The following is a 66,752-nucleotide window of genomic DNA, read 5'->3' on the forward strand; positions in this document are numbered from 1 at the left end:
CTTTCTACTTTATGCTGACGACCTCAAGATATTCAGAAAGATAAGCACTGTGGATGATATTAGCGCACTACAGCAAGACCTCGATAGACTTGAGGAGTGGTGCGATGAAAATAAATTAAGTTTGAATTTAAAAAAGTGCGTGGTGATGTTCTTATCACGGTCCTTGAGTCGTCGTACAGCAGTTTACCGTATTGCTGATCATCAGCTAGAAGAAGTCACAGTTGTAAAATAAAGTGGAGAGAGTGCAGAAGAAATTCTGTAAATATGTCGCGTACTTCCTGGGACGTAAAGGATGGGTCGGAGGCTCGGAGGAGGTTCGTGGTCAATTTGGGATTTGTGACCTGATGAGTCGGAGCCAAGTATCAGATCTCTTGTTTGCATTTAAATCACTAAATGGATTAATCGACTTTCCGGAAATATTGGAACAATTCGGCATTGTAGGCCGTATGCCTGGTTTGAGGTCGCACAGACTGTTAAAAGCGGTTAACTCATCGAAGAACTACGTGCGGGGTGGACCGAGGAGCAGGATTGTAGACTTAATAAATAGACACTATGAAAATATTAATATGTTTGGTTGTACACATGTGAGCTACGTCTCTAGGGTTAAGGAATTAATTAATAATGTATCAATACAGTATCATTAATGTGTGATTTGCCTAGTCAGGGGTATGCCCTCTGTTTTATTTTTTAATTTTTGTTACACTTTTCTGTACAATGCCGATTGGCGTGAATAAATAAATAAATAAATATGAGTATAAACAATCTTACAATTATATAAATTTTATAATATTGTCATAGAGTTTTATTTATTTGTGTTTATTAAATATAAATCAAACGCTGTCGTTAAAAATACTGTTACGAATTTACTCTTTGCTAGTTTACTTTGTTAGGTTCGTATCTCTGGATTGACAAATAAAACCAACACTGTTTAATTTAATTCAACAACTCTTTATTTCACAACTCGTCTACACTATAGCAGTTTACTCTTAGCACTGAATGAATACGTTGGCGCTGCCACGGCTTATATAGCCACGCACTTCTCGCTGATGCCGACGTGTCCTTCTAGAATATCGCGTCTGGAAATTACCAGAACATACGGCTATACGGCGCCAGACGCAAGCAGACAGTCGCGGCGCCAGACTCAGCAATTGTTTAACTAGACAAGCAGACAGTGCGGCGCCAGATGTCTATTGTTTCGACAAGCAGACAGCCGTGGCGCCAGATGTCTACAACAAGACAAATGCTATTCCATATACCTACAGCTATTGTTCATAATCAGGGATGCATATAGTAATACAAATACAACTTAATACTACTTTTTGTAACACTGCCCTCCACTAAAGCCTAATCGTCCCGATTAGGCACAAATCCTCTTGAACCAAATGGGGCGAGCCTCTCCAAATGTACTACTTTCATTTTACATCGTGCTTTCCCATTTCTTTGTATGCGGTATACCACGTCATTAAGTCGTTTCATCACCATATAGGGTCCTTCCCAGGCTGTCTGCAGTTTCGGGGACAAGCCTTTCTTTCGAAGTGTATTGTACAACAGGACCAGATCACCTCCTTCAAAACCTTTTGAATTTGCCGCTTGATCGAACAGGTCCTTCATCTTATTGCTCATCAGATGCGTATGCTGTCTTACCATTAGATGCAATTCATTCATTTCTTCCTTTAAGGCAGAACAATAATCTCCATCATTTCTTACAGCTGTAGGATTCGTTCCAAACTTAAGATCAGCAGGGAGTCGCAGATCAGATCCGAAAATAATCTTTGCTGGCGTGTAACCAGTTGTCTCGTGCTTCGCTGAACGATACGCCAGCAGGAACATCTGGATGCACTTGTCCCAATTCCGTTGGTCTTTATCAACGATTTTCCGCAGATGTTCTTCGAGCGTTCGGTTGAATCTCTCTACCATCCCATCTGATTGTGGGTGTAACGCTGTTGTCCGTGTCTTGTGTATGCCCAATAACGTACAGACTTCTTGGAAAATGGAAGATTCGAAATTTCTGCCTTGATCTGAGTGTAAGTCGACGGGCACTCCGAACCTTGTTATCCAATTTTCTACAAACGCTTCGGCTACTGTCTTCGCTTCTTGGTTTGGTAAGGCATATACTTCTGGCCATTTACTGAAATAGTCCATGACAACCAGTAGATATTTGTTTCCGGCCGTACTGGTTGGGAACGGACCTGCAACATCCATTGCGACTCGTTCAAATGGTGATCCCACGTTGTACTGTTGTAGCCTGCCGCGACTTTTGGTTTTAGGACCTTTAGCTGCCATGCACTCTACGCAATTACTTATCCATTCTGCTATGGAATCTCGACAACCGATCCAGTAGAACCGTTGTTTAATCTTCTCTATAGTTTTTGTAATTCCAAGGTGCCCTCCACTAGGTCCATTGTGATATTCTTTCAATACTTTCGGGATCATGGACTTCGGTACTATGATCAGCAGACGAGACTGTTTGCCATCTTCGCTTTCCCAGGTACGATGAAGGTATCCATTAACGAGGTTTATGCTGTTCCATTGGGCCCAATATGCTTTTGCCGTTGGACTCTCGCTACTTATTTGTTCCTTTGGTGGTCGTACCCCATTTTCTTTGGCTATTATCAGCTTTGCAAGATCAGGGTCCTCCAGCTGATTGATTCTGATGCGGTGAGGAGTCCAATCATCTTCAGGTTCTATATTCAGTAATCGCACGTCGATTATACCTTCTTTTCCTTCTGATTTGGAGCAATGTTTACATTCCAGTGGACAAGGGCGACGTGATAATGCATCCGCATTTTTGTGGTGAATCCCCTTTCGATGTTCCGTTTCGAAGTCGTAATTCTGTAATCTTTCGATCCATCGTGCAATTTGGCCTTCCGGATTCTTAAACTGTAATAACCATTTTAATGCTGCATGATCAGTCCTCAGCAAGAATCGTTGTCCATACAAATACTTGTGGAAATGTTTTACACATTCCACCACAGCTAGTAGTTCTTTTCGCGTCACACAGTAGTTTTTCTCTGGTTTCCCGAGCACTCTGCTGTAATACCCAATTACTCTTTCTTGCCCGTCGATGAGCTGAGACAGGACACCTCCAATTCCATAAGCGCTCGCATCTGTATCCAGGATGAATTTCTTTCCAGATATTGGATAAGCTAACATCGGCGCCGTACAAAGTAGTTCTTTAAGCTGCTCAAACGCTTTTTCTTGTTCCAACTGCCATACAAACGGGCGATTCTTCTTTGTTAAATCATGTTAACTTCTAGCCACGTTCGCAAATCCAGGTACAAAACGGCGGTAATACGTGCATAAGCCGAGGAAGCTGCGGAGTTCATGAATGTTGGTGGGTCGAGGCCAATCTTTCACTGCTTTTATTTTTCCTTCCTCGGTGTGAATTCCCTCAGTTGACACTTTATGTCCGAGATATGTGACCTGCTTCTTCCATAATGAACACTTTTTGGGATTCAAGCGTAATCCGGCTGATGCTATTCGCTGAAAGACTTCCTCTAGATTTTTCAGATGATCATCAAAACTTTTTCCCATGATGATAATGTCATCAAGATACACCAAACATGTCTTCCAGTTGAGTCCTTTTAACACATGTTCCATCAGTCGCTCGAACGTTGCAGGCGCATTACATAACCCAAATGGCATCACAGAGAATTCCCATAACCCGTCGCCCATACTGAAAGCGGTCTTTTCACGGTCACATTCATCAATCTCGACTTGCCAATATCCACTTTGTAGATCTAATGTAGAAAACCATTTCGCTCCAGACAAGGTGTCTAATGTATCGTCGATTCTTGGTAGAGGATAACTGTCTTTCTTTGTGACATCATTCAACTTCCTATAATCTACGCAGAAACGGGTGCTACCATCTTTCTTTTTAACTAAGACGATAGGTGAGCTCCATGGACTTATTGAAGGTTCGATTACACCGTTTTTGTGCATGTCTTCAATAATTTTGTTAGCATCCTCTCGTTTTGCTAGTGGAACCCTACGCGGAGCTTGTCGGATTGGTTTAGCGTCTCCGGTATTTATGCGATGTTTGACAATGCCGGTTCTTCCTGTGTTTCCTTCGTTTGCAAATATGGATGCGTATTTTTCTAATAGTTTTTCTGCTTTTAATTTTTCATTTCCATGCAGTTCGTTCAGCAAATTATTTAGGAGTGTAGGACTTATCTGCTGTGGCTCAATAGTAGGCTTCTGTTCTGACCGTTCGCATCGTGCTATTGCACTTATATTCTGGCAATGTCCAATTACTGCTCCTTTTTTTAGACTTATAGGCGTGTTGAATTCATTCACTACTCTGACCGGAATGGTGGCGTCTTCTCTAGTTTTCACAAGCGTTCTTCCTACCAATATGGGTGTATCTATTTTTGTTGGTTCCACAATCCACAACTCTTCAGTCCCACCTCCTCCATTCACTTTAGCCCATACAATCGCCTCAGATTTTGGTGGAATACTCTGATTATCATCAACAATCACTCTCTTACTTTCAACGTTGGTCACATATCCGGTGTTTATAGGCATCTCCATGTTCTGGCAAAACAGCATTTGCTTGTTTAAATCCAAAGTAACCCCGTGATCAATCATGAAATCTACTCCCATTATAATTTCATCCGTGATTTCTGCTACGATGAAGGTGTGATTAACTTCCAGGGTACCAATCATCACTTCGCAAAACACTTTTCCCGCGACAGCTGCTTCCTCCCCGGTGGCCGTTCGAAGCTTGCAACCGACTAATGGTTCAACCGTTCCTCTTACCACATCCGGTCGGATAATTGAATGTGTGGCACCAGTATCCAAAGTAAGGGTTGACAGTCGTCCATTTACGATGCCGTTGATAGTAAGATTGTTGTCATGGCGACTTATTTGTGATATCGAGATGGCGGGGCAAATAGTTGTGGGAACCAGCTCACGCCCCTTTGAACTGTTCCGTTTTAGTTTAACGACTTGTGAGATGTGGATGCTCCGTCCTCGTTATCTGTTGGTTGTTTCCGTTTTGATGGGTTTACCTTTATATTGCAATTTCGGGCAAAGTGACCCGCTTTTCCACAGTTGAAACATCTTCCTGTTGTATTTACTCGCGGTGCAGCAATTGCTTTCAGAGTCTTCAACATTTCTTCCATCAGCGCCGGTTGTTCCATTTCAACCCTCTGTACTTTGTGTGCTGGTTTACTTAGTAGGGAAGCTGTTTCCTGTGTGAGGGCGTGCGAAACCGTTTCAGCAAACGTTCTTTTTGGCAATGCATATGTGGCGCGTTTGGTATCCACATCACGAATTCCATTTATGAAACATTGAATTTTTACCCTCTCAATGTAATCCACAGGTGCATCTGCATTTGCCAAATGAGCCAGTCGTTCTATTTCAGTTGCGAACTCTTGCAATGACTCGTTCATTTTCTGACCCCTATTTTGCAGTTCGATCTGGTATATTTGTTTCCGGTGCTCACTACCATATCGTCTTTCTATCGCACTCATCAATGCCTCATAGTTGTCCCGTTCACAGTCTGGAATAGTCTGAAGGATTTCTGCCGCAGGTCCTTTCAATGATACAAACAAGGACGCCACCTTGTCCGCTGCATTCCAATTATTGGCCATTGCTGTCTTTTCAAACTGAAGTTTGAAAATTTGAAATGGAATACTTCCATCGAATGTGGGTGCCTTCAATCTTTGGATATTTGTTGATGGTGCAGGGCCATGCAGTTGCAGTTCTCGCACACGATTACTTAATTGAAGAACTTCTGATTTTAAATTTTCTTCGTCATTTTTTAAAGTGCTTAATTCGTCTTCAAATTTTGAAAATTTCTCTTGCACTTGTGTATTATTCTCTGTAATCTGTTGTGTAAGGCGAGACTCTAACTGTGATGTATTTTCAGCTATTTGCGTCATTTGCTGTGCCAGACGATTTTCTGTTTGCACTAAATTTTCTGTTATTCGTGATATATTTTCAGCTATTTGCTGTGCCAGACGATTTTCTGTTTGCACTGCATTTTCTGCTATTTGCCTAATAGCCACTAATAACATGTTAGTGTCTACGCTTGATGATGTTCGTTGTTCTTCTAATTTTTCTTCTACCTTTGCAGAAATTCCTGGCCCATCAAATTCGAACTCGTCCACATTAATTCCATCCGCTTCCATTGCTTCACGTAGTCGTGCCTGCAGATCCGCCTTTTGCCCGCTTATCGGCAAATTACGCTCCTCCAGTTCCTTTTTTAATTGCTGAATTCTCAATTCTCCGAATTTAATCATCTTGAATTTGGATTATTTGACAATCCCACTTCTAACACCAATTGTTACGAATTTACTCTTTGCTAGTTTACTTTGTTAGGTTCGTATCTCTGGGTTGACAAATAAAACCAACACTGTTTAATTTAATTCAACAACTCTTTATTTCACAACTCGTCTACACTATAGCAGTTTACTCTTAGCACTGAATGAATACGTTGGCGCTGCCACGGCTTATATAGCCACGCACTTCTCGCTGATGCCGACGTGTCCTTCTAGAATATCGCGTCTGGAAATTACCAGAACATACGGCTATACGGCGCCAGACGCAAGCAGACAGTCGCGGCGCCAGACTCAGCAATTGTTTAACTAGACAAGCAGACAGTGCGGCGCCAGATGTCTATTGTTTCGACAAGCAGACAGCCGTGGCGCCAGATGTCTACAACAAGACAAATGCTATTCCATATACCTACAGCTATTGTTCATAATCAGGGATGCATATAGTAATACAAATACAACTTAATACTACTTTTTGTAACAATACTTTATGTTTGCTGTTTAAGATGTGGCAACGCTCGTTATTTCATAATTGTAAGCTATCTAACCTCTTCAACGATGAGCGAACTTGCGAGTTCGCACCGCCGTTGCCATAATGTGATGGGCCCGAGGAGTCACCATCTCGCCCCATGTGCCCATTGCGGCCACCACGTCCGTCCTCACGATTTCAACTGGATCCATCATTTTGATTATTATGTTTATTATAACGGTTGTTGTAATTGTTGCCATCACGTCCACCTTGATTGCGCTCACGTCCATTATAGGGGCGATTGGGGTTATCACCAACAAATCTGCAAAATAAAAAAAAATAAATAAAAATACATTTTTATTATTGCGTTGAAATAAGTAATATTATGAAACTTACGGTGAAACAATCGGTGAAGCACCAGTGACACTTAAACTACTAAACATGTCATTAAAGCCTGATTGTAGATTTATATGGAAACGATTCATCCAGCTATCACCGTCGCGATCATTATTGCGCATATCGCGATTCCTTTGTGCGAACGGTGTACGAATAATTGTATCATCGTCGGTGCGGATCTGCTTACTAGGCACGGGTCCCTCAGTGGTCGCCACTTTACGGGGTATCCAGTTGTTTTCACGCAGCTCGATGACATCCTTCAACATGAAGCGTATCCTAGGCGGATAGTCAGTCGATTTTGATTGGCGTTCCAAGGTATCGAAATATTGATTCATATTTAAAATTTGCAAAATTACTTACATACATATGCTCTTTATCCATTTGTGTGTCCATTTTTGTTTGCTTATTTTTATTAAAACAGCTGTTTGACAGCAAAAAGCTTTTTACCTCACGTGGTGACTTTTTTAAGCTTTTTTCTTATGAGGTTTGAGCAAGAATAGCCTCACAAAATATGCCTCACAAGAAATCTCTCAAGTTTTTCCTCTCAACTCAGTTGAGTTTTTTCAGAATAGGGCTGTTAATCTATTTGTTCAGCACATCAATAGTCGAAATAAACTATCGATAGTGAGACGAAAATTAAACTCTCGATATTGTAATCAATTGTTTCACAGCTCCAATATCTGCCAATAAGTTTATATTATTTGGATATTTGGAAAACAAGAATTATGTTATTAAATATTGTTACAAGCCTAAATTTAACATTTGTTATTCGAGTTTATCAAAAGTGTATTCCTAATGTACACAGTGTAAAACTTCACATATTTTCATACCAAAAAATTGGCTACAGTAAATATTTGAATGGCCGGTTTATTCATAATTATATTTCGTCAGATACAAATGTATCTAAACAAATGACTAAAATTAAAATCCATAGTGATCCTGTGCTAGTAAAAAATACCATCGACCCCTTCGCACTTAATGAAACAGAAAAATCAACTTTTAAATTTAAATCGCTGTTATATGATGAAAACAAAGATGAAATAATAGCAGAGCTTAATGCTTGTAAGGATACAACCCAAGTTGGTATTTTTGAAGAAATGATATACCAAAAAATAATGTATTAAAATTTTTACAGCTATTGCAGTTCATAAAAGAATACCATGAGGTATTTAAACGTAACCATATTGTTCAGTCAATATTGGTTCTGAAAGATATTTTACAAGATCGTAAGGATTGCTTAGTTACAGAAGAATTATTAAAAGTAATTTTAAGGGCTTTGGAACCCCACGTAAATTCAATAAATATTACAGAACAAAGTTGTTGTTATCTTTGCCTCCGAAAATTTGGTGTTCCTAACACTAATTTGGTTATGCAGCAGTTGCTCCTGGGTGCACTAAAGAAGGTCTTTATTTCGTCACCGGATAAACCAATTGCGTTAGCTGCATTATCTCGATTAGCTGTTGGTATTAACACTGGCGATGATTTTCATGTTCCTACAGTTTGCAGTCCCTTTATTCCACATATAATGTCCCATATTGAACATTGTGACAACGAAGAAGACTTGCGTCTTCTTTCAATATGCATAATAAACCTACAACCATTAATTACGACAGATATTTTGGAAACATTTAAAATAAAATTAGATCTTTCAATTAGAAATGGTGTTATTAACGCAAAAACTCCTAGAACGACAATAAAACTACTACATTTATTAAATATTTCAAAATGGTCACAAAAAAATGGTCAAATTATACGGCAGCTTTTATTATTATTATATCCAAGTTTTTCAAATCTTAATATAACGGATCTTAAAACCATAAGTAGAGTTTTTAGTTACCATTTAGAACCATCAGCTCTAATTAACCCATTTAGCAAATTGATGAAAAATTTACTTCAAAGGCACCAAACAGTCGATGTTCTCGCCGCCTATTTACCATTCACAGAACCTCGTTGGCGAGAGCCAACAATTGAAATTTTTAAAAATTTGCTTTTTACTTCCGAAAAAAGCCTAACTACATATCCGGCCACCGAGTATTTTCGTATAATTCGTGCTTTAAAAATATCAGATTCGAAAACGTGTGATGCGTATTGGGCTAATATTTTGAAATCCTTAAATTCGGATGATGAAGAGAAAACACACCTTCGGTTTATAAGACATTGTCATCGTTATATGCATTTTAATAATAATTTGGGAGGAACATACCGCTTCATTCCTCTTGAACGGAGACTCTCTCAATTGGCTATGGAATTGATAGAAAATGATGTATCTGGACGACTACCATCAAAGTTTGCGCGTTTAGCAGCTTTTGTATTAGCATATGGTCATACACCTTTTGGATGGAAAAAGTTTCCTAATGTTGTACTTTCCAAGATTATATCCATGTCTAGTCAATTCAGTACTATAGATTGTTTTCTTCTTAGTCGTGGGGTTCATATTGCCTTGGAATTGCGGTAAGCTGTTTTCGATATGGACTAAATCATATAACAGTAACGATACAATCAAATATTTTAGATTTCGTAATACGATTCCATCGTTATTGGGTATGCAACTAGCTACTATAGATAGCGTATTAACCGATTGCATTGGGCGCCATTTGGAAAGCAAGTACTTGTCGATTTTTGATTTAAACACCATAGTGCGAACACTTGGATACAGAAAATGTTTGTATTTCTTTTAAGTAACGTATCTATAGAGATGCACATAAATTTTTTCTATATTTTTTCTATTTAGCTTTGAAGAATAAAACAATTTATCAAGAAGCCTTAAGCAGGTATAATCAACTTGATTTTAGTGAACTTAATTCACGTTTAATTCGGGAAATGGCTTACAATTTCAATATATCAAACTGCATTGTACCTATTGCTATGGAAGCAATGTTCACATACATTGAAACTAATCAGAAATACGTAATTGGCGAGACTGTGGAGAAAGTTTTAAATTGCGCTTATAATTTAGGTTATATGCCACAATCTGAAGCTGTACTTAATAACGCTGCATTTATTTTAAAACGGTACGTACCACTACTAAATAAGTAAAAGGGGCCATACACGGCACACATGTGCGTTCGATCTGTGTGAATTTGTTTCGGCCATAAACGACACACAAATCCAATTTGCGTTCGTTTTTCACACAGTGAACATGTGCGACAGGCAAGCGGAACATTTCTTGGAATTTATTTCTATTGTAGACGTTTATCTATTTCTTTGTATTTCGGTAATAAGTTATTACAACTTTTATTTTTCTCAATTTTATTTTCATATTTATCACTTTTCGTTTGCCAAATTGCCAATTAATTTTTTATAAGATCAATAAATTCTGATATGAAATCTTTATTGAGGGAGCCTGCTTTAGAAGCTTCAAACAATCGGGTTTTTTTTGCTTAAATCGCTTTAAAAATTATCTTAACAATATGCTTCCAAAATTAAAGATGGGAATTCGAAATATTATTGAAACTAGAAGGGAAATAGTGACCGAGTGTATAGCAGATATACGAGTATGAGCGCTTGGGCAAAAGCGAAAACTTTGAAGCGCGATTTCTCGGTTTTTAATTTTTACGATTATTCTTAATTGGTTGGCAGGATAGAAAAGAAACTAAACGTCGTATGGAATTGGGGCAAAGTTTATTATCTTTGCCATAAAATTTTCTTCTATTTAAACTAAAAAAAAACTAAGAAAAGTCAAGTAAACATAAACAACATAAAGAAAAAATTTTTTGGTCAAAAACCATTTTTTTTTTCAATTAAAAAAAAAAAAATTGTAAAATATTACACTTTTTTTTATTAAAAAATATGAATCTCTTTGAATTTTTTGTTTCCGATAGAAATTCCGACCTGCATCCTGCCCGCCGCCAAAGCAGAATACCAAAGATTTCCTATCCAAAAAATTTGTGAAAGATGTTCAAATATATAACTATAAAGCCAGAAATTTCGCTTGAATCAATTATTTCTTTCCCTCCCAAAAAATCCTCACGATCTTCACTGTTCGGCGACACGAGAGAAATAAGGTTTTGTGTGCACACAGCGTCATACACGACACAGATGTGCGCAAACCGATCGTAAAAAGTCAAACATTTTCGCGAACATGGATCGGTATGTGCACAAGCCCATACACGAGTAAACCGCATGCGCTCTCATACCTATCGAACGCACTTGTGTGCCGTGTATGGCCACTTTAAGGAAGGGCTGAGTCCGGATGTAACAAGACATTTTTTACTTTCGCAATTTGCTATGATCAAAGACGGATTTTCAGGGTGAAATTTCTAGATGTATTATTCGACTGAATTGTTAGTGTAAACTGTAGATTCATTACTCCGTTTTGTTATACATATATCCGACTTATTTCCAAAATTTTTTTTTTTACGTTTGCGTACTTCGTGTTTTACCTTATTGAAATGGAGCTCGCACAGACTCATTTTCAATACTCTAGAGCAGTGGTTTATCTTATATATAAAAATAAAACGATTTGGCTGAACATTGGTGATGAGGTAACTTGGAATCTCGGGACGGCATAAGCTACTTTCTATTGTTTTAGATATAGTTTATTAGATATAGGACGTCAGAAGCGGAATTAACTAATCAGACCGCTTTTTTTTTATAAATAAATACGTTCATGACGAATACAAAATGATTTTTTTATGTTCATTTATTGGGTGTCATAAAAAAAGGTCCTGTACGATGTCCATGATTGCGACCGCAATTTTGATCTAAAGCAAAAATTTCATAAAGAATGTAGAAAAGTCGCTATAGCGCTATGAAAGCTTTTTTTATTTTATTTTTTTTTTATTTTTTTATTTTTTTTTTATTTTTTTATTTTTTTTTATTTTTTTTTATTTTTTTATTTTTTTTTATTTTTTTATTTTTATTTTTTTTTTTTTTATTTTTTATTTTTTTATAATTCGACAAAATGGCGGCGGTTTGAACAAAAAGTATCGACCCATTGCTTATAGTTGGCTTTTTACCGGAGATAAAGGTCAATGTGTGAGATATATAAATGAGATTCAGAGAGAATCCTTTCCTGAGCTTATGTTTGCATGTATCCGGAATGACATCACGTAATCTTTACTTTAACATTTTTTGACTTATTGTTTAATTGAATTCACTTCACAATCTTTCATTCTGATTTTATTTGATATTTGGGTCAAACCACGTCAAGTGGTCCATGAAAATTTCGAAAAATAGAATAATAGTAGTTCATTAGGAAGTGGACCAGACGCAGGTGGGGTGCAATAAGGCCATACGCAATAAAGCCATATTGGTAATAAAGCCATATTATTTTGGTAATAAAGCCATAAATCCTATATGGCTTTGTTTCCAATTGCAATTGGTAATTAAGCCATATGGCTTTATTCCGCTTTCAAATTTGTTTCTTTCTTAGCTTAGGGGTTTCAGTTAATGTTTAGTGTTGCTGGTGAGACAAAAATTACCAGTCCTATTTGATGGACGCCGCTTTCAGTATTGTTCCGCAATGTGGATACAAGCAACTCCCAATAATTAATATTAGGCAATTAACGCACATGTAAGTATACGGGAAATAAATATATCTGCATTAGCGCGAAGATGAGGCCAGCGGGGCGCGGCGCCCGGAGATCTACGCGAAAAGAATTTGATACACCCCAGTGTTGGACCGACTAGAGTTATTTTTTTTGAAGCGCGGCCGAAGGCCGCCCACCCAAAAAGGAGTTCGACGCGAAAAGAATTTTATACACCCCAGTGTTGGACCGACTAGAGTTATTTTTTTTTTGAAGCGCGGCCGAAGGCCGCCCACGCAAAAAGGAGTTCTACGCGAAAAGCCAATATGGCTTTATTACCAAAAAATATGGCTTTATTGCCTTATGGCTTTATTGCGTATGGCTTTATTGCACCCTACCCCAGACGCATACCGCGTGATATAAATATTTCGTCAAAATTCGTTTTTTTTTTGTTAAAGTTATTGAATGTTGAAATATAGAGGACGATAAAATTGTAAAATTATTTTCTCATAAAGTACTGAAGATAAATCGATGAAATTTTGTGAAGTCAAAGAAAAATGTTCGTGATATATTATAAATATTTTTTCATGATCCATTTGTTTAAATAATAATATTTTACATAATTTTTGGCTAAACAATTGAAATTTTTGAAGTGTTCTTCACGCTAAAAAATATTGAAAAGTATGTAACACAACGCGGAAAATAATCACCTTTAATAATCTGATTCCATTCCAAAGATATTGAATTTTTTGTACCCCTTCCGCTCTTAAAACGTATGGAGCATTGATCGTTGCGTAGTGCTCTCGTAAGCTCGCAGCATCTGTGCCGAAAGAAAAGCATAAGCGCAACGATCACAAGTTTGTTAATCAAAAATAACGAAAGATATATTATTGAAACAACCTTTTTAACATGAAATTTGATAGAGAAATGCTCCGGTTGCCACGTATTTTAATAATACTGTCCGAATAAAGGATTCCATTCGCGTCCCCATTTCTCATTCACTACTTATTTCATTCATTATGTTAAATGTTATCAACTAACAACTGTGAAAACAACACTTTTGTTACAAACTCAAGTAAAAAACTCAACATCTTATGGTGATTTGCACTTGGATGCCGTGGATTTTTACACCGCTCTAATGTTTAAGTCCTTGTTCATAAATAGAGTTTTACTGTATTGTATAGTTTACAGTAATATAATTCAATGAATACCTTAGTAACAGTAACATATATATATGTATATATGTTGCTTTTTGTTTTTGATTCGTAAAAATTTAGATTTATGGCACATATGCTAAAATGTAACTAATAAAATGACTGCTGAAAAATTAAATAAGTTGGATTATTGGTACATACATATTTACTTATGTTAATGTAACGAAATCGAATTTTAATGTTTTGTAGAGATTTCGAAAATATGAGTGGCTTGTCGATTGTGCAAGCATGTCTGGCGCTATGCTACTATAAATCGATGCCTGAAGATCTTATTGACAAAGTGTTTTGTGTTAAATTTATTCAAAGAATAGAAGAGGAGATTCACGTGTGTTACTCCAAGGTATTGTCTTTATATTTTTTAATTAACATAAATTTATGTAATTATTCCTGAAATGTTTATTTTTAAAACTTTGTAAAATATTTCAGGCGACTTATCCCGAACGAGTACTTAACTTAATAATGCAGTTAAATCGGACAGTGTGCCTGGATTACCCGGAGGCGAATGTACCATGGTTTCAACAAAATTATTTAGAAGCTCAACTCAGTAGAAGTAAGTTCAGATTTTTTCAATAAATATCCCAATATCAGTTAATACTATTTTCTTGCAAAATTTTGTACGTATGTATATAAATTTTTGTGTTGTAAATATTTTCTAGATATGGATAATTATCTTTCAAAAATTCGCCGTTACCATCTTCACACTGTTGTGTTGTTGAAACCTTTATTCCACTCTGAAATGAGTTGGGGTTTAAATGCCCACGATTCCTCATATTTTGATTTTTTCGATTAGCAGTAGTAGTAACAGTTTTCTGGTTGTGAATTGTTATTCTCGTACGTTTCTTGCCGAAATTCGCGCTGATTCATGGTTGAGACTTTCATTATGAGTCATTGTGAAAATTTCCATTAATTCTTCTTTCTTGGCGTAGACACTGCTTACGCGATTATAGCCGAGTTAACAACAGCGCGCCAGCCGTTTCTACTTTTAGCAAGGTTGCGCCAATTGGAGATTCCAAGCGAAGATAAGTTCTTCTCCACTTGGTCTTTCCAACGAAATGGAGATCTTCCGCCTTCAGGTACTGCGTCAAATACTTTAAGAGCTGGAGTGTTTTCGTCCAAACGTACGACATGACCTGGCGAGCGCAGCTGCTGTCTCTTAATTCGCTGAATTATCTCGAATGCGATATTCGTCGTGGCCAACGGGCAAAATACCATACATCTTTCGCTGAACCTTTCTCTCGAAAACTCGTAACGTCGACTTATCATATGTTGTCATCGTCCATGCCTTTGCACCATGTAGTAGGACGGGAAAAATGAGTGACTTTTAAAGTGTTTGTTCGTCGAGAGAGGACTTTACATCTAAATTGCCTACCCAGTCAAAAGAAGCATCTGTTGTCAAGAGTTATTGGTTATTGATTTCAAAGCTGACATTGTTGTTGCTGTTAACGCTGGTTCCAACATAGATTATCTAAAACTTCGAATTTATGACTGTTAACTGTGGCATAGGAGTCTAGTCGCGAGTGCGACGACTGTTTGTTTCATGACAGGAGATATTTCGTCTTGCCCCCCGTTCACTGCCAGACCCATTTGCTTTGCTTCCTTGTTCAGTCTGAAGAAAGCAGAACTAACGGCGGGGGTGTTGAGGCCAATGATATCAACATTATCGACGTACGCCAGCAGCTGTACACTCTTATAGAAGATTGTACCTGCTCTATTAAGTTCTGCAGTTCGAATTATTTTCTACAGCAGTAGATTGAAGAAGTCGCACGATAGGGAGTCGCCTTGTCTGCAACCTCGTTTGGTATCGAACGGCTCGGAGAGGTCCTTCCCCATCCTAATGGAGCTTTTGGTATTGCTCAACGTCAGTTTGCACAGTCGTATCAGTTTTACGGGAATACCACATTCAGACATCGCGGCATAAAGGATTCTCTTTTCGCGGTTCTTTTCCAAGATTTGGCGCATGGTCGATTGTTGATTTTCCAGGTCTAAAGCCATACTGATAAAGTCCAATCAATTCGTTGACGGTGAGCTAATCCTTCACACAATACGCTCGATAGAACCTTATATGCGATGTTTAAGAGACTTATCCCACGTTAGTTGGTTCCAATCGTTGGGCATGCTTTCGTCCGACCATATTTTACAAAGAAGCTGATACATGCTCTCTATTAGTTTTGACCCGCCGTGTTTGAATAGCTCGGCCGGCAATCCCTTGGCCCTCGTTCTGTAGTTCTTCAGATGGGTAATTGCTATTCGAACTTCTTCATAGTCCGGTAATGGAACGTCTGCCCCATCGTCATCGATTGGGGAATCAGGTTCGCCTTCTGGCGTTTTGCTTTCACTGCTGTCTGCAAAAATGCTTCTCGCTTCCCTCTTCAACTTTCGGTATCAATCCCATCCCGCACCTGTTTTGGTCGATCGTAACTATATTTTTTAGTATCTATGGCTCTTGGCATTTTGAAGAGGTTAGTTACAGATGGGGGGAAATAGGTACGCGCACAAATTGCCTTTAATCGAAATCACATGGAGTTCTATAACTAAGCCAAATATTAAGATACAAAACTGTATTTTGGTAACGCAACGTAAAGGGAAAGGGGCGAAATCGGATAATAACCATGTCCTTCCCTAATTTAACGTTTAAGCAATTTCAACCAAATTAGACGCATAAAATTCTAATGCTACATACATAAAATGGGCGAAACCGACCTACCTCCCCTGCACGGGGTATATTAAGTTTTCCACGATGTTTGTAATACCCAAAAGGAAACGTTGTAGAACCTATAAAATATATATCTATAAATTATGAGCGTGATAATCTGTGTCGATTTAACCATAGTCTGTTCATCCGTAATAAAAAATAAACTGTTGCCCGTAGGATTAGAAGGAGCATGGAAACCTTCAGGATCCATCAAGAAGCTTCGTGACAGAACAGGACGATTAGTCCGGAATGTAATGATTTCAAAGGGTTGAAACTTTCTCTCGCTGCGTCCTATTACCATAAATCTAGGTGTTCAAAATTGAACATGTTCGTTGCTGCCAAAGCACGGACAACAACATTATATTAAATCTTTTATATATAGTATGTTAAATAAGAAAAGAAATAATCTAGCTATTGTAATCATACAGTCCACCACTAATGGATATCTATGTATGTTCAAATATATTGAACATACGTACAAAAAAATACGCAAATAAAAATATATGCATTGATATGCAGCATACAAACATAAATGAGGCACGTATGCATTAATAAGTGATACGCATGCACTCAAGAAATGCATACTAAACATATTTACTTAGGTTTGGGCAATTGATTACAAATGCACATGTGCACTTGAAAACAACCCAAACCAGGCAATATAAATTATACTTGTATGACAGCATACACACACACACATGTATTGTATTGTATAGTTGAAAACAACCCCATGTGGTGTGCTGTAAATATATATATATTTACGAGGGCTGTCCGATAAATAACCGACCTAACCATGATGCACGCGACTTTTTCAAAATTTTTTTTTTTTATTTTTCTACATACTCTCCTTGTAACTCCACACACTTCTCCCAGCGATGCTCCCATCTCTGCAACCCTTCCAAATAGTACTTGGCGTCTTTGTCTGCAAAATACGAGTTCATGAAAGAGATTGCCTCCTCATTTGACGAAAATCTCTGGCCGCCGAGCGCAGTTTTAAGTTGAGGAAACAAAAAAAAGTCGCTTGGTGCTAGATCCGGATAAGGTGGATGGTCAAGCAGTTCGAACCGCAATTCGTGGATTTTCGCCATGGCGACTGTTGAGGTGTGAGATGGTGCGTTGTCTTGGTGGAACAAGACTTTCTTTTTTTGCAAATGTGGCCGATTTTTCGAAATTTCTTCCTTAGCTTGTCCAATAATGATGCGTAGTATGCTCCTGTCATAGTATTTCCTTTTTCAAGATAGTCGATAATAATAATTCCATAGCTGTCCCAAAAAACACTCGCCATCACTTTCCCAGCCGAATACACAGCTTTAGGTTTTTTTGGGGCTGGTTCCCCCTTTTCAATCCACTGTTTAGATTGTATTTTTGTTTCGGGCGTATAATGATAAATCCAAGATTCGTCTACAGTTATCAATCGGCGCCAAAACTCGGTCTTATTGCCTCTAAACTGAGCCAACAGAGCGCTGGAAATGTTCATGCGCGCACGTTTGTGGTCTAGCGTAAGCAAACGCGGCACCCAACGCGCGGACAGCTTTCTCATGCCCAAATCTTGGTTTAATATGTGACAAACAGTTTCTTTTGACATCTTCATAATCTCAGCTATTTCCCTAACTTTAATCCGGCGGTCGCCTAGTACCAATTGATGAACTTTAGCGATGTTATCGTTAGTGGTTACAGTTTTTGGACGCCCAGGACGTTCATCATCTTCCAAGCTCCTGCGACCACGTTTAAATTCAGCTTCCCAAAATTTTACGGTGGTAAACGATGGTGCAGAGACACCATACACAGAGTCCAACTCATCTTTGATTTGTGAAGGCGTATTGCCTTTCAAAAATAAAAATTTAATTTCAGCCCGATATTAATTTTTTTCCATTTTGGGGAAATCACCGAAATAGACTCACAAAAACGACTGTCAACAGATAATTGCGCAAGATAAATTTCTGAAATTTTGGCGAGTAGCTATTATAATATGCACAATTTGAAGTAGAAACTTTTTTTTCAGATGTGCCGCTAGCTTCACGTTGAGGTCGGTTATTTATCGGACAGCCCTCGTAATTAGATAAGTTAGACTTCTAAAATAGTATATAAGGTTTAAAAATTGAAAAATAAAATAAGAATGAATATATTCTCACTTGACGAAAGACGTTTTTGAATTCCCCCCACCAGAGGTAAGGAATACTAAATCTTTGTTGAGTTTAAAAAGTTTGATCTTACAAATCAAACAGTTTGATTATAATTCAAACATTTGGTCCTTCGAGCCGGATTGTGGTCTCAGCCAAAGAAAAGACCTGTATAAGGAAAATACAGGTAATATATGTATGTATGTAAAAGTCCTATTATATATGAATGTATATAGGCAAAAGAATGAATATATTCTCACTCAAAAAAGGTCTTTATTTTCCCCCACCAACGGTAAGAATTTAAAGATTCTTATTTGAGTTCGTTTGATCTTACAAATCAAACACTAGGCGACTATATTGGTGCGAAGATTATGACCGATTGACTGTCGTTCGATTGTGCCAGCGGCTATACTTTGTAATTATTATGTAATGTATTTTCTCAATTCTGCAATATCATAGAATTCTAATTTTCTAAATATGGTATACGGTCCCAACCAGTACATTTTAAATTGTGATATCTTTTGTTCTTGAGTCATTTGGCATTAACTTTGTAATGGAAAAGCGCAATTATTATCAAGTAATTTATTGACATCATCTGTATATACATAAGTATGTAAAAGTTTCTATGATATTTTGAAATATAAAAGGTGGTAGGTGTTATTAATTCAATAAATACTTCTTACAATCCTTACCGCTGGTGGAGGGCAATGAAAAACTTTTATTCAGGGCACACCACATGGGGTTGTTTTCAACTGTACATGTATTATGTGTGTGTTGTGTGTTTAATGATATCTCTTCTGTAAATTTATGACTTGTCTCCCATATATTTTTATTATTATTTAGATGCACATTGCACTTAAATGCATGTGGTTGTTTATGTACATACGTATGTATGGATGTATGTTTAAAAATAGATATTTATTTTTAATTGTATTTCGGCTTTGCTGATAAGTATGCATGTTCAATGATATTTGAACATACATATTGCCAAGGGAAATTAGTGGACAGTGTATAGATATGTATGTATATCATACTTAAACTTAACTTTCTTAAATTAAGTCCTCCTTTTGTGTTTGCAATATCGATGCTTCCATTCCTTGACTTTTGTGCCGAATTTCGCTGCATTCGTTGTTGTGCATCTGCTTCGTCTGCCTCTAGTCCCACGTTGAGGTCCTTTCCTTTTGTTTGCGATTTCAGAATCATTCCAATCATCTTCCGCATGGTTCTTCATTTTAGCAGTTTTGTGAACTGTAATTTTTGGCTGCTTTTTATAATTTATGAAATCTTTTCCTTTTTTGATAAGATTCGGATTTGGCTTTACTAAAATATCATTGCGCTTTTTCGGCAATTGTGTTGGTTCGTTCAAAACTTGTACTCTTGTAACTCTTCCTTCTCATACGCTTCAGCATCATGTTCCAAAATGTGGTCCATTTCTTTAGCTTCGTCCTCACCTTCAATCGATTTATCCTAGACTGCATTTTCCCACATTTCTCCAAAATGTGAGTCTGCCGGAAGAGATATCAATTCAGTTTGTTTTTTCTCAGTTTTTGAAGGTTTATGAAGTTCTTCAAGTGATTCTTCTTCGTCTTCAACTTCATTTTTTTGTTTTTTGTCTTCCTCTATTACTTCTGCTGTTTCTTCCTCAGCAGAAGATAGATATATACAAGGTAGATAAAAGATTGGAACCTATGTACATTTTAAATCCGAGTCGAAACGGTACAAAATTTCTGGTTCTTCTTCTATCGTTTAATCTTCCAACAGCACATCACGCTGAAGAGAACTACGTAATTTCGGGCTCTCCTTTTAATCTCGATTTACAAAGTTCGAGATTTTGAAAATACTCCGCCGTTATTTCAAAATACAAGTTTTCTACTTCAAGAAAAATGTTTGAAAAGTACATTGTGTGAAAATTGTGCATTTGAAGAAACACAATTTTTAAATGTTTAACATCATCACTTTTTACTGTCGTGATTTTGTGGATATCATTCATTACTTTTCTGAGGAATTGAATTTTCCTCTTGAATATGAAGATTCCAAGATCCAAATAAAATGTATCTGATTTGACTTTATTTGTCATGATGTTAATATGCGGGAATATATACCCGTCTTACAATTATTTTTGTTTTAATTTGCTAATATGCGGGAATATACACCCGTCTTACAATTATTATTTTTATTTAGTCAATATGCGGGAATATACACCCGCATTTTGCCTGTATATCGGCCATTCATTATTTTCCAAAAATCCGGTTTTTTGTGCTTTTCCACCAACTTTTTTTCAAAATTGACTTTTCCATTCGATTCCTCGTTAAATTTTGCATAAGAATCAGTGTTCAAAAATATGGGACTCTGATCCCATCAACAGCAAAAAAAATGCAAAGTTGGTGGAAAAGCACAAGAAATCGGATTTTTTGGAAAATAATGTTATTTTTGGATTTTGAGCGTCAACTTTGAATATTTTTTGCTGTTCATGGGATCAGAGTCCCATATTTTTGAACACTGATTCTTATGTAAAATTTAACGAGGAATCGAATAAAAATGTTAATTTTGAAAAAAAGGGGGGGAAGAGCACAAAAAGCGGGATTTTTGGAAAAAACAAGTTTTTTTTGAATTTTGATTTTTTTTTTGGATTTTGAAAATATTTTTATCAGAAAGCTGAGATTTTTTTTACATAAAAATGGATAACTTCAAAATTTTTTCACTCAATTTTGAGGTCGTTAAAAAATAAAAGAAAAAGTCATTTGTTTTGTTTGATCTCAATTTGAATTGCGCGCCAAAAAACAATGGAGCAACTTTGGCCACTAAAAAGTTTACAGATATTCTTATTTTAGTCTATATTATGACTTTCTAAAGTTTCGTCAAAATCGGAGAACCACGGGTACAAAACCGTGTCGCCAATTGATGGAATGGCCCATATATATTAATTACAGGGTTTACTTTATTTTATTTGCTTGTATTTTTTATAATATCAGGGCTTTTTTTTAATTTGGCTGAGCTCTTTTTTTTTAGGCTCGATAGGACCAAATTTGTTTGTAAAAGTTATTTTATCTTGCTAATATGCGGGAATAAGGAATACCCGTCTTACAATTATATTTGCTTTAATTTGCCTGTATTTTGAACAGGGCTTTTTTGTATATTGCCTGTTTTGTAAATACAGGACTTTTTAATTTGGCCGAGCTCTTTATCCGGCTCGAAGGACCAAAAATGTTTGATTTATGTTGTCAAACATTGACCTAAAAAAAGAACTTGTCATTCCTTACCACTGGTGGGGGGAAATGAAACGTCTTACATTGAGGGAGAATTTATTCATTCTGATTTTATTTGGTAAAATGTAAACCTTATACGAGTATACTAATTTTGAGTTCTTAGTTATCTAATTAAACACAAGTATGTATATTTACGGCACACAATACATGTGTGTGTGTGTTTAATATTATCTCTTCTGTAATTTTATGACTTGTGTCCCATACATTTTATTATTATTAGATGCACATTGTATTTAAATGCATGTGGTTGTTTATGTACATACGTATGTATGTATGTTTGAAAATAGATATTAATTTTTAATTGTATTTCGGCTTTGCTGATAAGTATGCATGTTCAATGATATTTGAACAGTAGGTTATAAACTAAAAAATAATTTAAAGCAAAAAGCAAATTTCAAGAGATGCATTTTAGCAAAAGTGAGTGAAGATTTATTCTTGGATATACTACAGTTTGGTGCCGAAAATAATTGAAATCCGTCCAATAATTAACCTAATGCCCTTTTTTCCTTCATGACCAACAATGTGCTCACAACAAGATCGAGATTGCAAGGTGATTGCTTATGCAAATAATATAGAAGTCATCCTAAATGGCTTCTCCTGAGTACCGCGTGTGTACGTGATTTCATTAAAAGAAAAGAGAACGAAGAAGTCGTAGTCCTTTCTTCTCTACGATAGTATAGTTAACCTGAGATCATCAAATGCGCGCTCTTGTCTAGTTAAGGAACACCTCATCTTATTACAAGTGTTTAAATGACCCAAGCACCTCCATACAAGTACACACCAGTCTACCTGGGAAAAACAGGCGCACGCTAGGACAACACACCACATCTGAGAACACCACAACACCCAGCAAGCGGTCACCACACGACGACATCGTACATCATCAACATAACAAAAAGAAATTGGATGATCGCTCACATTACATTCGTTTTTGATACCTCTCGTTATGCACTACGCCGCGTGAACACCATTCGATTGGATATTCGTCCCACGATAACTAGAAACAACTTCGTGTCATTCTAGTTCCTGCGAGCAGCATCTTATCTCAACCCAACAACAATTTGTCGCTGCGTTTATATGCCTATATGTACATATTTAAAATTTGATTGTATTTTAAATATACAAAAAGTTAAAGTAATTGTGCACCAAATTACCCGCGCATTTTTATTATTATTTATTATTTATTATTACAATAACGCCAATCGGCAATATACATTAAGAGAAACAAATAAAAAATGAAAAATGTAGGTTGAAGGTAAACGTGTATATGCAGAGTACTATGGTGATGGTTTCTGGTTGTGGCGGGCAGCAAATGGAGTCCTTGGTTAAACAAGCAGATGTTTCTTTGTATTGTCTATGAAGGCAGAGTATGTACCTCCGTAGAAGTCAATCACACCTTGAAAAGAATTGACAGATTTGGCCAGTCTATTCAGAGGACCGTTGATCACATAATTTTTCTTGGAGTTAGAAGTTTTTAGTAGACGATTACGTCTAAGTAAAGTGCCTACTGGGGCAAATTCAAAGCAGCCAAGAATGTCTGGAGCATCAATAATATTATTGACAACCTTGTAATAGAAACTAAGATCGGCAACCTGTCGACGTGCTGATAGTTTATTGATACGAAAGCTCTGGTAAATTTCATCAGTGGAGTAAGTATGTGTAGACGATGATAATTTATAGGCTAACGACTTGCAGAGTTTACGTTGAACCTTTTCCACTTTGTCTATAGATGCATTAGTATATGGAGACCAGATGACTGAACCATATTCAAGGATAGGTAGGACTAGCGATTGAAAAAGTCTGGTTACAGAGTAGGGGTTGTTGAAGTCTTTGCTGTTTCTTAGGATAAATCCGAGGGTTTTGAATCCCTTAGATGTGATTCTATCAATGTGTTTAGAGAAGGAGAGCTTGTTGTCAACAATGATCCCCAGGTCTTTTATCTCATCAACCTCTATGATTTCCTGATCCTTGAGTTTGTATTTTGCAGGAATTGGTGAGTGTGAGCGAGTGAAAGTTATAGCGGCGCATTTGTTGATATTAAGATCAAGATTGTTCACAAGGCACCAGTTACCAAAAGAGTCAATATCATGCTGTAGAATTAGGATATCTGACATACTAGCTATGGGCCTGAAAATTTTGAGATCATCTGCATACAATAGGTGATCTGATAAGATATTGTTGCCAATGTCGTTTATGAATATATTGAAGAGTACCGGGCCCAAATGAGATCCTTGTGGTACCCCAGATGTTACGATATATTCGAATGAAAGATGGCCATCGACTCTAACTTGTAGGCGTCTACCCGTAAGATATGAATGGATCCAAGACAAAGCACTACCTCCAACACCATAGTTGCTCAACTTGTGCATGAGTATATCATGGTCAACACGATCAAACGCCTTGCTAAAGTCTGTGTAGATGCTGTGAACACAGTTTCCGGAATCCATAGCATTTAACACCTTGTTAATGTATATGAACAAATTAGTAGTTGTAGATCTGCCCCCAGTAAATCCATGTTGTCGAGTGATTATAACGTGTTCGAAAGACTGCAGTAGTTGTGGTAGCACCAATTTCTCAAACAACTTAGCAAGGGCAGACTGAATACAAATAGGACGATAATTGGTGACCATAGCTTTAGATCCATCCTTATGTATTGGAGTGATATATGATAATTTCCATGACGAGGGGAAGATACCACCACTAAGTGATTCACCAAATATGTGCGTCAACGGTTCGCATAGGCTGATCGCGCAGTTCTTTAGGAATAAGTTAGGTAGACCATCAGGTCCAGCACCTTTTCTAGGGTCAAGTGAAAGGAGTAATTTAAGTACTTCGTCAGATGATACTGTCAGATCGTTCAGGAGTATGTTCTGAGGTCCCGGGTTGTAGGTAGCTGCGGCAGCGCCATGGTGATTGTTAGGTGCGTAAACACTATGAAAAAAGGAGGCAAAGAGATCACAAATGTCAGGCCCGGAATTAGCTGATAGATCATCCCATACCATGGAGGAAGGTATGTCACTGCTAGAACGGTTTTTGTCTTTGACATAGTTCCAGAAGGCTTTGATGTCCGATTTGAGTTTGGCTTCAACTTTACTCACGTAATTTTTATAGCACTCAGAGCTCAGTGATTTGCACTCAAGTCTCAGTTTACTGAAGCAAGAGTAATTGTAGTTGGTACGTCTTGTCTTGTACAACGCATGCGCCGACTTCTTCAATTTAATTTTGCGAATGAGATCTTTTGAAAACCAGGATGGATAACTGCTGTGTTTATAAGTATATGCTGGAACGAACTGGTTAATCCCTTCAAAGATTTTAGCGTAGAGATAATCAAGCTTACTATCAATTGTGCTGAGTTTATATAAATCGATCCAATTTGTTCTCAGGTAGAAAGTGTTGAGCTCAGCATAGTTGGCCTTTTTGAAAGAGTACGTAGAGGAGTAGATAGGAACTAGTCCAGGCTGAAAGTTGAGCGTGATATCTAGAGCGGGATGATATGTGTCTTCAGGAACCAAGGCAAGCGAGTGTTCAGGAGAAATGTCGATGTCGCTGAAACATAAGTCAAGGGCTGAGTTGTGAGCATTGAGAATGTGGTTGCGTTGTGTGCAATTCAGGAGCGAATAACAGTCGTAAAGTAGTTTTTCACAGTCCGCACGAGGAGAGCTGCTAGGGAGGTTGAAATCACCAACTATCAGTAAGTCAGATGCTTGGTGTTTTTCTCTAATGAAAGAAATAGTGGCCAGGTGGTCAACAAAGATCTCATAAGGTGACTGAGGAGGTATGTATACACAGCCGATGATTAGGTCACGGGATGCACCCTTCACCCTGATGAATATTTGCTCTAGGTTATTATTTTCAGTAGAGATTGGCTCAGTGTGTAGATAACGTTTGCATGCGATAAAGACTCCACCACCACGTACTTTATGATTAGCATGAGATGCACGATCTTTACGGTAGATATTATAAGAAGAGTCAATGACTTCTCCATCACGTATAGATGGATGGAGCCAGGACTCAGTGATGCATATGATATCAGACTGGTTAGACGACGTGTTGGTCAGAAATGCGCAGAGTTTTGTGCGCAGACCTCGAACGTTCTGGTAATATAACTGGATGAGAGATACTTTCTTCTTGTTCGTTGTGCGAGCGAAAATTCTTCTTTACAATCCTAGGCATACCATGGATATACTTTATAGTCATACTGTCGTTGCCGCTTTTTACTAGAGAGTCAAGTTCCAGTCGTAAATTTTTTAGGTGCTGTTGTTGAGAAGGGGTAAGATCAGCTTTGAAAATGACTGCAGTGTTACTATTAGGTGGTCTGTATTTGATAATTGAGAGCGCATCATCAGCTGAGCGAGTTGTAATATGTAGCGCACGTGTACGACCCGGTGTATGTCGGCCTAGTCTGCGTAGCTTAAATTCAGTGGCAATGTTCGAGAGACAAGAAGGCAAAGCGGCTACTAGATTTGTCCTGTCGTCATCCAAACGATCTTTACCCACTGGTTTGACTGATTCCGGGATGTTTAGAGCAATTACATTGACTTTACGGCGCTCACGTTCCAACATTTCAGTGAAGATATCTTCCTTACTCACTGGTAAGTCAGGCTTGGCATTGAGTTTATTATTAATTTTATTCTCTACTGATGAAAGCCTATCGTTAAGGGCAGTACATTTATTAGTGAGTGTTGTATATTGTTTAGACAGATTGCTCACCTCATCCTTAAGGTTATTTACGCTACTTACGAGTGACTTTTTGAGATCTTCAAATTTGCGGTCATAGTCAGAGGTGAAGCGATCAAAGTACTTCTGGAAGAGACTTTCCATTTCATTAGCTTGTGGCGAGATGTGTGTTAAAACTTCATCATCAGATAAGTGGCTGTCACATGTCCTAACACTGATATCATTGCTGCAGGATGAACAGTTCCAAACCGACTCCTTTTTCTTGATACTGATCGCTGTGGCCTTAAATTCCACAGATGAAAGGCCTGTACACCTAGAGTGAAACCAGAGTTGGCAAGCAACACATTGGATGCTGGACTGTACACCATCTCGTATCAGCTCAGAGCAATGACCACAAAATTGTGATGTTGTGTTTATTTTCTTGGGTGGCATTATTTATCGATGGATAGCACAATTTATATGTAACTTAGCAATTACTGTAGCCCTCCTTTATTTGCGACACACTGCAAACGGACCGCACATCAGCAATGCACCGTTGCCGTATATTTTGTTATTGGTTTTCTTGTGGTTATATATTTTTGGTTATGCGGCTGCCTGCTCCATTTACTTAGTATATTGTGGATAGTTTTCTTCTTCTCTTATTAGGCACAATACAAAACAAAATACATATATATAGCTTTCAAAGCTTTGATAATGCTTTAAATTAATCACTTTTGATATATATTTTATTCTTTGTACAATTTTCTTTAATTTTACAAAGAAATTGCGACTTTAAACACGTCCTTCAACCGGCGTTGCCACAGTGATTTAAAAAACTTTAACGTTTTTTTTATTTGCAATCTTAATCGCGGGTGTAAGTAAGCTTTGAATACCCTAAAATTTATAGGTTTATGGCACTATTGGTTTCGTCCAAGAAAAAAATCTTTAAAATTGTGGTAATAAAATGCTAAAAATACAAAACAAACCAAGAAATAAAACTGAACAAAAACCAGTGCAGTGCGGAAAAGCGCAGTGGCGAACAAAAACAAAAAAAAACAGTATTTACACCCTCTCCCGAAAGTATGGGGAATTCTGCATTTAAATCTCCCGCTTATATGGAAGACAGGTTTTTTTTTTTCTAGATTGGTACAACTGTCCTTAATTATGATGCCAAAAATTATTGCGATCTATGCTTGCTTGCTCAATGATATTTGTTGAGTGTTTGGCCAAAATTTTACACAAATACGTTACGTTTAATACAAATACGTTAAAGTTTTTTAAACACTACTAAGGTCGACTGACATAAACAGCTGCTGTAAACACACTGGTTGACAGATTGCGCTAATTTTTGGCATTATAATTAAGGACAATTGTACCAACCTAGGAAAAGAAATTTATCTGTCTTCCATATAGGTAAAAGTTTTACCAATTATAAAAAAAACAAATTTAATGTCAGCTCTTTGTTCGAAGCTTATTTTCGATAACACAAACATCTTCTTCATAATTCGCGCAGACACCGCTTACGCGATTATAGCCGTGTTAACAACAGGGCGCCAGTCGTTTCTTCTTTTCGCTACATGGCCCCAATTGGATATTCCAAGCGTAGCCAGGTCCTTCTCCACCTGGTTCTTCCAACGGAGGGAGGATCTTCCTCTTCCTCTGCTTGCCCCGGCGGGTACAGCGTCGAATACTTTCAGAGCTGGAGTGTTTTCGTCTATTCGGACAACATGACGTAGCCAGCGTAGCCGCTTTTTTAATTCGCTGAACTATGTCAATGTCGTCGTATATCTTATACAGCTCACCGTCCCATCGAATGCGTTATTCGTCGTTGTCAACGAGAGTTAACGACATAGCCTCGCTCCGGGTCACACACACACACACTCACATACATCTTATCTTTTAATATACATCTTGAACGAACTATGTAAACCGATGATTGTCATGCACTATCAGTCGAACAATAGAAATGGACTATTATTACAATACCAACCAAACATGCACTATCTAGAAATGCATTCTCAACATATAAACGACAAACATTTGGCAATAGAATAATCCACTGCGATAATCACCTCCGCATCTCTTCTACTTGTATAACAAACAAGTGATAGCAAGATAACGGATATCGAATTACAACAAAGAAGTTTCAAGCAGATAACAGCCGCCGCATTTCACTAGTATAAATAGCTGTAAGATCTTATATTAAAATCAGTTCTTAAGAATATCAATAAAGGCACGGATTTCGGCGAAACAAAAAGAACTAAGATTGCTAAATAAAGAAAGAAGAATTATATCGAAATAGTGAAATTCAGCGAACTGCTCATATTTGCTTATTATCATATGGCAGCGCTGCATTTCCTTTTAATTGTTAGCACATAAATGTGCTCAATACGAGTGTAAAAAGTGATTTTTAAAATATAGATTTTTTTCTTATAAAACCTACAAAACGTGTAAATAGTGAATTTGTTTAAATGTTTACAGTTTAATTAAATGAATTTGAAGTGAAAAGTGGGTTAAATGTAGTAAAATAGTTTGTGGAAATGTTCGAATTCTGTGAATTTTTAAACTTTAAAGTCGAATATCTCGTAAACTAAGCGTTTGCGGAGCCAAAAACATCGGAATTGTGCAAAAGGAACCACGGGTTTCATTGTAAAAGCAAATCCCGAAACATAAAATTCGAAAAATTGCATGGTGTCTCAAAGGCACAAAAATCTCAATCGTTGCACAGCGAAACACAAAGTGGACTAGTTACAATACCAATATACCAACGCTAATTGAGTATAATACAAACAAATACCTTAATTAACAATTAAAGGAAATTTCGAAAGTTAAGGAAACTTCCCCCCATAACTACGCGACAATTATCTAACACCCCACAAATTGGCAGAAAAAACAAAGCCAGAATTCAGTCTGACAATTCCAATAATAAAAATTCAAATATATGTTACTTTTCGACCCCCCAGGGTTCAAATTCGCCACTTATGACTCTTGACGAAAGATTTATTATCATCATAAAATTAAGGGATCACCATACTCCCAATGACGCACCTACATACCCTTATAAAAAGCAAAGGTTCTTCTTATCGCATCTATCCAAGTGGGTGGGTTATGGGAATTAAATTTAAACAATTGTGTACATTAATAAGAATTGAAGCCAATCTCAATTCACGAGCAATTCACTGTGCGCTCGCAAGATCCCTCTCATTGAACAGCCTTAGGGTATGTTTTCATGACGCACCCATTCCGACCATGCCTGGACCAGGCGTGGAGTTGCAACATTTAATAAGCCAACATTAAAGAAATTGTCAATAACCGCCAATAAAAATACATATAAACGAGTTTAAAAATAATACAAGTCGTGAAGTCATAAAATTCATATAAAGGGTATTTCAATATGACCCGTTAATACATGATGAGGTTATTTATACGTAATACATACGCAAAACATTTGCGTAGGGGGTCCAGGATGTTTAAACGACCTAAGCATCTCCCTGCATGTATATACCACACTACCTGGCAAAAACAGGCGCACTCAAGGACAACACACCACATCTAAGAACACCACCACACTCAGCAAGTGGTCATCACAAGACGGTATCGTACATCATCAACATAATAAAAAGGAATTGAATGATCGCTTACATTATATTCATTTTTGATACCTTCCGTTCTGCACTACGCTGCATGAACACTATTCGATTGGATATTCGTCCCACGATAACTAGAAACAACTTTGTGCCAACCCAGTTCCTGCGAGCAGCATCTTATCTCAACCCAACAACAATTTGTCGCTGCGTTTAATTGAACACAACAGCGTTCGGAATCCACATGTATACCTATATGTACATATTTAAAATTTGATTGTATTTTAAATAAACAAAAAAATTAAAGTAATTGTACACCAAATTACCCGCACATTTTAATTTCCAATCTTAATCGCGGGTGTAAGTTAGCTTTGAATACCATAAAGGGTTAGGGGTTTAAACAACATCTTCGGTTCTGATCAGCCATAGAACCAAACCTTGTCTAATGCTGAAAATAATTGCAATCAGCTCATACCTTCCTTTGGATCCAATAAATAATAATAAAGTTTATACCATTTATATTGGCCATTATGTTCGAAAATAAAAATCGTATTAAATATGAATGGTATCCCGTCGAGGTTTCAATTTTAAGATTTTTGCCCATATCTTTCTATTACTTTATTTAGTTATTGTTTAATTGCATACTTAATTATTTGTGTATAATCTACATATATTCAAAGTAATATGTAACGTCACCCTAAGGTGCCATATAGAAGAGTTTTTTAGTGAGCAAGTGGCACATACCATTGCTTTTACAATGAAATGACGATACGAAACGCTTTATTCTCAATCTCCTCGGAAAAAACCCCTTTATACAATATATTTACATTTTATTTAATTTTATTTGTGAAATGACTAATATATATATATTTTTTTTTTAGAACATAAAACTCGAAGCAAATTTGGCGACGATGTCAAAAATCTACTGAATGCAGTTTTAAGCGACGATAATTTCTTCAGCTGTAATCACATTACACCTTATGGATATCAAGTTAATACCTTTTTTGATTGTATATCATTCATATTCACACAGTTCTGTATTTGAAATTCTTATTTATCAGCCAGCTTTAAATTACTGTTAGAAATGCCATTGAACTGTGTACTTATACAAGTACAATTCGTATGGAGTATTCTATAAGATTTCGAACCCATTACAGAGCAAATTAAGATTTCACATCGAGTTCGCTCAATTTTGCTATTTCGCAGGATCAAAATCTTCGCAAGCTTCTTGAATGCCCAACTTTAGCCCTTATAGAACCCAATAAATTTATTTTTGGGCTTTTTGTCTCCAAATTTTTAATTATATGTACCCCCAAAGGTTCTCCATTGGATTCAAATCAAGACTGGCCACTTTTTAAATGCGATATTGCGTTTTTAAAAATATTTTTTAAACGCGAATGCTAACGTTATCTATCCCTAAAATGGCGTCTTTATCATATCACCAAAAATTTGTGGAAACTAGCTGTTTTACAAAAATAAGCAAGGGTTGCAGACCAAGACAACTTTATAAGACCTCTATATGAGGCTCTATATTCAAGTTTGGCATTCAAGATTTGGGAAGATTTTGATCATACGAAACAGCAAAATTTAGTGAACTCGATATGAAATCGTATTTTTGAAGTTATTATTTAAAATGGAGAATCAATTATTTATTATGACAAGTAATAAGTAATCCATTGATAAAAGTGAGAGAAGGAAGCAGAATTAAAATTAAGATTATATCGAATATGTGGCAGTGCAGATTACGACATACGATTAACAAAGGCTAACATTGATATTGCATATCAATGTACGTATGTATTATAATAAACCCTAATAAAACTACAAACATGCTATACATATGTATAGTATATCTTAAGTGTTTAGGCAAGTATTCACTACACAAGCAGATCATCACAAATGTAGACGCATATGATTGAAAGACATTTTTTATTTAATTCCAACCGCACAATTTTTTTCAATTCGAACGTGTATTTTTTTTCGTTTTGTCTTGCAGATTGATTTTGTAATACACTTTGATAAAAATCGTGAGCCTATTCCAGCTCCAGCAGAAACAACAATATTAGATCGCATAACGAAGTAAGTTTTTTTTTATTTTATTGCTTATGCACTGAATCGTGTAATTAGTGAAATTATATTTAAATTAGATTTGCAATACTGTTGCTGCGGTTAGATTCTTTTTGTGAAAACGATCTTACAGCATTGCGTGGACCTGAACACCTTAAAACAAAACATTTAGAGATGATGGGCTACAAAGTGATTCATATTAACGAGCACGATTGGAACACAAGATACATGAATTCTCCTGAAATCAAAACAAAATATCTTAAATACCTCCTGCAGATATAAATAAAAAGTTATATAGTGTGTATATATCTAATAAAATTAATTAATTATTCTTAATATTTATGTTATTTGTAAAATAAATTCTTATTTGATTTTAACAATTTACCATAAATTAAAATGTTGAAAAGATGAGCATGGCGCGATATGGGAAGAGTAATAATTGAAAAAATAATAATTTTCAGAAAAAAGTGTACATTGTGTAGCAATTTTATATACATATGTAGATATTTTTAAGGAGGATGGAGTCATGTGTAGAAGTTCACGCAAGCGAGGAAAGTTCTCTGATCGCCATTCACTTGGGAGTGGCCAGAAACGATTCTTTTACATATGACTCAAGCAGCTCACGACCTCCGGTCTTTGACCAAGTATCCTCTAGGTAGCCTAAGAACATCCGTTTGAAGGCAAGCTAAAGTGAGAAGGGGAGCTAAAGTGAGAATGCGAGCTAAAGTGAGAAGGCGAGCTAAAGTGAGAAGGCGAAACATCCCCTGCATAGGATCCGCCACTTAAAAAACACCCCCAATGAAAAACCACCAACAGCCTCGGATGAGAGACCCCATGGCAAACGAAATAAGGACTATGATTTGAGGGCATGCACCTGGAATGTCCGGTCCCTTAATTGGGAAGGTGCCGCTGCCCAGCTGGTAGATGTGCTCGTAAAGTTAAAGGCTGACATCACCGTCGTCCAAGAAATGCGATGGACGGAACAAGGACAGAGACGAGAGGGTCCTTGTGACATTTACTACAGTGGCCATATAAAGGAGCGCAAGTTTGGTTTTGGATTCGTGGTGGGAGAGAGACTCCGTCGCCGAGTACTATCATTCACTCCGGAGAATGAACGTCTAGCCACAACCCGCATCAAAGCGAGATTCTTCAACATATCGCTGATTTGCGCCCTCGCCCCGACGGAAGAGAAGGACGATGTGACCAAAGATGCCTTTTATAAGTGCTTGGAGCGCACTTATGAGAGATGCCCCCGCCACGATGTCAAAATCGTGCTTGGCGACTTCAACGCCAGGGTGGGCTAAGAAGGTATCTTTGGCACTACGGTCGGTAAATTCAGCCTCCACGAGGAAACATCCCCAAATGGGTTGAGGCTGATCGACTTCGCCGGGGCCCGAAATATGGTTATCTGTAGTACTAGATTCCAGCATAAGAAGATTCATCAAGCTACCTGGCTGTCTCCGGATCGAAAAACCACCAACCAGATCGATCATGTTGTGATAGAGGGAAGACACGTCTCCAGTGTTTTAGATATGCGTGCGCTCCGAGGTCCTAACATCGACTCGGACCACTATATTGTTGCAGCCTAAATTCGCACCCGCCTCTGTGCAGCAAAAAATGCACGCCAACAAACACGAGGAAGGTTCGACGTCGAGAAGCTGCAATCACAACAGACAGCCGAACGATTCTCTACTCGGCTTGCACTCCTGCTCTCTGAGAGCACTCGTCAACAACTCGGTATAAGGGAACTGTGGGACGGCATTTCAAACTCCTTACGTACAGCTGCAACCGAAACCATTGGTTTTCGGAAAATGCAAAAGAAAAGCTGGTACGACGAGGAGTGCCGTGTCGCAGCGGAGAGAAAACAGGCTGCCTACCTCGCAACGTTACGATCGACTACAACATGTGCGGGATGGGATAGATACCGAGAGTTGAAGAGGGAAGCGAGACGCATTTGTAGACAGAAAAAGAAAGAGGCCGAAATGCGTGAGTACGAAGAGCTTGATAAGCTGGCCGACAGGGGTAATGCTCGAAAATTCTACGAAAAGATGCGGCGGCTTACAGAAGGTTTCAAGACCGGAGCATACTCTTGTAGAACCCCCCACGGTGATCTAGCCACCGATGCCCAGAGCATACTTAAATTATGGAGGGAACACTTCTCCAGTCTGCTGAATGGCAGTGAACGCACAACACCAGGAGAAGGCGAACCCGATACCCCAATCGATGACGATGGAGCAGACGTTCCATTTCCCGACCATGAAGAAGTTCGAATAGCAATTGCCCGCCTGAAAAACAACAAAGCGGCAGGGGCCGATGGATTGCCGGCCGAGCTATTCAAACACGGCGGCGAAGAGCTGATAAGGTGCATGCATCAGCTTCTTTGCAAAATATGCCCAACGATTGGAATTTAAGTGTGCTATGCCCAATCCATAAAAAAGGAGACCCCACAATCTGCGCCAACTACCGTGGGATTAGCCTCCTCAACATCGCATATAAGGTTCTGTCGAGCGTATTGTGTGAAAGACTAAAGCCCACCGTCAACAAACTGATTGGACCTTATCAATGCGGCTTTAGACCTGGCAAATCACCAACCAACCAGATATTCACCATGCGCCAAATCTTGGAAAAGACCCGTGAAAGGAGAATCAACACACACCACCTCTTCGTCGATTTCAAAGCTGCTTTCGACAGCACGAAAAGGAGCTGCCTTTATGCCGCGATGTCTGAATTTGGTATCCCCGCAAAACTAATACGGCTGTGTAAACTGACGTTGAGCAGTACCAAAAGCTTCGTCAGGATCGGGAAGGACCTATCCGAGCCGTTCGATAACAAACGAGGTTTCAGACAAGGCGACTCCCTATCGTGCGACTTCTTCAATCTGTTGCTGGAGAAAATTATTCGAGCTGCAGAACTTAATCGAGCAGGTTCAAATTTTTATAAGAGTGTACAGCTGCTGGCGTATACCGATGATGTTGATATCATCGGCCTCAACACCCGTGCCGTTAGTTCTGCTTTTTCCAGACTGAACAAGGAAGCAACGCAAATGGGTCTGGCAGTGAACGAGGGCAAGACGAAATATCTCCTGTCATCAAACAAACAGTCGTCGCACTCGCGACTTGGCTCTCACGTCACTGTTGACAGTCATAACTTTGAAGTTGTAGATAATTTCGTCTATTTAGGAACCAGCATTAACACCACCAACAATGTCAGCCTGGAAATCCAACGCAGGATTACTGTTGCCAACAGGTGCTACTACGGACTGAGTAGGCAATTTAGATGTAAAGTCCTCTCTCGACGAACAAAAGCCAAACTCTATAAGTCGCTCATAATTCGCGTCCTGCTATATGGTGCAGAGGCTTGGACGATGACAACAACCGATGAGTCGACGTTGCGAGTTTTCGAGAGAAAAGTTCTGCGAAAGATTTATGGTCGTTTGCGCGTTGGCCACGGCGAATATCGCATTCGATGGAACGATGAGCTGTACGAGATATACGGTGACATTGACATAGTTCAGCGAATTAAAAGACAGCGGCTACGCTGACTAGGTCATGTTGTCCGGACGGATGAAAATACTCCAGCTCTGAAAGTATTCGACGCAGTACCCGCCGCGGGAAGCAGAGGAAGAGGAAGACCTCCACTCCGTTGGAAGGACCAAGTGGAGAAGGACCTGGCCTCGCTTGGAATATCCAATTGGCGCAACGTAGCGAAAAGAAGAAACGACTGGCGCGCTGTTGTTGACTCGGCTATAATCGCGTAAGCGGTGTCTACGCCAGTAAAGAAGAAGAAGAAGATATTTTGATAACTCTCCGGTAAAGAATAGCTTATAACGTTGTTAGTTTTTGTTTTTATATTTTGTTCTGCACTGTAAAACCCACATTTCAATATAAGTGAAACTTTTTATAGATAGTAGTCATTGAACTCAAATTTTTCTGAAAATTATTCGATTTAGGTCATTAAAATCGTGGCTTTAATCTTCAGTGAATAAGGAAGATGATGATAGTTCACAAGATACGCAGCAATAAAAATTTATTACACTACAGAATACAAAAATAAATACAATCATTCAGATGATATGCACATTAAGGTGGGCCAAAAATTAGTTTATATTTTATTTTTCGTAGTTACCATGAAAATCTCATTCAACATGACTAAAAACAAGTCCTGGTAAAATCTGAGCTCTTTATATTAATATTAAGAGGTGCCTCATCGACATTTTCGATTTCCCATATAAATTACATGGAAAAAAAAAATCATTTTTTTTTGTGGTGGTTATTGTGCGGAGATTTTAATGTGCACGCGATGGCGGCCAGTAGGGTTGGTAAACTCGATTCCGATACTACTCGAGAATCGAGTTTTCTCGTAAAATAATCGATTTTTCGAATGTCAAGAACCGGTTCTTAATCCACTACGACTACTGAAAATCGATTTTTAAAAATCGATTATTTAACGAGAAAACTCGATTCTCGAGTAGTATCGGAATCGAGTTTACCATCCCTACTGGCCGCCATCGCGTGCACATTAAAATCTCCGCACAATAACCACCACAAAAAAAAATGATTTTTTTTCCATGTAATTTATATGGGAAATCGAAAATGTCGATGAGGCACCTCTTAATATTAATATAAAGAGCTCAGATTTTACCAGGACTTGTTTTTAGTCATGTTGAATGAGATTTTCATGGTAACTACGAAAAATAAAATATAAACTAATTTTTGGCCCATATATTTACAAAGTTGAATTATTTTGATCTTCAATTATTCTATTATTAACCCTTTTGTTACATTAATAAAAGTTGCTGGTTATGCGACTTCATGGCATCTCGCCCTCAACACAACATTCATCACACCACACAGCATTCAGCACCTGAATATTTCGCGAGTCCCTGAATATTTCGCGAAATCTCATAGTTATATTTAGTTAAAGTGACATAGTTTAGGTAACGACTTACCGGAAGACTGGACCTTTCCATTTGGATACTGAACCTAGCAAATAGATAAGTAAAATCTGTTTTGGATCAAAATTTTATTTTTTTACTTACTTGCCCCTTTCCGTGGTAATTTACACAAATAAAACTTAAATTCGATTTTCCCCACATAACAGCGAAACAAAACGTGCACTTAATTTAATCTGCCGTTTTGTTTTGCTCGATCAGCTGTTTCTCCTTTTTCGTTTTTCCTTCTTCGCTTTGCCTTTGGTTACGGCATTGCCAACCATTAAAAAAGCGAATAAGGTTTTAGGACAAAGGACTGAACATACCCATTGACAGGTGTTCCCAACTATTTTCTGGCAGAGATATGGCCTCTGAAAATAGTTTGGGTAGTACACCAGAGAATCCTTTTCGGAGGAATTCAAAGATATTGAGAACACCTCCAAAAGGTAAAAATGAGGAGATCACCGCTGCTGGAACGATTAAAAGTTGTGAAAACGCCGGCCAACATAACAAAAGCGATAAATCTGAGCAAATGCAGAACGTAGAAAATGAAGCTGGCAATATTTTTTGCAAACTGGGCACAAAAATTAAGGAGCTTGAAACCATGATGTCTGGCCAGAGGCATATAAATCAAGCTATGCGAGACCTTGTAAGCTGCATAACAAGCCTGTACGACAAGGCTGAAAATTCAGAGAAACCGCTGAAAAGAGCCATGGTAGGGAAAGCGTCGCAAGTATCCCCTATCCCCAGAGAAAAGCAAACGCCAAAGAGGGTACGAGAGCTATCAGGTTACCTACCGCCAACAAAAAAACCTAAAAACGCGAACGACAAAGCCCAGGTGTCATATAGTGAGGTCATTAAGATTGTACCGAAAGACAGTTCCGCAGATAAGCCCGCATCCGAGAAATGGGTGGACGTGGTAAAAAAGAGAACGCCGGTTGAAAAAAGAATCCGCACGAAACCAGACGCCATTATTATAACCAAAAAGGACGGAGGATCATATGCGGACATTCTCAAGAAAATTAAGTGCGATAGTGGCCTTGAGGAACTGGGCACAAACGTAAGGCACATTAGAAAAACGCTCAAAGGAGACTTGCTACTAGAATTAAAACCCCAAGCAGACAAGAGAGCAGACTCGTTTGAGAGCGCGCTAGAGGGAGTGATTGGAGAAATAGCTGTAATACAGCCAAAAACGCATAACGTCACTATAATGTGCAAGGACCTGGACGAGATAACCACCCCCGAAGAGATCTGCGTCGCGTTACAAAAGGAGTGTGGTTTTCAGAATATAGGGCCAGCAAATATTAAAAATATGCGGAAGACAAGAAGCGGCACTCAAATAGCCCTTATATGCCTGCGGGTTCAAGACGCTAAGACTGCCATTAAAATAGGCAAAGTAAAGATCGGGTGGTCGATCTGTCGCCTCCGGGAGTACTCGCCTATCTCCCGTTGTTACAGATGTTTCCATCCAGGCCACATGGCGCGTAAATGTAGCAGTGTTATAGACAGGTCCTCTCTTTGCACACGTTGTGGAAGCTCGGGACATGTGTCAAAAGCATGCACTAATACGCCAAATTGCATGCTGTGCAAAGGGGAGCATTCAGTTTTGAGCACGACTTGCCCTAAGTACATGGAGTTGCTAAAGACAACGAAAAAATGAGAATATTGCAGCTGAACTTAAATCACTGCGCCGCAGCACAAGCACTGCTGCAACAAACCATAATTGAAAGCAACATTGATGTCGCCTTACTGAGTGAGCAATATTGCCAACGTTCGGAAAGTACTTGGATCACAGATATAAGTGGCAAAGCTGCAATATGGTCCTGCAACGGACAATCATTCACAGCTTGCTGCAGAGAAGCAAAAAATGGTTTCACATGGGCGCAAATAGGAGGAATATATTTCGTAAGCTGTTATGCCCGTCCCAGCGCATCCATTAGAGAATTTGAAGACTTCCTCCTTGAGTTGTCTTTAGAAAGCAGATGCAAATCACCGATAATAATGGCAGGTGACTTTAATGCATGGTCCACTGCTTGGGGTAGCAGATGTTCAAACCACCGTGGGCGCCTGGTTCTAGAGTTCCTGAGCCAAACCAGCCTCACAATTATTAATAGTGGCACCAAAAACACATATCAAAAAGGAACTAAAGGCTCTATAATAGACCTGATGTTTGCAAATGACGCACTAAGCAGACACATTAAGTGGGAGGTGTCAGACATGTTTACATATAGTGACCACATGGCAATCATTGCAGAAGTTTCGTTCTCTCGGGCTCAGGAACCCTCACGCATTAACACTACACGAAAAAGAAGCTGGAAACAAACAGATTTTGATACTGACGTCTTTGAGATAGCCTGGAGCACAGCAGTAGCACCGGGCGAAGGCAGCGTCCACTTAGTAACCGCATTGCGAAAAGAACTGGTGGCAGCATGCGACGCTACAATGCGAAGGACGAAATGTCACAATAGGCGAACCCCTGTATACTGGTGGAATGAAGAAATTGCCACGCTGAGAAAGCTCTGTCACGCAGCTCGACGTCGCCTACAACGCAACCACAGCGACGAAAACGAAAACCGTCTGAAAGAAGCCTTTAAAAGCCACAAAAAGCTCTTAAAGTCAGCTATAACCCGAAGCAAAAGAAACTGCTTTGAAAAAATCTGTGGAGAAGCGAATATAGACCCCTGGGGGACTGCTTATAAAATCTGTATGTCCAAATTTAAAAATAAGCGGCAGCAACCCAAATGCCCTACGTTCATGAAGAAAGTCGTCGAGGCATTATTTCCGACGCATGAACCGTTTACTAACGATGAGCAACGAAACGAAGATGCTGAATCACCCCCACTGGTTACAGAAGAAGAATTATTGGCCATAGCCAAAAAAATCAAAAACAACAAAGCACCTGGTATCGACGGAATACCAAACAGAGCTCTAAAGGTAGCCATAATTTCGAAGCCCACTCTTTTTGCCAAAATGTACAACGCATGCATAAAAGAAGGGATGTTTCCCGATCCCTGGAAAGTCCAGCGTCTGGTTTTAATCCCAAAACCAAAAAACCACCAGATGAACCTTCTTCGTATCGACCTCTGTGTATGCTCGACACAATGGGCAAAGTGTACGAAAGCATAATAAGAAACCGCTTGGAGTTTGCAATTCAGGAAGCCGGCGGACTATCAGAAAGACAATACGGCTTCAGAAAACAGAGGTCGACTATCGATGCACTGAAAGAAGTTGTCGACACTGCGAAAGGAGCAGTAAGTGGAAAAAGATGGAAAGGTGGTACAAAAAAATATTGTGCGCTGATCACCCTGGATGTGAAGAATGCATTCAACTCTGCTAAATGGGAAAATATATTCGAAGCCCTATACGGAATACGCGCCCCTCAGTACCTCATAAATATCGTTATGAGTTATTTTAAAAATAGAAAGCTGATATACGACACCACCGAAGGTATCAAGAGCTACCCTATTACAAGTGGAGTACCACAAGGATCTGTTTTAGGCCCTCTCTTATGGAATCTAGTTTATGATGGGGTGCTAAGAATTCCACAGCCTAAAAACGTTAAGCTAATCGCATACGCGGACGACCTTATAGTGGTAGCAGTAGGTAAACAACTTGATGACCTACAACATAAATGTAATGAATGCATAAATAGTCTACGCCAATGGTTTTCTTCCAAGAGTTTGGAACTGGCTGAGCACAAAACAGAGGTATTGCTCATAAGCACCAGAAAAATTGCGGAAAAAATAACTCTCACTATAGGAGAGTGCGTAATTACTTCACAACCACAGTTGAAATATTTAGGGGTAATATTGGACTCCAAACTGAAATTCAAGCAGCACTTGGCAAACATAGCAAATAAAGCAAATAAGATTTATAACGCCTTATCAAGAATGATGGCAAATAGAGGCTGTGTGCGCTCCAGCCGCCGACTTCTAATCGCAAAAGCTATGAGTTCAGTTATACTATATGCAGCTCCAGTATGGATACAGGCACTAAACATAAAAGCATATGCCAAACCAATAAATGCGGTGCATAGACTCACAGCAATAAGAGTAACAAGTGCTTTCCGAACTATCTCCATCGAAGCATCTGAAGTACTAGCTAGTATGCTGCCCATAGACATCCAGGGTGACGAGCTCACGAGATTATATGAGCTATCAGTGCCAATTACAGAAATTCAAAAGAGAGAAGAGAGAAAGAAGAGCATAACTATATGGCAGCAACGGTGGCAAACCTCAACTAAAGGACGGTGGACCCACAGACTTATACCTGACATCCATACGTGGATAAGTAGACGACATGGGGACCTGGATTTCCACCTGACCCAAATATTAAGCGGGCATGGGTGCTTCAGAGGCTACCTATACAAATTTCAAAACGACGTCAGTCCGTATTGTTCGACGTGTGCGGAGTCCATAGAAGACTCTGAACACGTGTTTTTCCATTGTCCTCGGTTTCGAAACATAAGGGAAAAGTTAGAAACTGCAATAGGTGGTAGCCTAACGGTGGAAAATTTGACTGCATTTATGTGTCAGTCCTCTGACAAGTGGATAGCTGTCCGCGAAGCGGCAACTTCCATCATGACTATCTATATTAAGACAGTTACAGCAGAATAGGCGTCAGTCCGTCCGTGTTATAGAGGAGACGTAAAATGTCTTGACACTCCCATGAAGTAATACCTTATCTGGTGGTTCCGTGAGAGAGTCTTGAGTTGGGAGTAGGTTAGGTTTAGCGGATTAAAGTCCCGCACTCTGGCTTTCGATGCTTCCTCCTACTATAAAAAAAAAAAAAAAAAAAAAAAGAAAAAAAAAAAAACAGCATTCAGCACACAACACAACATTCATCGCACAACTCACATTCATCACACAACACAACATTCATCGCACAACTTACAGCATCACACCACGCAACAAACCAACCACTACACACCATAATGGTTTTCAACGCCCAACCGATTAAAAAGGATTGGTTAGATCGGGGTGGCCCCCAATTCGATTTACGCCGGCATTAGAAACGTTTCGACACGTGTGAGTGGGCGCAGCAGTGGACAATTTAGAAAATTATAACATTGTGTTGGAATTATTGAAGTTATTGAAATTTGCAAAAGAAAAAAATGGAAACATAAAATTGCATTTCCCGAAAAAAAATCTTTTAAATTAAATCAAAAAAAGGGTTACATAATTTAACGTAAGTATACGCTCACATACCCAGTGAAACTAAGTGTAGCGAACAAATGGTCCTTCGAGCCTCTCAGAAAGGCACCTAAGATAAAACACCACAAACGTAAAATAGAAAACGAAAAAATAAAAATTAAATGCATAACGATACAATACATGAAAAAAAACGAGAAAGTTAAAAAGTGAAGAAAATTGCGGGCTGATATTAACAAATTGCATTAACCCCTTGACGTATTTCCACGAGTCTGACTCGTGGTACAATTTTTGTGTCTAATATGATTATCGCGAGTCTGGCTCGTGGTGCAATTTCTGTGCCTAAAATGATTATCACGAGTCTGGATCGTGGTGCGTAGAAGTGTACATTTGATGAAAAGATAATTGAAATTTTCCTATTATTTTCAGCTTATAATGTAAACAAAAAACATTGTTGCAGTTGAGTTTATTATCTACTGTGTAATTATCCATATTTTTTGTTACGCATAGAAATTAATTCGTAGTATTTTATTTTTTGTAAATTTGTAAAACAAGCTGCCGCACGCTTCAAAACTGGTTTGTTTAGTGCAAGTTGTGTGCGAACAGTTGGAAGCGAATTTCGTTGCGCTAATTGATACGTCAAGGGGTTAAACGGGCGCGATATAACACATAACAAAGGTCAATGACCTCAACTCTGCAAAACATAAACGGGCGAGATATAATACAAATTAACAAGGCAAAATTAACTAACTAAAGAAACTAAAAACTAAAGTGCGGTACCAAAGTGTAGTGACCCTTATAGAAACAATACTAAAAATCAAAAAAGTGCTGTGAAAAGAAAACAAAAAAATATAAAAGAATACACAATAGCACATAGCTAAAGTGCAGTGCAGTGGTACAAGAACAAGGAAAATACGTACATACATACATGTAGGATTTACTTCAAAAAAGAATACCGCGTTTTAGTTGTAAACTGTATTTAATTTATTCCGCTGGGGGGGGGGGTGGGGGGGGGGACGATTCAGAGTTTTCAAAAATCGGTGAAGAGGCAAATCTAGTGCAGTATCTTAATAAACTGTCACTTTGGGAAATGAATTTAACAACCTGTACCTACAGGTGTATTTTGATTTGTTGCGTTATTAACCATTTTGGTTTTATTTTAATTTTTTATCTGTAAATAATACAAATTTTCCCACTCAGTGTAATTGATTTAAATATGGCGATGGGGTATTGCTTCAAACCGAATACTCTTTTAAGTAAATAGAGTTTTGAATATTGTATTATTTTATAAAAAATGTTAGTTTTATTAGCTTTAGTAAATACTTGCGATAGAATCAATTTTATTTTAAATTTGGTTTTTGCTTTAATTAAGTAATATTTCTTATGTCCTAATGTTGCGTAATTAGGCACACCCTAATACGTGTACTTGTACATGCGTATGTAGGTACTTATGTTGTGTGCGATTAAGAGCTCGTTGAAGAGATCAATGCTATTTACATATGTAAGTATGCACGAATTGTGTGTGTGCTTATGATTATGCTTTTTTTTTGTAAGCAATTGAGAGCTCGTTAGAGAGATCAATTTGCTTTTTGTATGCAATCCTGCTTGTTTTTGTTTGCCAAAGAACAAGAGGTATTGCCGTATAATTGCCAATGTGGACTTTAAAAGAATTTGTATGTTTACATATACAAGTTATCGACTTGTATTGTACAAGTCTAAAAAAAAAGATTTTTTCATTGGTCGCAAGACCTTCGTTGGTCGCAAGACCTTTATTGAATCACCAAAACATTAATAACTAATCTTAATTGCACTTATTCTCTCTTAAATATACCCTATTTCTACCTGTGTCAGCAATTGGCAATTGGCGCATGCCGGATGTTGTTGCAAGTGTTTTATTTTGCTTATTCCTTTTTTAGGTCGATCCAGAATTTTGATCGGCGCATGCCGGATATTACGCTGCTGAAATTGACGATTTTGCTGAGCGCGCGTCTGGGCTATTTCCCAGTTCTTTGTAATTGTTGACTTAGCGCAATAGTGTTGGTGTCAGCTTTGGTTTCAACCTAGCTGGTGCTAACTCTTCCGCCGCCAAAAACGAACGTCCTCGTTTGTTTGGATTAAAAAACTGGGCTTGTGGGTTCTGTTAAGTAAGGCATTTCGGGTGTTGCGACTTTTTTAATATCGGCCTCATTGGCGTTCGGATTGTAGCTCGATAGCTCTGGTTCTGCCTTGAAATTTATTTTCATGATTAACTTGATAATCAAACTTGCTATGAAGATAATGCTAGTGATCGTTAGCGAAAAATTTGTTACTAGGGCTGCTGTGTGGGTTGTTTTCAATGCGTCCAGCCGCTTGGTGTTATTAATGTGAAGTTCTTTCAACATTTCTAAGCTTAAAATTTCTTCTTCCTTGTTTGAGGGGATATTTGATTGCAGTATAGCAGGCAGGGGTTTGCTGGTTAGTATCTCGTTAAAAGAGTATTTCTGGTTGTCGATTATAACCGTGGAATTGTGGAATTGCACTGCATATGATCCTTCAAGGGTTATTTTTTGGTTGTCAATTTGAATTGCACCTTTTTACTGGTTTAGTAGAATTATTCCAGGTGAGATGCTTTCAACTGAAGGGACTAATGTCTATAATGTTCCTATGATTACTGTTGGAATACCCCTATTCCTGTCTCCAAAACAACATTGACCAACACTTATTCAGCAATACTTAAATGCTTGAATAAGTGTACTATGGTAACACTGTTTTTAGCTTCTACCCTTTTTCTTTTCTGTGCTGTGTAAGTGAAGTTGTGGTGCTGGTGCTGCTGCGATATAAATTAAGAAATAATAAATAACTAAAAGAAGAAATAAAGCTTGTGTTTAAATTATATTTATAAAAGATAAATTACAACAGGTTATGGGCCCAGTCCACGCCTAAATAACAATAATTAAGAAAATTAAATTTAGTTGTGAGACAGCATTTTTCAGTTTCTGGTGATTCATTTTTTTTTCAATAGAAGCGGGTCGTGTACTACATTAGTGTGGGCTGTGTTTGTGTGAAATACAATGGACAAGGCAAAACGAAATATTAAGCCGTTCGATGGCGAGAAATACGCGATATGGAAGTTTAGGGTTAGGGCTCTATTGGCTGAATTGGATGTTCTTAAGGTGATTGATGGTGATGCACCTCATGAGGCGGGCGAGGAGTGGAAGAAAGCCGAGCGTTGTGCAAAAAGTACGCTAATAGAATACTTAAGTGATGCTTTTCTTAACTTCGCCACAAGCGACATAACGGCATGTGAAATTTTAAGAAATTTAGATGCGATATATGAACGAAAGAGTCTGGCGTCACAGTTGGCAGTTAGAAAACGTTTGCTTTCTCTCAAGCTTTCAAGTGAGAAGTCGCTACTGTCCCATTTTAACATTTTTGATGAATTAATTAGTGAATTATTAGCAGCAGGAGCAAAAATTGAAGAGATGGATAAGATCTCTCATTTGCTAATTACATTGCCTTCATCTTACGATGGCGTCATCACAGCAATAGAGACATTATCTGAAAATAATCTAACTTTAGCTTTTGTAAAAAAATAGATTGCTAGATCAGGAAATTAAAATAAAAAATGATAGTAACGACACAAGCACGAAAATTATGAATGCGGTAGTTAAAAACAAAACAAACACTTATAAAAATAATTCATTTAAAAGACAGGGATGTAAACAAAAGAAACCGTTTAAGGGAAATATTAAAAGTAGGGTTAAATGTCATCACTGTGGCAAAGAAGGTCACATTAAAAAAGATTGTTTTCATTATAAAAGAATAATAAATGATAAAAACAAAGAAAATAGACAAGCCGGCACCACACCGCAAGCAAGCACCGCAACATCACAGGGCTTCGCATTTATGGTAAAAGTGAAAAGTACCAAATCAATGGATAAGTGTGATTTTATCCTTGATTCGGGAGCAAGTGACCATTTAATAAATGATGAGCTACTGTATACTGACGCTGTGGAGTTGGTGCCGCCACTGAAGATTGCAGTTGCAAAGCAAGGCGAATACATCTATGCAACAAAGCGTGGCATTGTGCGATTGCGAAATGAATACGACATCACGCTGGAGGACGTGCTATTTTCAAAGCAGGCTGCAGGAAACTTAATTTCGGTGAAGCGTCTGCAGGAGGCAGGCATGTCAATACAATTTGACAAGGATGGTGTATCCATCTCTAAAAATGGATTGACGATCGTTGAAAATACAGGTATGTTAAATAATGTACCTATTGTTACGTTTCAAGCATATAGCATAGATGCGAAACTTAAAAGTAATTTTCGGTTATGGCATGAGAGGTTTGGCCATATAAGTAATGGCAAATTATTGAAAATAAAGCGAAAAAATATGTTTAGTGACACTAACCTTTTAAAGAATTTAGAACTATCAGGAGAAATTTGTGAACCATGTCTAAATGGAAAACAGGCTAGATTACCGTTTAAACAGTTTAAGGATAAGACCCATATAAAAAGGCCCTTATTTGTAGTTCACTCAGATGTCTGTGGCCCTATATCTCCAGTTACCCTAAATGATAAAAATTATTTCGTGATCTTTGTTGATCAGTTTACTCACTATTGTGTAACTTATCTTATGAGAAATAAATCAGATGTGTTTAACATGTTTCAAGATTTTGTAGCAAAGAGTGAAGCGCATTTTAACCTAAAAATTGTTAATTTGTATATTGATAATGGTAGAGAATACCTATCAAATGAGATGCGACAGTTTTGTGTTAAGAAGGGAATTTCCTATCACTTAACAGTGCCGCATACCCCGCAGTTAAATGGCGTTTCGGAAAGAATGATCCGAACGATTACAGAAAAAGCTCGTGCCATGGTTAGTAGTGCACAACTAAACAAAAGTTTTTGGGGTGAAGCAGTATTAACTGCAACTTACTTAATTAACAGAATTCCAAGCAGAGCAATTGTCGATAGTACGGTGACTCCGTATGAGATGTGGCACAATAAAAAGCCTAATCTAAAACATTTGAGAGTGTTTGGTGCAACTGCATAGTAAAAACAAGAAAGGCAAGTTTGATGATAAATCATTCAAAACCATTTTTGTGGGCTATGAACCAAATGGTTTTAGATTGTGGGATGCTGTTAACAACAAATTTATTGTTGCAAGAGATGTTGTTGTAGATGAAACCAATATGGTTAATTCTAGAGCTGTTAAATTTGAAACAGCGTTCCTGAAAGATAGTAAGGAAAGTGTAAATGAAAATTTCCCGAATGAAAGTAAGGAAATTAAAGAGACAGAGTTCTCCAAATGCGACAACACACAATTCCTGAACGATAGTAAGGAAACTAATGAAAATTTTCTGAATGAGAGTAAGATTCCCTGAATGAAAGTAAGGGAACAACCAACCCGAATGAGAGTAGGGAAAATGAAACAGCTGAACTTGCAGAAAATATTGGAACTGCTGAGAATTCAATTGCAACCGATAACTCTGAAATAATGAATAGAAGAAGTGAGAGATTGAAAACTAAGCCCCAGAGATCATATAATAACTATGATATTAATTTAAGTAAATTTATTTTAAATGCGCACACTGTTTTTAACGATGTCCCAAATACATTTGATGAAATTCAGTATAGGGAGGACAAATCCTCTTGGGAGGAAGCCATAAATACAGAATTGAATGCCCATAAGTTAAATAATACCTGGACAGTTACACAAAGGCCTAAGAATAAAAACATTGTTGATAGCAAGTGGGTATTTTCTATTAAATACAATGAACTAGGAGATCCAATTAGATATAAAGCAAGACTAGTTGCACGAGGATTTACCCAAAAGTATCAAGTCGATTATGAAGAGACTTTTGCCCCAGTAGCTAGAATTTCAAGCTTTCGATTTATATTATCTCTAGCAGTACAGTACAGCTTGAAAGTTTATCATATGGATGTGAAAACAGCTTTCTTAAACGGCACATTAAAAAAGGAAATTTATATGAAACTTCCTCAAGGTGTACCAAGCAATGGTAACAATGTGTGTAAATTGAATAAGGCAATTTACGAACTCAAACAAGCCGCTAGATGCTGGTTTGAAGTATTTGAGCAATCATTGAAAGACTGTAAGTTCGTTAACTCTTCAGTAGATCGCTGTATATATATTCTTGATAAAGGAAATATCAAAGAAAATATTTATGTGCTGTTGTATGTTGATGATGTAGTAATAGCTACGGGGAATATGGAAACAATGAATAACTTTAAAAGGTATCTAATGGAAAAGTTTAGAATGACAGACCTTAAAGAAATAGGACATTTTATTGGAATAAGAATAGAAATGTATGAAAATGAAATTCATTTAAGTCAGGCTGCTTATGTTAAAAGAATTTTGAATAAATTCAACATGAATAATTGCAACGCAGTTAGTACACCATTACCAAGCAAACTAAATTATGATGAATTAAATTCTGATGAAAACTGTAATGCCCAATGTCGTAACCTCATAGGATGTTTAATGTACATAATGCTATGTACACGTCCAGATTTAACTACTGCAGTTAATATCTTGAGTAGATATAGTAGTAAAAATAATTCCGAATTATGGCAGTGCTTAAAGAGAGTTCTGAGGTATTTAATGGGTAGCATAGATATGAAACTTGTTTTCAAAAGAAATACAGAATTTAAAAATACAATAATTGGTTTCGTGGATTCTGATTGGGGAAGTAATGAGATTGATAGAAAAAGTACCACAGGGTATTTATTTAAAATGTTTGACTCAAACCTAATATGTTGGAACACAAAGAGGCAGAACTCAGTAGCAGGCTCGTCAACTGAAGCTGAGTATATGGCCCTATTTGAAGCTGTGAGAGAAGCGCTATGGCTAAAATCTCTTCTTAGCAGTGTTAATATTAATCTGAAAAACCCAATCAAAATCTACGAAGATAATCAGGGCTGCATAAGCATAGGAAATAACCCCTCATGTCATAAACGGGCTAAACACATAGACATAAAATATCATTTTGCACGAGAGCAAATCGAATGTAATACCATTTGTCTTGAGTACATTTCCACAGAAAACCAGCTTGCGGACATATTTACGAAGACATTGCCGACCTCACGATTTGAAGAATTGCGGAAAGAATTGGGACTAGTGAAAGATAACTGATGAATTGTTTGCCGATACTTTAAACTTTAAGATTACTAAGTAAATTCATTAAACAATTTTGTTAATTTTAATATGTTAAGTCTTTCGAATAATTTGAATCAATTTGTTTGTCAAACTATATTTGTAAGAGTGATCTGATCGGGTTTTATCTGGGTTTCCCCGAATCCTTGCAGCAAATGCTGGATCATTGAATAACTCCCAGAATGCACACCACCCACATTAGAATAATTTTATAATAATGAGTATGTAATTAATGAATATGTTTTATTAATTTTATATATGTTGTTTTTGAGGAGGCGTGTTGGAATACCCCTATTCCTGTCTCCAAAACAACATTGACCAACACTTATTCAGCAATACTTAAATGCTTGAATAAGTGTACTATGGTAACACTGTTTTTAGCTTCTACCCTTTTTCTTTTCTGTGCTGTGTAAGTGAAGTTGTGGTGCTGGTGCTGCTGCGATAAAAATTAAGAAATAATAAATAACTAAAAGAAGAAATAAAGCTTGTGTTTAAATTATATTTATAAAAGATAAATTGGCACAATTCCGATTACTTTGGCGCCGCGATCTGAAGGTACCGTTGGAAAGAGGAAGTCCTCCTGATTAAAAAATATATAGGGTTATAGGGTCCGCAAACGCTTAGTTTACGAGATATTCGACCTTAAAGTCCGAAAAATCGCAAAATTGGACCATTTCAAGACGCTATTTCACCACATTAAACGCACTTTTTTCACATTTTTCACTTCAAATTAATTAATTTACACTATTAACTTTTAAATAAAACCACATTTTACACATTTAACAGGTTTTTTACCTAAAAAATCTTTATTTTAAAAATTACATTTTACACTTGTTTGAACCTCATTTGTTTACCAAAAATTACGACGAAATGGAGCGCTGCCATGTGATGATAAGGCAATTCGCTGAAATTCCTCTTTTTTCGCAAAAAATCCTCTATTCATGCATATGGATATTTTCTTGTATAAATTTATTAAGCAAATAAGGAATATTATATACGGTAAATGTTCAGCAGAGCGGCTTTTCCGAAAACGTGCACCAATTTTCACGGGAATTGTCTTAAAAAATTCGTTTTTAATTCCGATTCACGAATATGTATGGCGCGTTATCTAATTTTATGTTATTAATTGGAAAAATAAAAAGAAATTAAAATATCGATATTCTCAATATTCGAGTCAGAAAGAAAATTTGTAAAAATGAGAAATACATATTATAAAAATAATAATAATTGGAAAAATAAAAAGAAATAAAAATATCGATATTCGCAATATACGAGTCTGATCGTGAATTGGCAAAAATGATCGTGAATTGAAAAATGTATTTCTCACTTTTGCCAATTCACGATCAGACTCGTATATTGCGAATATCGATATAAAAACGCTGTGAAACGCTAAAAAATTCTTCACTTTTGGCTTTTAAGGTGTGGCAACGCTGGTTTTCCTCCTAAATATAAACACTCTAAACTTTTCAGCCATAAATTTTATATGTGATTTTAAATTACTAAATTTGGCTGAAAAATTAAGAAATGAAAGTGAAAATCGAACTGATTTCAATGTTAAGAGTGTATATTTAATTATAGTGAAAGAAAAACGTGAAAAATTCTGTGAAACATGGAGAAATAACATGTGTTCTTAGTGCGAATTTTTGAATTTTTAAACGTGAATATTTTTAAAAATATTAGCTATTTTCACATGATTTTTGGATATTCCACCTCTATAGAAGCCCCCCTATCCGTACATACCCCATTTATACGGAAATTCGGTTTATTTACCCCGCCGCCAAAGTAATCGGAATCGTGCCGATAAATTACAACAATTACAAATTCTAATATTGTTGTTTTCTTTACATTTTAGTTTAATGGCAAATATTTTATTATCATTACAAGTTACAATGTCCTCGAAAGGGATTTTATTAATATATTTTTCCTTTTTTATTGGTTTAATTAGAATTGATTCACAAATTTCTTCATTTGTTAATGGTATGCTTACTATGTAAAATAACATTGTGTTATTTGAAGCTATTTTTACATTTGCTAGTTCTAATGACTCTTCAACATTATTTAATGTAAGATTATTCCTTAAAATTGCAGATTTAACTAATTCTAATTCTTCGTTTGATAGAATATATGAATTTACAATTCCGGCTTTAGCCCAATGAATCGCATAATCTATATTGATAATTTCTTCCTTTATAACTCTAAGTTTGTATTTTAATTCTATAGCAACGTTGTGCTGTATGTCTTCGCTAGATTGAACGGCTTTCAAAATTCTTGTTGTTCAAGTTGTTAAACTCCTCTATTGCCAATATTGCTCGCTGTTTTGAATTTTCCATTTTATTTTTTGGTAAAATAGATTCTTCTGCTTCCGATTCTTCCGAATCACTTTTAAATGGGTTAGGTCTCAAATGGTTAGATAAAAGTGTACTCTCTTCACCAGAAGTGAATTCGCTTTTAACGCGTATGCGCGCTGCTTGTGGCATACTAGAACTATGGGATGTGTGCTTGCTACGCTTGTTTACGTTGACATCAAGCGTCTCTTCGTCTTCATTTGCTTCACTGTGCGTACGTTTATGTGATTTCTTTTTCTTCTTTTTATGTTTTTTATGTGCCTTATGTGAGCTCTTTAGTTTCAAATAGTTCCAGCTCCTTAAGACGTTCGGCAACATGGTCAACCAATAAATCGTCAAAAAAGTTATCTGGTATCGATGCGGATGTTGTGGTTTCTGAAACAGCTATTGTACCAACAGGTTCACTTTTTACATTAATAAGTTCTGGAGTAGCAATATTTTGTTCGGTGGTTTGTTGTTGTTGTGGCGGTTCGGTGAACTCTAAGGTCTCCGTTGCTGTTGCTTCTGGAATAGTTGTAGTATCAACAGGTTCGTTTTTTATATTGACTAACATTTCTGTGGATTCTTTTTCAAGTGTATTTGGTTCGCTGCGCTCTAAAGCCGCTGCTGTGATATTATCAGCATCTTTGATTAAGTCATCAAAGAAATTATCGGGCAATGCTCCATCTGCTTCAGGCACACCATTTGGACTCTTGAGTGCAGTTGAATCATCCATATTTGTTTCAGTTGGTACTTCTCCTCCTCTGTTATAAGTTGCATTTTCTGGCGGAGCATCTGGGTTTAGTTGTGATTTTTGCCGCGAAATTTCTTCTGTTGTCAGTAGAGCTCCCACTCCCGGAGTGTTTTCGAATTCCCGGGATTTCGGGATATCGAAATTTCATTTCCCGGGATTCCTGGGAAAACGGGAGAAAATAAAAATTGCTAATTATTGCTTATAAATTTAAAAAAATTAAATTAATTTTTTAATTCCAATCAGTTACATAGATTCAATTAAGTACGCCCATGTTCTTGGGTTCTTTATAATAAAAAAAATATTATTTAATAATAATTATTATTTCTTATAAATTGAAAAATTTATATAATTCAAATTGAAAAAAATATATATTTGGTATTATATATATATTATTTTGTCAAAAAACAAATAATAAAAATCACAAATCGATTTCTGTAGGAACTAATTTTGAATAGTATCTTAAAAATACAATCGCATCCATTGTTTCATCGTTTAAACTAGATCTGATTTTAGTGCAAATGCGGCCAGACACTGAAAAACAATGCTCGCTTTCGACACTAGTTGGTGGTATTGTCTTTAAAAAATTACAAGCAACCTCCAGATTGCTGTCAAGCCCGCCACCCCCAAGAAGTAAATTTATTTCCTTTGGTATCGCTTCCTCTACTGATAATGAGACATCTCTTTTTAAAACGCGAGATTCTTTGACAGTTTCTTGCAACCTTTCCTTCAACGTTTTTTTCTTTTCATTTTCGATTATTTTTAAATCGATTTCGCGATTCTCAACATCATTAGTATTGTACTTTTTGACAATTTCTACAATAAGCACGAGTGTAAGTTTGTAAAATGCAGCTGATCGTATGCTTGGCACATGCTACAGCTTGCCAATTAACAGCTGATCAAACCAATGCTGTAACTTTGATCAAACAGTGTTGTAAAGTACTAAATTCTTACTAATTGTTTTTTGGCAATGTTCATCTATTGTAAATACAACTTTGTTTATGAAAAATTAATAATTAACAGTGTTTAAAAAAAAGGACAAAAGTCCCGAATATCCCGGGAAATTAATTTTAAATCCCGGGAGGAGTTTTAAGTCCGGGATCCCGGGATCCCGGGATTTCGGGAGCCCGGGAGCCCGGGAGTGGGAGCTCTAGTTGTCAGTGAAGTTGCATCTATCGGTTCAGGTTTGATTCGTATTATTCGGTCCTCCACTGGTGTTTGAATTGTGTTTTGTGTTTCACTACTTGTTATGTCTTTATCTGTTTTAGGTGGTTCAACTGACACTTCATTACTGTCTTCAACCCTTTCTTTCTTTATTTGCATTACATGTTGCGTGTTTTGACTTTGTGTATTTGATGAAGATTTCGAGTTATCAAAAATGTGAGTTGGAACTGCAACCAATTCATTGTTGCTACAAACATCTTCCTGCTGAGATATTATTTCGGTGTCCTTTTCTTTAGGTTCTTCTTTGATTAAATTATTTGGATTTGCATTTTCTTTTGTTGTTATTATCTGCTTTTTATTTTTTATAATTAATTTATCCTTTTAGATTTTTGTTTAGTTGATAAATCACTGGAGGGTCCCTTGGGTGGTGAATCGCAGCTTCAGTAAATAATATTTAATTTTATAGGCTGTACAAGCCAATTTGTTATTTCTAGTTTTTAGGTATGTACCTATTTTTTAAAAACTTCCTTGGATTTCTCAGCAAGCATTGAAAACGATAGCATTATTTTTTTCTCAAGCTTATAAAAATTTTTGGAGAATAATTTTGTGGAAAAATTAAATTGAAAATCTATAATTTTGTGAAGAAATTGTTCTTTTTTCAAACGTCGATTTTACAAGTACATATCTTATAGTGTTCTCTCGCTCGCAGTTATGGCCGAAGGGCCGCCTCCTGGAGGAGGCTATTATGGGATTCTTGATATGGATCCCCCAGCCAAAAAAAAGAAAAAATCAATGAAAAAGGACTTAAACTTAAACAACCCGAAGATTTTTCCTACTCTAACTTCAATTACGGAAAACCTCTATAATAATAAAAACATTGACTCTCAAAAATTTGTAATCATTAAAAGTACAAATAATGAAAAGCCGCTAAATTCATATAATATTTTTCTCTTAACAAAAGCGCTAAACGGTATTGTTAGTGAGAATAATAGAAAACTAACGAAATTTACACGTGACGGAAATTTACTCGTTTTAGTTAATAACAAAAAAACCGCAGACTTTTTAATAAAAACAAAAAATCTTTCAAATATATGTCAGATTACTTGTGAATATCATACAAAACTTAATACGGTGAAAGGTGTGATTTTTTCTCCAGCATTAACAAACCTTTCAGAAAAAGAAATAATAACTGGCCTTGCGGATAAAAATGTAATCGAAGTTAATAAAATTAAAAAAATAACAAATAACGGATATGTAAATACTCCTTTACATATTCTACCATTTGATTTATACCAGCTTCCTAAAGACCTAAAAGTAGGTTTCGAAACTATTCAAATCAAACCTTATATTCCTAAACCCATGCAATGCAAAATATGTTACGTTATCGGTCATACAAAAAACAGGTGTACCAACACTCCTGTTTGTGTCACATGTGCCTTACCAGAGCATTCAGAGGTAATAAAGTGCACTCAAATTAAATGTATTAACTGTAATTCTCAGCATAAGTCAACAAATAAAAAATGCCCAACTTATCTTAAAAAGCAGGAAATCCTTAAATATTCAACAATAAACCGAACATCAATTAAAGAAGCAGTAACTTATGTGAATAACAATTTTTCACCAGACTACTTCACAAAAGAAAACCCAATAGAATCACTGGACTTAACAAAAGCAAAACCAACAACGACCAAAAACAACGAAAATTTACAAAACAAAACCAATAATTATACAAAGCTTATTGCTGACAACACAACTTCAAAACAAAAATCGTATATAAATCAATTAGAATACTCAGATTTTACACTACCAACAACTCATCTCAACAATCAAAATAAAGAAAATCCTCCTGATAATAACTTAAGTGTAGCTCCTATTGGCTCAATAAGCATACCCACATCATCAAATTGTCAGGAAGAAACCGAATCAACTATAATGCAGGTAAACAAATTTAAATATAATTGCTTTCTCAACACCAGCAATTTTACTGAAAACAATTATGACTCTCAGAATAATATGGGTACAGATATCAATGAGATTCTTTCTCAACTTCATTACAATAATCAGGAAAGTAAAATAACAGATTCTAATTCTGAATAACTGTACTCATATCTCCGTGCATATTTTATAATGAAAGTTCTTCAGTGGAATATCAAAGGCTATTGGAACAATTACAATAATTTGGAGATATTAATAGCAGAATTCCAACCTCATATTATAGCATTCCAAGAAACGCATATCAATGCGGCTTTGAAAACAACCAAATGCCCAAAAGGGTATAATATTTATCTTCACAATACGAACATGTCAAATAAACAAGGTATTGCATTTCTCATCCGCAAAAATATTCAACACGTCTACGGTACAAATGGCACTAGTTCGAATTTTCAAATTGCTTCAATCCAAGTGAAAACTAGTATAGAAATTAAAATAGAAAATATTTACATAAACATTTCTTTCAATAAGTCGAACAATTCAATTGATACTAATTTTGCGAACAATATGGGTGGCATCCACTATGGGGCTCTCACAATACCAACTCCAGAGGAATAATGTTTGAATGTTTTATACTACAAAATAATCTGTGTATTCTTAACAACGGCAAATATACCCACTATTCCACTCATCATACTTTCACTGCGATTGACATCTCAGCATGTAGCCCAAATTTATCGAACGAGATAAATTGGGACACGGTGGACGATATGTCCCGTAGTGATCATAGTCCAATAATACTCAGTTATAGGGAAAGTTTTGCGAGTTCTGTCCATAGCCCTAGATACAAAACGGCAAACGCAAACTGGCCTCTTTTTTCTAAGAGATTAGAAATAGAAGTAGACCGATACCCGTATACTGATAACATAAATAAAGAGGCGGCTATCATAACGAAAGCTATTAGGCGAGCAGCCAATGTAAGTATTCCGCAATCTAAACCATACAGGAAGAGACGTAGTACCTGTTGGTGGACAAAAGAGCTGCAAGAAATTAGAAACGAGAAAATGAAGTACTGGCATGCTCTAAAAAACAACTTAACCTTACGGAATTTGCTTAATTATAAGAAATGTAATGCTCTTTTTTCGCAAAAAAGTAAAAGAGATAAAAACTAGCTCTTTTGAACAATTTACGGCGCATATCAGCCCAAACACTCCAACACAAAAGGTTTGGCGAACCGTAAGAGCTTTTAAAGACAATCCCACCTCTTGTTATATTCACTCACTTAAATCTTCTACTGGAATTATAACAGAATTACTCCAAATTGCAGAAATATTTGCCACTTATTTTGCATCGGCTTCTGCAAATGAACAATTTTCAAGTGAATACATTTCTGAAAAAAATCGTGTCCTCAAATCGGTATACAAGGTGAATAAAATTTCAAAGTCTGCTAGAAGTCTTGAAGAAGAAATCACACTGTTTGAACTGGAAAATAATCTTAAAAATACTAAAGAGAATTGTCCTGGCCCGGACAGAATCACCTATGCAATGATTAAAAATACTCCTCTGGTACTAAAAATTCGTTTAATTAATTTATATAATTTAATCGTCATGACTGGTGTGTTTCCCCACTCTTGAAAAAATTCAAACGTCATTTGTATTCCAAAGAATATGAATAAGAAAGATGACTACAAAAATTACCGTCCTATCTCGCTTTTATCATGTTTAAGTAAACTGTTGGAAAAAATAATATCGAAACGTATACAATTTTTTTTATTTCAAAACAATTTGATAAGTAAAAAACAAACTGCTTTTAAACCTAGGTCAGGTACGATAGAGGCAATAATCTACTTAGACCACTTCCTAGCGAGTAATTTGTCAACTCGAAATCACTGCTCTGTTATAAGTGTTGATTTTACAAAAGCCTTTGATCGTATAGGTGTTCACTCTATACTCAATCAACTTGATCAGTGGAAAGTTGGTCCAAAAATCTACAACTATACAAAAGCTTTTTTTATCAAATAGAACATTTATGGTCAACGTAAACGGTTATAAATCAAATTTAAAAAAATTTGAAAATGGAGTACCACAGGGTTCTCCCCTATCGGTGACGTTATTTCTATTTGCATTTGAAAAAATAAATGCTTTAATGGGAAAAGTTAATAGCATATCCCACTATTTATACGCAGATGACCTCTATTTTGTTTCGAAGATTAATGATGTAAACACTTACATTAATGATTTGGAAAATTTGTCTACTTTATTTACAAATTGGTCTTTAACATCGGGTGCATCTGTTAATTTTGAAAAGTGTAAGCACCTACATATATGCAGGAAGCGGAACTGCAATCTTCCAGATCCAGTATTTCAAAATCATATAATAGAAAGTGTGCGCTATCTTAAAATCCTTGGAATAACCTTCGATCAAAAACTGACTTGGAAATACCAAATTGAAGACCTATGTCAAGACCTTTCAAAACGAATAAATCTATTCTATGATTTTGCAGCATGAAAAGTGGTGCACATACAAAGTCTCTATTAAATATTATGAAAGCTTTGATATTGGGGAAAATCTACTATGGCCTTATTATATATGGCAAAACATCCAAACGCTGTCTGCAGAAAATCAAAAAATATTACCACATGGCAGCGCGCATAATTAGTCTCGCGTTTCGAACAACTCCAATTGCAAACATACTCTTTGAACTGAAACTCCCTACTATTGAAGACTGCATTTTTAAATTAACTGGAAATAAAATATACAACTGTATACAAAATTCAGATAACATCCTGTACTCAGACTTTAAGGCTCTAGCTCACTCGAAAAGATACCCAAAAATGAATTCGACAATCACGGAAATCTTCAAAATGGCTAAGAAGATGGATATAGATTTTTCGAAACTAAAAACTTACAAGGTATTCAGTCCTCCCTGGAATTCTGCAGAATATATTTTCATCTCCAGTGGTTTTACCAAAAATAGCACGAACCCACTTACTTTAAGGCAACTACATGCTGAGGAAGTGCAAAAATGGAAGCAAAAGAACTGGCTAATTTGGTACTGTGATGGTTCAAAAAAAGTTGAAAACACTTTTGCTATTACAACAGAATCTAAGGAATTAATCAAAAATGGACTTTTGCCTAGCTATACCGCTATATTCACATCGGAAATTACAGCAATTGAAGAAGCTGCAAAATTAAAACCCAAAAGCTGTAAACTAATAATATGTACCGATAGTCTCTCATCAATAAACGCTTTAAAATCGGCAAAAATTAGCGATATTCTCACGCGTAGGGTTAAAGAGACTCTCATACGTGGCAAAAATATAAAAGTTTTATATACGCCAGCGCATGTAAATATTACGGGTAATGAAAATGCCGATCAATTAGCAAAAGACGCACATACTCATCCTACTTTTTTAATAAACAACTACACTGAAAAAGATATTAAAATGTGCCTCGGAAACTTCATTAAAAATCAACGTGTCTCTAATTATGAAAACAAAATTAATGCTCATTATAAAACTATGCATCAGTTATCGCAACAACATGGCAGCAAATCGAATTTTAAGACAAAACACCAGCAACTTGTTTCGATGAGACTTAAACTCGGCCATACAAAACTAACGCATGGATATTTGCTTTCAAAAGAATCACCACCACTTTGCATGAACTGTAATGATACCCTGACCATGCAACACCTAATAAACTGTTACAATGACACATCGCAAAATATTGATTTGCATACCGCTATAGCGACACTAGACTATGTAAATATAAGAAAACATCTACCTCCTATACTGTTAAAATTAATTTAGAATTGTAATGTTCATATAAGTAAATTTATATGTATCTATACAAAATGGGACGAAGGCCTAGGCAGCCAGTTTCCTTTTTTTTTTCTAGTATGTTTGTAAATTTATTTGCAAGTCATATTAAAATAAATAAATAATAAATAAATAAAAACTTCCTTTATTTAAAAAAATTTTACTACTTATTTTCCTTTGTTTAAATTTTCCACTATTTTCTATTTCTTCACAAAAACTTTTCTTTATTTAAATTTTTCACTTTTCTGACGTATATCTAAATTCCTTCTCTAACTATTTTTATTTCATTAAATTTTGTTAAGAATAGGGTTTATATGGTATAATTAGTACTTATAATCTATTTTCTTACATTAGTAGCAGCTGCATTGTTGATAGATATGCCGGTAAGTGTGTTGATATCCTTTTTTCTTTACGGTACTCGGGAACACTTGCTTACTCCTTTCTGTTTTACTCCGGGTCGGCTGGTGTCGTGCTGTCGTTGGGGCGTCAAGGAAGTTCCACGTTCCTCTTCACGCCACTTTATGCTGATTTTATGTTGTTTTCAACAATTCCTTTGTTGTGTTATTATCTCACTTTTTGTGTGAGCCGTTTTTATTGTGGCATACTTTTTCAAAGTCTTTCTTTCTTCGGTGCTTTTTTTTGTGGCACTTTTTTTTAAAGTCTTTATTTGTTTTTGGCACTTTATTATGGCAAATTTCTTTTAAAGTCTTTAGTTTGTGGCACTTTATTGTTGCACGTTAAAAAAAAGGTCTTTATTTATTTCTGACACTTTCAACGCTCTTAACACTTTCAACGACTAGACTCCGCCGAGCTTATTTGACTCGGGCGCCAGTTATCGACTTGTATTGTACAAGTCTAAAAAAAAAAAGATTTTTTCGTTGGTCGCAAGACCTTTATTGAATCACCAAAACATTAATACTAATCTTAATTCTACTTATTCTCTCTTAAATATACCCTATTTCTACCTGTGTCAGCAATTGGCAATTGGCGCATGCCGGATGTTGTTGCAAGTGTTTTATTTTGCTTATTCCTTTTTTAGGTCGATCCAGAATTTTGATCGGCGCATGCCGGATATTGCGCTGCTGAAATTGACGATTTTGCTGAGCGCGCGTCTGGGCTATTTCCCAGTTCTTTGTAATTGTTGACTTAGCGCAATAGTGTTGGTGTCAGCTTTGGTTTCAACTTAGCTGGTGCTAACTTACATAAACGTATGTTTGAATGTATGTATATTGTTTAAATTTATAATTTTTTTATATACCCTTTTGGTATGGTTGTGTTCATAAACTTATGTTCATTTTGTGAAACTGATTTTTTTGTATTCGTTTCAATAAACGTATTCTGTGAGTTTTACTTTCCGGATTGTTTAATTACTTAAGGAATATAATGATCACCTTTTTATATAAATATTTTAAAATTTAACATATAGTACCCAGTGTAGGGTATAAATTCGAAAGTGGTCTCTATGAAGAAAATGAGCGCGAAAACAGATTCAGTAAACCAGATGTTTTCCGTATGCACTATTGTATATACTTATGTTTATACATACATATGTTAATAACCAATCTAATGTGAGTTCTAGTATGTATGTAAACAAATATATTTGCACCAGGTAGAGATGCATATACATATGTATGTATGTAAGCCTGTTTTTTTTGTGTTGCTTTTTGTGTTATACTTTTAATTTTTGAATTCGCTTACTAACTTTAAGCAATCCTGCTTATTACTTGATTAAGTATAAGAGGTATTGCCGGATACTAGTGCAAGTAAATTTTTGAATATTTATTTTGTTGGTTAATAGGTGTTTGAATACACGAAGGTAAGCTGGTACGTCGGCAATAAAGTAATATTATTTATTAACATAATATAATCGTTATACCAAACTGTGTTCGGTTTTTCATATAAAATAAACTCGAAACTGGGACAGTTTGGCAACCATTTTTTCGCTGTTAAAACGGATTTTAAAATACGGATTTTATATTAAACGTATTTTTTACATATGTACATATGCGCATTAAAAGATTTAAAGAAATGAAATAAATACGCTCACTTGGTTCTTCCTCCAGAGGCGTTTCATGTGCTGTAGGTATGTATGTAAGTGTTTACAAGCCTGCGCGATTTCTTCCAATTCCTTTTCCTTTCTCCACTCCTTAATTTGTCAGCTGGCTGGAAAATGGCTTGTAGTTTTATATTTAACTGCTATTTTTGTTCGCGCCCGAATATTTTTTTTTGCGCCTTATTTGTGTTTTAGTTTATTGTTTCTTTTTTTTTTGCTTTCGCGTCATTCCATTTGTTTCGATTTTATGTTTGTTTTATTGTTTAGGTGATTTTACATTTCGCGCCCGGACAAATAATTAGTTTATATTTTGTGTTTAGGTAACGCGCATATGTTTGTTGCTGTTGTCTTTGTTGAAATTGTTTTTTGTTCGTTTTGTTGTCGTTGTCACTTCACCTTTTCTTTCCACTTTATGTATGTACGACTGTATGTAAATATTTTAAATGTACTGCACTGCACCTTCTGCTGATTTTTATTATTGTTTATTATACATATGTATAAAAGTATACGGGTATGTTGTTTTTTTCTTTGCTTGCACTGTTTTAATTTTGGTTTCGGTTGACACTTACTTTTATTAAATGTTGATGACTTTTATTTGTATAATTAGGATTTGGTTTGTGTGTCACTGCATTATTTTAATATATGTATGTGTGTATTATTTTTTTCAGCACTTTTTGATAAACACACAATAGCTTAGTCGTTTTTAATTTTTTATTTTTAAATCCATAGTGCCTGTCACTATGGCTCAAAGGACCATGTTTAGGCGGGGGCAAGAAAAAATACCTTTTAAATTTTCAATGCAATTTAATTTAATTAAAAGGATTAATTTTGACACTTATCATTTAACAATAAATGTGTATAATAAGTATATAAAGGCATTTGCTACAGCCAAGATTCGATAGAATAAATGAAGGGTATCAGGTGGAAATTAGACGATGAGCACTATCGCGGTCGAATTAATTGTTGAACGCCGCATGCAGGCTTGATCCGATTTAATGTGTATAAACGATAGTTAATTACAGCGCGCAGGTTGGGTGTAGAAACAACAAAAATTGATATGCGAAGTGTCTCAGCGACGAGTGTGTGACGAATTGTGTCGAACGAAGAGTATTGAGATCTGGCGAACTTGTAGATCGAAGTAAATGTGAAAAAGGTGTTGACGCGGCGCAGTGTCTCAGCGAATGTATAAACGAATGTGAAGACAAACAGCGATGATCCAATCCCTTTGATAGTTGACATCTGCTGTGGTGAAATCTAATGTGTCCCCCGGTGTGGTGTATTGGTGATGATGTGGTGGGTTGTGCTAGGGTGCGCCAGTTTTTCCCGGATAGAATTGGGGAGGCTTAACTCATTTAAACAGTTACCAATAACATTTCTTCGTCTTTTCTCCATGTGCTGCCGACTAGCAACTTTAGGATTTTGTTGCGGCTCTATACCTTGGCGATAATCGCGGTCGCATGAAAAGTGAAGCGGCATAGACTATCAAATGTTGCACCTCAAATTTTAGGGTTATTGATAGTCGGAATCTGACTGAAATATTAAGCTCAAGTCTATACTCCTTCCACCAGTTCGGGAATATGGTCCCTGTGGATTTGGTGGGGAAAGTGTTAGGTTTCGTGCAGAGAAAAAGCGAGAAAGGTCGGAGAGATAGATCTTTGAACACATGCCATCGATTCCATTGCTGACGTCAATATCGTGCAATCATCAGCGTACGAGGTTATGGAATCTCCCTCTGGTGGCTGTGGAATTTCGAGATGTAGAAGTTAAACAGTAGCGAGGAGCGGAACCTCTTGTTTAATTTTTCTCAGTTTAAATTTTTCTCCTTGAAACAGTACGGATTATTGACAACCGTTCAGGTAGTTCAAGGCCCACTTCTTCAGCCCTGGAGGGAGCGTAGTTTGTTCGGTGTCCTGCAGTAGCGTTGTCCAATGCTACGAGGATCGTTCTCTCACAGGATGGTTTCTGGTTGAGGCCACGAACTATCTGATCGTTTATGACGCTAAGTGCTATGCACTTTTCGGAATCCATGCTGGTGGTTGGCCCCCACATATCGGATATTTGAAGAGTGGCCAGCGACAGGTTGAGGACCTTGGTGAGGTAGCTTATTGATTCCATCAGATGATGACATTCTGAATCTCCTCATCGGTGAAAGTAAGTGGCCGTCGGGTAACACATCGCTTTGTCCAGCGAAGGGTGCAGTGTAAATTGCCGGCTAAAGTAACTCGCGCACTTCTTCGGGTCCGAAGTAGCATGACCATTGAATTGATCTTCAATTCGGTCATCATGTCTCTTCAGGTTGGACAAAACCTTGATAGTAGACCAAAGCTTACTCACACCGGTGGAGAGATTGCAGAACTTCAGGTGCTCGATCCATTTCGTACGCTCATGTTGGGTTGCCAATCGCAAATCTCCAAATTGAGATCCTTATTCGAGGATCCCCAGGATTGGCATTGGGTAAGGTGTCGCACTCATTAGCTAGAACGGTGTTTCGGCTGAGAGGTCTGGGCGTAGTTCCGCAATTCTTACAGCCGGGATGAATCGACCGGTAGCTGCTGCGATAACCTTGCGGAATTGACGTTCGCCAACGGATACGTCCGTAAAAATGGGCAGAGCGTTGAAGGTGTTCTCAGTAAATTCTGTGAAGCCGGTACGGTACGGTTGTCCACAGTAACAAAATCCAGGGGTTTCTCGATCGAGATAATTATGGGCTGATGCGAGCGTTGACATAGGTCGCCAGGTTACGCTATTTATCAGACCACCACTAGCAATGGTAATATCAAGCGAGGTATTACAAGTGCCAATAACTCTGGTGGAGGCTTCGTCATTTATTGGGCAGGATGTCGAATCGTCAATCTGTTCCACCAGCTTCATCTCCCTACGATCGTTTGACAGACAGGAGTACCAAAGATCGTTGTGAGCGTTGAAGTCGCCTAGTACCTAACAGCTTTCACCACAAAGTAGCGCACCTTTATTCGGGTGATATCTTGTAAATATTTCGAGCTCTACATCGACTAACCGGATAGCTATACCCTAATATTCTCTATATCCCTGTGGTCAATGTCTTCATGAATTATTACTTGATGTTGTGCAATATGAAGGCTACCTCACCACTATTATCTCATACGCGATCTTTACGTAAAAGGTTGAAACCGGAACAACTCAGAAGATCTGATCGGCTGTTTAGTTTGGTTCCTTGGACCGCAGCTATCCACGCGCGCTCCCGGTTCATGAGTACAACTGTCTCCTTGATCTTACTCTTGAGTCCCTTGCAATTGAATTGTAGTATTCGGGTTTGTCGCGGGTGTCTGTGGATGATACTGGGGTGAGGGAGTGGCGTGTAGATGGTGTTTGTTGCAGCTGTAGAACCCGCAGGGGCAGTTGTCGCACTGTGGTATTGTTCGTCAACGCCACTGTTGAGTGTTGCGAGGGCAGACTCCTGCAGCATGGGACTCGCTCCACTCATGCGTGGAGCGCGGACCGGAACACACCAGTAAATGACACCAGCCAGTGCAATAATTGCACTTGACTGATGTGACGTTTCGACCTATGGCGGTCTGACACACGGAACAGACTGTGCAAAAAACCAGGAGTTGCTGAGAGGTTCTCATATTTTAAGTTTTTGACCGTAAGTCAATTTTTTTGTTTTAGTTTAACTTTTTTACAAATGTCATTTTTTAAGTACATAATAAATAATTAATGCTGAAAATTTGATTGAATTTAATTTAATATTGAGGAAGTTACAGATATTGAAACATAGAATTTTCAAACATGCACTCACTTTTGCTTGCCACTGTAGATCCCTGTGATCCCCGAATAAAGAATCTCAATTTGGAGATTCGTCAAACCTCTCCACCGGTGTGAGTAAACTTTGGTCTACTGAGAAGACTTTGTCTAATCCAAAGAGACATGATGACCGAGTTGAAATTCAATTCAATGGCCATGCCTCTTCGGAAGAAGTGCGCGAGCTATTTTATCCAGCAATTTACACTGTACTCTTCGGTAGACTAAGTCAAACGATGTGTTACCCGACGGCTGCGCAAAATGTCCAAAAACTGCGCACCACTTACTTTCACCGTTGAGGAGGTTAAGAGTGTCATCTACCAGGCAAAATCGTCCAAATCCATTGACCCTGATGGATCCTGATGCTAAAGTATCTAGGTTCGGCGGGAATAAGTTATCTGACCAAGGGCTTCAACCTGTTGCTGACCACTCTTCAAATAACCGATGTGTGGAAAATCGAAAAAGTGCACAGTACCACCACAGCACTAAGTCATAAACGCCCAGATAGTCCACGTAGCGTTCGACTTGTCAAAAACTTTTGACACAGTCAATCACACAACACTACTTGAGAATATCGAAGAATCTACGCTCCATCCAGGGCTGAAGAAATGGACTTTGAACTACCTGAGCGGTTGCCAATCATCCGAACTACATATATCAAGGTAAAAACTCAAAACTGAAAAGAATTAAACCAGGGGTTCCGCAAGGTGGTGTTCTCTCCCCGTTATTGTTTAACTTCTACATCTAGAAACTCCCGCAACCACCAGAGGGAATTTCTATCACCTCGAACGCTGATGATTGCACAATAATGACGTCGGGCAATGGAATCGACGACATGTGTTCAAATGTAAACGGAACTTAACACTGTTCCCACATATTCGCAAACTGGACGAAGGAGTAAAGACTTGCAGTCCATGGCGTCAAGTTCCGATTGTCAATAATCCAAAGATTTTAGGTGCAACTTTTGATAGCATACTCCTCATATTACTGCGATTATCGCCAAAGTATAGAGCCGCACAAAAACCTCAAGTCGCTAGCCGGCAACACATGGGGAAAGGACAATGAAACGTTGTTGGCAACACCAACCGCCGCACCAACATGGTCGTCTGGGGCAGTGAAACACAGATGAAGAAGCTTCAAACTTGTCGGAACTGTGCCCTCCGGACTACGACAGGGTGCCTCTTGATGTCTCTCATCGAACACCTGCCTGTGAGGCCCGTATTCTCCCAGTTAAAAAGCATAATGAATTTTTCTGCAAGTAGTTCCTGCTGGAATGCTTTCGCAGAAATCATCCCTCGAGTCACCTGCATGGAGCAGATCCGCCTCCTAGGAGCATTAAGAAGTCATTCCTCAACTACGTCGACGACTTAAAACAATACGACGACCGGACTTCGAACGCAACTAACTTTCGACAACCACTGTCCGCCATTCACAGTGAAGCCGTTAATACCTTCACTGACTCCCTTTCAGTGAATGGC

The 66,752-nt window shown here is 37.2% G+C and overlaps 1 protein-coding gene across 2 annotated transcripts; it reads left to right on the forward strand.

Moving 5' to 3' along the window:
* Positions 1-7,786: 7,786 nt before the first annotated feature.
* Positions 7,787-32,548, forward strand: LOC105222376 (uncharacterized). Of its 2 annotated transcripts, none has more exons than XM_049462439.1 (9): positions 7,787-8,222; positions 8,279-9,594; positions 9,656-9,804; positions 9,875-10,154; positions 14,015-14,165; positions 14,252-14,375; positions 31,025-31,134; positions 32,140-32,222; positions 32,291-32,548. In XM_049462439.1, exons 1-9 carry the CDS (start codon positions 7,869-7,871, stop codon positions 32,490-32,492), a joined length of 2,769 nt encoding a protein of 922 aa, XP_049318396.1. In that variant the 5' UTR covers positions 7,787-7,868; the 3' UTR covers positions 32,493-32,548. The 2 variants fall into 2 exon arrangements, with proteins under 2 accessions (XP_049318396.1, XP_049318397.1); XM_049462440.1 differs by having other exon boundaries at positions 7,789-8,222; positions 9,875-9,914.
* The last annotated feature ends 34,204 nt before the right edge of the window (positions 32,549-66,752 follow it).

This window comes from Bactrocera dorsalis, chromosome 1 (genome assembly GCF_023373825.1).
Source record: "Bactrocera dorsalis isolate Fly_Bdor chromosome 1, ASM2337382v1, whole genome shotgun sequence".
In the NCBI taxonomy this organism is placed as follows: domain Eukaryota; kingdom Metazoa; phylum Arthropoda; class Insecta; order Diptera; family Tephritidae; genus Bactrocera; species Bactrocera dorsalis.

What these genes read in the sequence shown, in the direction of transcription:
- LOC105222376 (XM_049462439.1), top strand. Translation starts at nt 7,869, where the DNA reads ATGTTATTAAATATTGTTACAAGCCTAAATTTAACATTTGTTATTCGA. An exon ending in CATATTGCCTTGGAATTGCG is followed by an intron (nt 9,595 to 9,655) that starts GTAAGCTGTTTT and finishes CAAATATTTTAG; the next exon opens with ATTTCGTAATACGATTCCAT. An exon ending in AACACTTGGATACAGAAAAT is followed by an intron (nt 9,805 to 9,874) that starts GTTTGTATTTCT and finishes TTTTCTATTTAG; the next exon opens with CTTTGAAGAATAAAACAATT.